General features: G+C 42.1%; 1 long non-coding RNA gene across 1 annotated transcript; it reads left to right on the top strand.

Moving 5' to 3' along the window:
* Positions 1-11073: 11073 nt before the first annotated feature.
* Positions 11074-49500, top strand: LOC143694874 (uncharacterized). Its single transcript, XR_013183609.1, has 3 exons — positions 11074-11122; positions 47288-47331; positions 49424-49500. It is a non-coding gene; the product is annotated as an uncharacterized LOC143694874 (long non-coding RNA).
* Positions 49501-72089: the final 22589 nt, after the last annotated feature.

Below are 72089 nucleotides of genomic sequence, written 5' to 3' on the forward strand. Positions count from 1 at the left end.
TCACACACTATGGCAGTGCAGAATCTGGGAATTACAAAAGCTAAATCTTAAGGCATCAAAAGCTGCTCTCATTTGAAGCCTGCCATGGACAGGGACACCTCCCACTTGACTCTGGAGCACGAGGGATGACAGAGAGACGTGGCTGGAGCACACTGCTGGGGACAGCTCAGGAGTGGCTGCCAACAGCCAGCAGAGCCGCGCCGTGTTCTCCATTTGTAAATTATCAATAAATGACTCCCACAGTCAATAGATAAATCATTCACAAAGAAAACAGCAGGTTCTAATCATCTCCAGATTAATGCCTTCCTGGCAGTGCCTGTGTGCTAACACAAATAATTGCCTTGGCATGTGCCAAGCTGTCCTGCGGATTTCAGCGGCATGAGGCTGCCCTGGGCGAGCTGTCAGCCACAGGTAACACAGACCCCTCACCTTTTTAGGGCTTTAAACCTTGTGTCCCAAAAACTTCATGCAGAATAGAGAGCTCTGGTTATCCTAGGGGGAAGGATTGGCTCTCCATTGTCCAGCTGTGCTCATCCAGTGATGGATGAACACGTGTCCTGGGTTGTAAAATATGTGTGTGTGTTCTGTTTGCCATCTGTCAGAGCTGGGGCAGTTCTCTGCTGTTCTTTGGGCAGTTTTCTTTATCTCTCCCATAGCCAATCCTCCCTCCAGGAGATCTCTGCTGTCCATGGGCCATTCATGATTAATTATCTTCTGTCCATGGCCAGTGAGTGTCCCTGCATGGCTGATCCAATCCCATCATCCCATGGGGAGATGCTCCGCCCAGGGGAGGAGCCAAGCATTCCTACCTGGGTACAATCTGAGCTTTGGGACAGCACAGCAGCCTCTGCCCCCTGCATTGCCAGAGGAGCAGCTTCTGCTGCCCTGCATTGCCAGAGGAGCAGCTTCTGCTGCCCTGCATTGCCAGAGGAGCCCAGGCCCATCTCCAGCAGCCCTGGAGCTGCAGAGGAAAACTCCCCCCTTGTGCAGGATCCCTGCTCCAGCAGAGCCACAGCTGGCACTGCAGGAGGGCTGAGCCCCCATGGGATGGGGCTGTGCCACCCCCTGACACACAGGGGACAGGGCCTGCTCTCACTCTGGCAGTGGTTTGTTTTATTTTTTTTTTTTTTGTACTATTGCATTTTTATTTTAATTTTCCTAGTAAAGAACTGTTATTCCTATTCCCATATTTTTGCCTGAGAGCCCCTTAATTTCAAATTTATAATAATTCAGAGGGAGAGGGTTTACATTTTCCATTTCAAGGGAGGCTCCTGCCTTCCTTAGCAGACACCTGGCTTTCCAAACCAAGACAGGACAACATTCAAGCTTAGCTTGAATCCAAGCTCAGCTCTTCAGGATTTGTTTCCATGTCCCTCTGGAAACTGGGGTATGTTACTGAAGTGGGGCAGTTGGTTCAAATGAGAAAAAAAAAAAATAAATTCCCAGCAGGAGCTTTCTCTCACACTTGATTTGAATGCTTGAATATGGATATGTTCGAATTTGATCTTGTTTATTCTCTGCACATAATATATCCTGCTTTACTCTGAATATATTATTTGGTACTAGAAGGGCCAGCAGAAGGAAAACTTGTTTGCATGAGTGTAGCTGGATTTTCTGGCTAATAGGGTAAATTCAGTGCCAGGGGACAGGCAGGGAGCAGACTCAGGGACATTTGAAGCCTCTGTGAGACAAAAAGAGGTCACATTAAATAAATGGGTGTGAATGTTTCCTCCACAGGGCTGGTGACAGTTTCATAATACTGAAATCCTGTGAAAAGCTAATGAGAATTTGGAATTTTCCAAAACTGTAACAACTTTTTTCCTGAATGTCTTCAAATCTCACTGAAATGAGGCTTGATTTAAAACCTCATGAAAGAGTTAAATTAAAAATAGCCACTGAGGTGTGAGTTTTCCATTTTGAGCCTGTCTCCTTTTGGGAACAGGTTTGTTGGTCCTCACATGTGCTGACAGATTGCAGAGCTGCAGTGGCAGTTTGAAGTGCAGTTTATCTTTTGGAATTAAAATGTCTTCAGGAGAGAGAAAAACTGCTTGTTCCTCTCTCTGGATCCAGCAGTTTTGTCACTGCAAACTCAAATATTAAGGGAATAGTGATTAGGCAAAGGAAAAACTACTGTTGTTTTGACATAGACAAAAATAATTGAAATACTTAAAAAAAAAAAGACTTGGTCATGAGAGGATGACAGAATAAGATTGTTAATTCAGCAAATTCTTGGAGGAAAATGGGGTTTTTTGGGAGCCTTCATGAGAGATTGGCCTCATCTTCTCTGAGATTTTTGCCAGCAGGTGTTTCTCAGTGAAGAACCCATGGAGGCAGCTGCAGGAGGATTCCCCCTTCCACCAGGAGAGGCTGGGAGCTGTCAAAAATCAGAGGTGGACATCCTGTGATCTCCATCATCCTGCATTTCTCCCTTGGTTTGTGGAATCTGTTTCGCCTTGAAATATTACATTTTTTATGACTCAAATCACATTTCTGAGGTTCCCAGACAGAGGAATACAATGTTCTGTTGCAGGATGAAATGTACCTAGGCCTTTGTTAGGGAAGCTTTGGTGCAGCTTCAAAGTCTGAAGACAGGAGCTGCTCAAACCTTTAAAGCACATGGAGAAGATTCTGTGCCTCTTAATAAATTCTAGTGATGAGAGAACAAAGAATGGAAAATCCAATATTTAATCCTTGGCCACGTGTGAATTATGGAATCTCAAGGTATAAAATCAGTTCAGTATCATTATTTTAATCTATTTATATAGTTAGGTCATAGATTTTGAGTAGAGTGCTTTTAATAAAAGTTATTGCTTTTATTTAATAACTGAAAAAAAATCTTAATTTTTTTTGTTTCTCATTTTAACTCCTCAGTTAGTTAATCCTCACTTTAGTAATTATCTTTCTAGACTTTAAACCCACATTCTTAAGTGTTGCTGTCATCTTTTTTGGCAATAAATTGCATTAAATCATGTCCATAGACATCTCAGGTGAGCTCAGAAAATACTGGCATTTCACAGGAGGTTGTGACAAGACAACAAAACTTTAAGGAAACTGTGCTGTCACCTTGATGTTGTTCCTTGGCATTTTTGCTGCAGAGCCACAGTTAAAACTCCAAGCTTTTACATGCTCAGCTAGGAAAGTTTCCTTTCATCTGAACTTTGTGGGTGTTTTTAATGTTCTTTCCATTTTATTTCAATTTATATCTTATGAAATACTTTTTTTTTCTTTTGAAGCTCAGAATTTCTTTTTTTTTAAATCAAAAATCGTGATCTTTGTGGGTTATGAATTGATGTTGTAAAATAAGGTGCTGATTGTTCCTCTTAGTGGCTGTTTATGGTATAATATGAACAAAGTTATTTGCAGCTTGTTCAAAATGAGACACAATTGCATTCTGGAGATGTGCTGCTTTTCTTCTGGGGTTCATTTTATTATGCATTGGGAAGTTCTGACTGAAATCAGCAAAAACATTGATCAGTATTGCTTGTGGCATGGCATGGATTTGGTCAGGCTGCTCTATCCCATGGGGAGTTTAACCAATAATTCAGGAAGGAAAAGTCACCTCTATGGGATAGTTCACATCTGCAATTTCTATCTGGAAACAGCCTCTTGATCAAAATTTATATTTAAATGCAATAAATAGAAATAACCAATAATCTTTCCTCGCTTGTGAAACTGATGTTAAAAGAAACCAGTTAAATCCTGTGACTGATTTTACTGATGCCTGGAACCAACCAGAACATTGCAGCCCCTCTTATCAGTGAATAATTCATGTCCTATGAGTGAAAAACCAAAAAAAAATCCAAACCAAGGTGGGTAAATATTTGTGCTTAAGAGTTTAACAGCTCATCTTTTGGCTAAGACTATTATAAAGTCATTTGGAGGGGGAAGCTCATACATAAAAATGAATGTTGCCATGCAACAAGTACTAAAGAAAGAACCACAAGATTTAAGCCATAATTAATTTCCCATAGCAGCTGGGAATGTTCAGGAATAAGTAAATTTGGAGGCAGCAGTGTTAATTAAGGCTCATTTGCTAGAAATCTCTGGCCTGTAATTGATAGCTTTGATGTGTGATGTGATAAGAAGTCCAAGTGATGTTTGCCATGATTGTAGCAATTTCTGAGCTGTTTACTATTTATGCAAGAGAATTCTCTGCTCCTCTGATTTGCCTGAACTGCTTTGCCAGGATGTGGGGCCTTCAACAGAGACTGGCTTTGTAGGAAAATCAAAGAGATTTTGGGACACAATGAACCTCTAACTTTTCCTTTTTGTGATTGAGTTCTTTGTAGATAAAGCTGGATTCATCCATTGAGTGGGAGGCAAGAGAACAGAGCCTTTGGTGAAGCTCTCAAATCCTGAGGTGAGTTGATGACCATAAAAGCACGGAAGTATAAACAGGAATAGTGCTCATTTTAATCTGTGCATTCTCGGTGAGGAGCTGAAGCATGCCCAGCCATGAAAAGGATTTAATGCATATAAATAAACAGAAATTTTGGATATTGGTGGCATTCAGGAGGAAATATTCCTGCAATCTGATCACACCTTCCTGGGGCATGTTGTTTTTCTCCCTGAAGGAATTAATCTTTGCCTCACAGAAGACAAATGATGAAGGAGGTGAGTTCTCTGTGAGCCACTGAAATGATGGCTGATTTTGGAGCGCTTTCCAAATGATCCATGGAAAAGATGAACATAAAGGTTAAGTTCTGCTGCTTGGCTGTGATGCAAAGGGCAGGTTTCTAGTCCAGCAGGTGCTGAAGCAAGCAGAGACATCCCATTCCAGGAGCTGACACAATTATGGATTGGGTAGGATTAGGGAACATTTGCTTCATTTCTCTGTCTCTCATGTCCCACCCCAAGTGCCTTTGCCTGTTCCAAAATCTCTCTGCTTTCAGGTGGCTCTGAAGGCTCCTCTGAATTCCAGTAGCAGGGGCTGCCTGAGCCTTGCTGCTTTTGACCTTCACTACAACTTGGAGCCCTGGAAGGACTTGAATCCCTTCAAGCCCTGCAAGATTCCCAATCTTGAGAGGATTTTTCTTTGCTGTCGCCAACACGGCGCGTGTTTGCTGCGAAGGGACGGGAGCTGTGCTGCCTTATCTCAGCCAGCAGCCAACAATCTCAGCCCTGATAACCCTCCCTCTGCAGCCCTGGCTGGGTCAGAATCCAGTCCTGCCCATCGTGTTCACACCACCAGATGTGCCCCGTGCTGCCCTGCTGGCAGGGACTCTGCAGGGAGAGGGGACAGCTGTGGCCAGGGGTGCCAGTGCCTCTGAGATGATCCCAAACATGCTGCAGCTCAGAGATTAATAGATAGCATAAACTAAAATTGCAGATCAATGTGGCAAAGGATCATTCTAATGTGTTTGTAATCATTCCCCCAGCCATTGGCTGGGCTATCTCCCTTATATATTGCCAGGGTTGCTTATCTGGAGGTAGCACAACAACTCCCTGAGCGTTTTATCACCTCCTTTAAAAGTGGAGTCAATTACAACTCCAGATTAAAATAGTGATGTACTTCAGGGAATAAAAAATGATATCCTGTGATGTGTTTTCTGAAATTGCTGGTAGGGCCTGGCTGAGTCATAACTCAGAACTTAATGGAATTAATGGAAAAGCTTTGGGGGAAAGGCTTTTATTCCATCATGGGCTGGGGGAGGATGCAGCTTCCTCCTGCACTGATGGCATGGGCAGGACCTAAAGTCAAGAACCCCAAGAAGGGCAAAGAGGTTTCATCTGCTCAACATCAGAGATTCAGCCTGAATATTAAACCAAAATTGTGGGGGAAATTCGAGGAGGGCTGTGCATCTTTCTCTGTGAGCCAACAACTGATTATACCAGAACTTCTTATTGCATATTGCACAAATATAATTGTTCTGCAGAGGGAAAATGTGTCAGTGGCCCTCAGATATGTCAAAGGTTGTTGCAGAATCTTCTGGGTTTCCTTTCAGGGCAGATTGGGTGAGAGGCACCGAACTCTAACTGCACCAGAGACATTTTAGATGGTAGGAAAATTTTCTTAGTGGTCAGAGGATGTACCAGAGCAATGGTTTCACTTGAGAATGGATGCTTTGGTTCCTTTTTAACCAGCTGGATGTCTTTTTGTGCATCTCTCTGATCTCTAAAGTGGCCATGCTCAAAACAGATCCTTCAGCTCTTTCACAAACCCCTCTGTATTTACAGGTGGATCTGCTGAGACCCCACTGGAAGCAGATTAAGAAAGAAAATCCTTAATATCAGATAATGTGTGAAAGGGGGGAAATAGCTTTGGGTTAGGGCATTTGCAAAACACAAGTTTCTGATTGTTTTGTTTTAAAGGTCATGTTTCTTAAAACTTTCCTGTGAAGTTCTTGACCAATTCTAATCATGTCTGTACCTACACAAGAAAGAGACATCTGTGCCTGTTCAAATATAAAAAGGTTTGTAAGCTTTTTTCCACCGTCCAAATCTTGGCTCTTATTCCTTAAATTGTTGTTTGTGGTTTTTTTTTTCTTCTGGATTGAATCCAGTTTAATCCACATTAAAATTACCTGGCAGTGAGAGAGATTACTGCCCATGTCTTAACATAGAGATAAAAAAGGGTTTTCTGGCAAAGCAGGTCAGAGTGATAAAGGCAAAATTGAACTGTGAATGTCACTGACTTGAGGAGGGGGAGCAGGGTGTGGGATGAGATTGGGAAGCAAAGGATCAATGCAGAATGCAGCTCCAGAGCCCCAAAAATGCACTCTGAGGTCAGAGGTTGGCGTGGAGCTCGGATCTGAAAGTCTGCTCCAGTGACTTGTTACATAAAGTGAGATATTCTGAGGCTTTTCAATGAGGTGCCAGTTCATTTTTAGACACTGCCAGTTTATTCAGATTTCACTTGGTGTGACAGCCTTCCAACTCAGATTGCCTTCATTTGATCTGCATTACTCAGAAAGGAGACAGGGAACAATTGGGTTCTGCATTTGGAGAGCCAAGCTAAATTCTGGTGGAATTAGGTGGAGGAATAGTGCCTGGAGACATCAGCCTGGAATAATGAGGGTGAAAGAGCTTTGCAGGGGCTGGAAGATTATATATTTAAGTAGTTAGCAATGTACATTCTGTGTCACGTTAGAAAAAATTAAAATTATATATATATAGATATATATGTATGTATGTATGTATGTGGTGTAGGTATCTGGGTTTCACTCAAGTCAAAATGCAAAGAAAGATAAAAAAAGTAATTGAAGAATTTCCTAGTTGATAAACAGGAAACATTTATGTCCATGGATGTATGGTTTCTTTAAATCCAGGTTTAAAAGGGTTGCCCTGAATTGTTTGTTCTGGTGTTCCCTTCTTTAATAAAGGACTGTTCTCCAGGATAAAATCTGGGGGAATATAAACAGAGATTGTTTTCAGAATGGGATTAAGGACAGAATGAATCATTGTGGTCACAGCAAAACAAATTTAGTAAAGATAAACCTCTTTTTTTTTGGCTGTTCTATCAAAATTTTGCTTAAGGGAGATGGGAGTAGATCAAGGCATGAGATGGGAATTGGAGCTGGGTGTGAGGGACAGAGCTGAACAAGGAGATGTGAACCAGACTGGGCTGGAACACAGAGATGAGATAAAGAACTGGGAAAGGAAGGAAGGAGAGGACTGGCTTAGGCACATGCAGACCCAGACTGTTTAATGTGATAGGACAGGGACACAGGACAGGGGCACAGGACAGGGACTGGCCCATTTCAGAGAATTCTCTGCAGTGCCCAGGTACTGAGGGAGTTCTCAAAGAGGGGATATTTTGGGCAAGGTGCACTGCTTGGGTGCTTAAGTCCTGGGGCTGTTTCCTGCTTTTCAGACATGCAGGATTTTTTTTTTTTTCTGCCCAGGAAATAATGCAGATCCCTTTCTGGCATTTGGTTTTCACCAGTGGTTCAGTGTTGAGAATATTTCAGTGGAGCCTGGAAAACCAAGGGGATCATGCATGGTGCAGGGAAATGGGCTGGCAGACTCTTGAGGTTTTTAGGCACAAATGCAAGAACTAAATTTTTCCTTTTAAACTGTTGGCTGTGTGGATCTGAGAGAGGGAACTGTTATCTTTGGGATTTATCAAAGAAGCTTTGGCAAACGAATCCTCAGGCAGGCACTGGCTGCTGCTCCCTCCCAGCAGGTGCAGGGCAGGTGATAAAACAAAGGGGCCACAGAGCTTTGGGTTCTGTCTAGGGCTGGTTTTGCTCCCACAGGATTCAGAGCCTCGCCATTGATGTGGAAGGAAGTCGTGGACCTTTTATTCAGAAGAGCCCTCACCAGTGTGCTCAGGACAAGGCATGGAGGTAAATTCTGTTGTTCTCAGTGTTGTGTCTGCTCAGTGACCTTTGTCATGGCTTTGGAGCAGGATCAGGAATTCAGCCTTTCAGGAGATGAGGAGGTGCAATGCTCTTGCTCACACCAAGTTTTAGAAGGCTGCCTTCTTCCTGTCACCTCCCAGTGCTCACTTTCTGGTTTTCCTGGTCTATTCTACGACCCATTTTGCTTTCAATTACTGTGACAGGAACTTTTCTCACCTCAGGAATCCCTGGCACTTGCCTTGACTCCAGCTCCAGTTTCTGTCTTGCACTGTGCTGACTGCCCCAGCTCCAGGCATCTGGTTGCCAATGGGGTGCAGGATCTCACATCCCGTTGCCTTTTAAAGCTGGGCTCTGGCTTTCAAAGTGCACAGATAAAATGGCAAGAGCCTGATTGTCCCAGCAGTCAAGGAGCTGGGCTGTCTGAGGATGCTTTCAGAGAGAGTCTGAGTTCCACTCAGCAATTCCAGCTGCTCTGCCTCCTTGGCAAATCCTGACACTGGGGTTTGATGAGTGGCACTGGGATGAGCTCCTCGTACCTTGCAAGGCTCTCGTCCACCAGGTTTGTTGGGAGCTAAAATAAAATCTTGCTGCCTTTTCTAGTAGTCTGAAATCTTCACAGTCAGACTGTGTTTTTCAGAGCTTTCCTGCTCTATCCCACCTCTGGCAGAGACAAAAATATGATGTGTGCTGTGCCATTCTATGGAGATTTATACCCAAACCCCACTTGGGCGTTGGTTGGAGCCTTTATACACCAACAAAGCACCTTGCAGCAGTTTTTCCCTTTCTGTTACAATAATTACCATTTCTCAGTCAATAAATTGCTGTTTGCATTTGTCAAAGTCTGTGAAAATAAATTCAGGCAAATTGAGTTTCTGAGGAATTGAAAATTAGTTCAGGGAAATCCCATGGCCTGTGCTGCCCTTGGTGATCCCAGCTGGTGCTTTTATCCTGTAGCCTGTGCATGGGCGATGCCTCTGAGAGTACAAATGAGAAAAATAAGGATGAACAACTCCAACATACAACACCTTGCTCTTTCCCCCCAAAATCATTCAACTCGTTCCATTTGGTGAATTTCTGAATGATGTCACAGAGAGCACAAAGTCCCTTCCACATGACCCAGCTGCTGCTCTTTATTCAAAATTTTCCATAAAATGAATAAACTATACCCACGAGTTTAATTTAACATTATCATTTTCCTCTCTGAGAAGCTTTTGATAAGTAGCTTAATACAAAAGCTGTGTAGTTATAGGTTTTTTTTCTAGAAATGTTTTTGAACAGAAGCCTCAATCCCAAAGGAAGGAATTTATAAACCTTGATAATCTCACTTTAGTCCAACGTTTAATTAGTTTTTATTTCAGTTGCTCAGTTTCAGGGAATCTGTTTTGCAGGAAGAAATAGAAAATGGGGGCATTGTGAATTCTCTTAAAGAGGAAAAAAAAGGCATGAAAACAAGTCCATAGGAGAGCAGTGCCTCCATTCAGAACAAAATCTTTTTATTCAAGTTTCTTTTAATGAAAACCATTCAGCTTGCTGGTGGTTTTGTTATTCTGAGAGATGGAGAGTTTGAATGTTTTGCAGGACTGCTGGACCTCAAAGCAAGATGAGCACAGTCAGTGCTTGGGCTGCACTGAGCTGGAACCTGAATTTTGTCATTAGTGAATGGATTATTCACTGCCTTTGCCTGAGCCTCAGGAGCAGAGGGCAAAATCAGACACAAAAAAACCCCAATTTACACCTGAATGCTGAAGCTGGCCCCAGACAGTTCTCCTGGAGATCAGAATTCCAGAACAGTAAGAAATGGCTGTAGGAAATGCTTGTATGTGACACAAATCGTTGGATTGGTGTAGGAGGTAACCTAAGGTGAATTTTAGGGATTTGTCTCTGTTCCTACAGCTTTCTTTGGGACTGAGTGCCTGAGATCAGGGACTTCAGTGATGGGGGTAAAAAGCAAATGCTCTTCTGCTGATGCCTGATTTTAATGTTTGGGGAATGAAGAAAAGTTTAGCACATGTAGTGAAGATAATGAAGTTGTCTATGTTGAACACACCTCATCAAAATAGAAATCCTTGGTTATAATTTGGTTTTGAACTATGCCAATGAGAGAACTGTTCCTTTATCCTTTTGTCTTTTACAAGTTCAGGTTCTGGTGGGTTGACCAATATTTCAGTGAGGAACAGGTTTTATTCTTTGATTTTTTGATTTTTTTTTTAATTGTGATTTCTTTGTGCAAGGTGAGTACATGATGTTGGCATCTGGTGGAGTCATGGTGCTGCAGGAGGATGAAATCCTGTCCAAATTTTTTTCCCAGTGGAGCATCCAGGGCCAACAGTGTGGGTTTGGTGTTATTTGGGAGCTCTTGAGCTGTTTTTCTTTTCCTTCATCTGATATAAGACACCTATAAAGAGAAAGTTCATATTTGCTTTTAATACATAGAGGAGATGTTAAAACTTTTTTTTTCCTATTTACTAATAGGAAAGTTTTCTGAAGTAGCACAATGAGATTTACAGATGCTGAAAGCAGAACACCTTGTAGATTTTTTAAGAAAAAATTTAAAATATGCTCTATAGTTGATAGAGTCTGAACTGATGCAATGGCATGTTCTGTTTGGGTTTTACACTTGTGTTTTCAGCTGTGCTGGAGCCTTTCTCTGTAGAACTGTTGACTTTTGCCTTGTCACAGACCAGGGCAGAGCTGTGCTGCCCTCTGTGTTAAAGAACTTCATTCTCAGGGATATTTACATCAGTGGTAACATTTTTAATAAGCTGCAATTAAAAATCAACCAGCAGCATCCTGTGCCTGTAGTGCTGACTTTCAGAAATGTAAGTAAACATAAATATCTGCTGTATTTTCCGTTGTTAATATGTTTTTCTTTGAGCTTCTTCTGTTGGAACAGCGACTTTGACTCGTCGACTGCAAAATCAATAAATACATTTTACATTTATTTCAGGATTGTGCAAAAACAGCAGAAGCCTTGCTGTTAAACATCTTATTTGCAGAGCTACCATGCTTCAAGTGGTTGATGGTTATTGAGATTTTTCTCCCTGATAGTCTGTTGCTGGAAAATCCTGTTTTTATCAGGATGGGTGTCTGGGGGAAGGCAGAGATGATTTGTGTGTGGTTTGAATCATCTGAACAGCAGTAAGGAGAGGCATGTTAAGCAAGGATGAAAATAATGAGAGATTATCATGGATAATACATCAATTACTTCTCTTACCTTGGCCACTTTTCTTCCTTGAGAAAAACAGTTCCTGAGAGAAGGGAATTTAACAGGTATTTCCCATGAAAATTGGGGATATGTGCTGCTCTGTCGAGGCTGATTTACTGATGACAGCCACTTTATTCTGATTTGTTTCTCCAGCCAACCATCTTGAAAAAATATTTTGTGCAGTTGACAGATGAGATTGTTTTTAGTTAAAAAAAATTGAAGTTCTTGTCTTGAAAACTTCAGAAGAAATTGCAACATATTGAGCCTGTAAAATTGAAGTTTGACTTCAATTCCATCATTTTTTTCCGACCTTGTTTCCATCAATTCAGATTCTTAAAAGGGAATATCAAAATTGTTTCAAACTCTGTGGTTTTTTCCCCCCAGACTTGCAGCAGATTTTGTGTATTTAATTTTTATTTTAATATTTGTGACATTCCACTGTTTGTGGATTGATAGTTTCACATCCCTTTTCAAGGTGCTGTTGTGCTGCTCAGTGTTCTAAGACATTTAGAATTTTAGAGTTAATAATGCAAAATTTATGACTAGGAAGGGGTCTGGCTTTTTAATTTGGATGAAGCTGTAGGTGTGTGAGAATTCTCCAGGAATTTAGAACGGGTGAAGAAGGGGTGGAAGGAAATAGTGAGTTTTAAGAGTATTTTATTTTTAAGAAGTACAGTTTTTCTTGAGAAGCCTGAAACCACCCTGGTGTGCTTTTATTCCATGGGAAGGGATTGTCACTGTCACATTTTCTGGAAAAATCCCTTTGCCCAGGATTTCTTCTCCTGGGAAGCTGAGAAGCCTCAGAGGAAAAGGAAAACAAGAATGATCTGATTTGCTTCTCCTGTGTTTTGCTGCTTTGGAATGTGTTTGGAGATTGTTTATCCAACAGGTGATTGTTTCATTGGTTTAATGTGAATTGTTTTGACTTAATGACCAATCACAGTCCAGCTGTGTCAGGACTCTGGAAGAGGTCATGAGTTTTTCATTATTATCTTTTAGCCTTCTCTAAGTATCCATTCTCTATTCTTTAGTTTAAGTATAGTATTCTTTAATAAAATATAATATAATATCATAAAATGATAAATTAGCCTTCTAAGAAGATGGAGTCAGATTCATTCCTTCCTCCTCTGTCCAGGGACCTTGAAAATACCATAAGAAGTGTAGCTGCTCTTTCAGAGCCATCTGCTTGGTTTAAACTCCATTTTTTGTCACCCTGGTTGGCCTGAAATTTCATTGGTTCTTAGGCAGAGGAAAACCTGGGGAGGAGAAATCTCTGGAAAACAAGGAGTGATCCAAGATGGCAAATCCTGTCCTGGGGAGGAGCAGGGGGATCTTGTTCTCCTGCCAGGGAAGGATTCACTCAGCAGAGGATGCTCAGGTCACCCCAGCACTGAACACAGACTTTACCCAGATCCAGTAACCCAGGCAGAGTTTGCAGCTCATTCTTATCTCAACAGGAAACAAGTAATTAATTGAAACCTTGAGTGTTTTCTGGCAACTGCTGAGCTGCAGATGAATTCAGACACACAGCAAAGACCTTTTTCCTACATCTTGCCAAAAGTTTATTTTTCACCACCTTATCTTTGAAAGTCCTGAGAAATCAGGACTTGGAATATTTTCTTTTTGTTGCTGTAATCTTTCTAGGAAGATAAAAGTATTCCTTTCTGACATGGAGGACAACATTAGGGATTTCAGATTTCCCTTTTAACTCTCTTTTATCAAAAATATTGACTGTCTTGCTCTATTTTTTCCCCCTCATGTACAGCAGAGCTTGCAGATGCCTCAGTCTCTGGGGGGAACAGCAGTGTTTGTATGTGAGGAGTAGAAAGGTGGATGAAAATTTGTTCAACATTTACTGATTTATTATTTATTTTTTCTTTTTTTGCCGCAAACACGGCCTGTTGTGTGGGTTGCTATCATAAAAATCTCTTCTCCAATGTTCCTAATGTATAATTATTGTCCACATCATGTCCTTAAACTCCGTTGGGTTGTTAAAAACTTCTAAGAAAGGTTTTTCCCAATGATTTTCCCATTTCCTGCTTCTGTCCAGCCTGAAACTATTCCTCCCTCCATCCACAGCAGTTACAGACATTGGATTTGAAACCATCTGAGTTTGCTTCTATTTTAAGTGAGATTCAAAAGCAGAGAATTTCAATATGTAGAACATTTATAGTCTCGATTCCAAGCTTTTCTTCCTCCCTTGTGTGGAGGAAGCTTCCCTGGGGTGCCTGAGGTCTGGAATTGTGTCTGTGTGACCAGGGTGGCTGGAAAAGGGATGTTCAGGGGGTTTTTAACCTTTGTACCTTCCCTGACACCCAGCTCTCACTGGGCTTGGTTTAATTCTCTTGCAATCCAGTGGCCTCTGTTGTTATTTTGCTGCTCTGCCACAGGAATGTGGAAGTTTTTGAGGGTTTTATAAAGCAGCTCAAACTCCCTGCTCTGAGGTATTGGGACAAAACCTCCTGTCCAGCAGGATGGAGGTGCTGTGACTCTCTTGGATGGTGGGAAATTTGAGAGGAAAGTGCTGGTCTTGAATAACTTTAAATTATTTTATTATAAATTATGAAGGAAAAGAAAAAAACTCCCAATCTGTTTTTTCCTATTTTTTTTTTCCTTTTCCTCCATCCCTCAGAACTATGTGCTTAAAAATTTACCTAATAGGAAAAAAAAATAGACATTTAAATTATGAGTCATGTTTTTCACCTGGTTTCATGTTACAGTAAAATGCCACGTTTGTCACTGAGGTGTTCTGGGTCACTTGCTTGGCTCAGAAAAGTGTGGTACCTAATTAAAAATGTCACTTTGTGTGCTGTAATTGTCACTTCTTGCCACGGAGGGGCCAAGGAGGGGGACGGAAAGCAGCAGAGCTGTCACAGAAGCACAGGAGGGGTCAGCCTGGCAGGGACCAAGGGGCTCCTCTGTCCCTCCTCCCTCCCTGCTCAGGCACAGGATCGCATCCAGACACTCCTGGAATATCTTGTCACCCCCTGGGCTTATCTGAACAGCTCAAACTTGAGAGATAAGGGATGTCTGTGGGTGGCCCACACGGCTTCTCTTGGTTATCTCCAGGTAAGTTACATGACAGTCAAACTGATAAGAAAAAAAAAGGTAATTTTTAGATAGAGCCTTTTAGTAAGTCATGAAGAAATAGCATTACAATGTTACTGGTTGTGCTGCTTTTAAAATGCAAGCTGAAATTCAGATGCATTCTGGTTTCTGTTAGAGCTGTGAAATGCACTGTTTAAGTGTTGCTAAAAGTGTTTTGGAGGAAAATTATTCCTCCTTCAATATCAGTTTGCAGAGTTCTTTTAGGCTGACAGGTAGCACTTGAAAATGTTTGTTGTATTTTTTTCTCACTCGTCGCCTGACAACAGCGCAATGAAAAATCAGAATTACACTCGGATTCCAAAGCAGCTGAAACCAAATGTTGTGAAAGGAGAAAACAGACAACAGACAAAACAAAACCTATTTATTATTTAGTAAAAGAACCCCCCAACATCAGTAATAAATAAGAGGCCCCTCCTCTGGATGCTGAGTGAATGCAGGTCATGGTTTCAGCTGTGGATCTGGGAGGCACTGGTGCAGTGCAGTTGGGTTGTTGTGTGAGAAGAGATGAAGTGACAATTCCCCTTCAGTGGTAAGAAACAACAGGCACGTGTGGGATCCCTCTTCTCATGCAGAAGAACACGTTTTTGGGAAATGTACCACTCATGTAGATGGAGAGAGAGTTGGGGAAGCCTCCTAAGCATGGCATGAGCTCAGGAATGCAGTCAGCAATTTTGTTGTTCATTTTTATTAAATGCACTTTATTGGCTCCTTCATGCTTCAGAGATGTGTAAAGCACAACATATTTGTACTTTCAGTCTCCTAATTGACTCTGATATTTTTTCCCTCCGAGTCTTCATTAAAGGGAAATGATTTTGCAGTCGATACCTTATGATTTGTTCTAATGCAAATAACATTTAGCACGTCTTGTAGGCTGTCTGGAGAATTCCCACAAGCTTCCCTGCAAATGTCATCTGACTCCTCAGTCGAGTGGAGCTCTCTGCCTTCCCTGTGCTTCCCTGCAATTTGTCATGCTTCATCCTCGGCTGGATCTGCCAATTTCCATTGTCCTCACTGACAGCAGCTGTCACCGCGCCACTTATGGCTGGCAAACTCTTGGTGGCAGCATCCTCCAAGCCACGGGGCTCAGGAGGAGCCCGAGAGGCTCAGAGATGTGGGGCTGGAGCCTCCCTGCTCAGTGAGGTTTTTGTGAATGGAATGGGATTGCTGGGATGTGTTCTTTGAGCTTTGTTGCAGCATCAGCCTCATGACAGGGTTGAGACAACTACAAGATGGCAAAGCTCACTTCCTGCCAGCAGCAGGTAAAGATTTCTTTGTTCCAGAGCATTTTTAAAACTTTCTAGCCAATGGCACATTGCTAAAGCTCACAGACAATTGTTCTAGCCAATCACTAAAAGCACACCTACACCTGCTTCACACAATGCTTGTTTGCTCTCTATTAACAACACACAATTCTCCATTATTGGGCTTAAAACTTTCTCCTATCTTTCTGCAATCTTAAGGTTTGTCTTGGCCAAGCCTAAAACTCAAGCTATTGGTTCCTGACCTTGCTTGCTGTATTGTAACTTTTTCTGCTTTCAGACTTTGCAGCTGCAGCTAGTTTTAAGTTTTCTTTCTATTTCTAAGGCCTGCTTGTACAGCTTTCTGAAAATCTTCTTACATTTACTATTTCCCACACTCAGGAGTGGCACCACAGGGTCCCTGGGAAGGGAAAACCCAGCAGGATGTCCCAGAGTGGTCACCAAAGCCATCATTTTCTCCTGCAGTGCTCTGAGGAGCTTGTGTTGACCATGAAGGTGTTAAAGTCCACTGCAGAAGCCTCCATATGTGATAAAGGGAAAATGCTCAGTGCACGGTGCCACCAGGACAGTCAGGCTTAACAAAATTGTGAGCAGAGCACCCAAACTCCTAAACCCAGTAATCCTTGCTCCTACACATCCCCCTCTTCCTGAAAACCCCTGTGGAAATCAGAGTTGTTTCGTAGGGATTTTCCCAAAAAGTGCTAAATTTCCTACAGTCAGCCCCCGTGAAGCCCCCATCAGTCAGAGTGGGGGTGTGGAGATGGCAGCCCTGGGCTCAGCCCTGTGCAGGCTGCCCTGGAGCAGAGGCTGGGCAGAGCTCCAGAATAAAGCAGGGATTCATTCCAAGCATCTCCTCCATGGATCCACCTTGGGCAGCACCAGAGCCCAGCCAGGGCTGCACCCAAGATGAACCAAAATGGCCCCAAAATGCACCAGCGCTCCCGGGGTCTCTGCCTTGGGTTAGTTCTGCTCCATTTGCACCTTGCAGTTCATTGTCCCATCCCAGCTTTAGCCCCTGCAGTCCCACCCTGCTTGTTTTTCTCTCTCCAGCCCACGGGGTTTGTGCTCCTGGGCTGAGATTTGGATCATTTGTCCTTGGTGCCCAGCTGGAGCAGGAATTGTTTTGTCTCCCTGCTCTGTGCACAGAGCTCAGCATCCCCTCATGGGAAGCCCAGACCCACACTCTAAAGCAACACAGAATCTGAAAAATTATAGAAGTTACAAAAAAAATTATAAAAGCTAAACCCTGAGGCATCATTTCCTGGGCTGAGTTTGCTGCAGGGAGGGTTTGAGCAGCTCTGCTGTTGCATGAGGAGTTTGCTGCTCTGAGCTGCAGGTGCAATTCCACCCCAGGGCATTCCAGGCTGTTCATCTTTCTCTCCTGCTGGAAGGAGTTTGGATCTGTCTGTGCTGGGGTGGCTGTGGAGGGGTCAGGTGTGCTCTGAGGGTTCTGTGGCTCCTGGAAGGGCTGGAATATCCAGGGGGATGGGGCTGTGCTGATGGTTCTGGCTGTCACTGGGCAGGGAAGGGCATTTTGCTCAGCAGAGTCAGTGCCTGTAGCTTTGTGGAGTTGGCAATGTGGAATTTTTCTAACTTTGGGGGCACTTTCTAATTTGGCAGTGCAGTTATGGAGTAGTTTAACAGTAGGTCTTGGCCTAGGTCATAGCAGAACAGATCTGCAGCCTGGTCTGGTGGGAGGTGTCCCTGCCCATGGCAGACAGAGGCCATGTCTCTGCCCATGCCCAGGTGTCCCTGCCCATGGCAGGGGGATTGCAGCAAGGGGATTTTTACATCCCTTCCAACCCAAACCACTCTCTGATCCTCTAATTCCACAATCCCTGTCCCTCTGCTCATATTTTTGCCATGCTGTGATGTCTGTATGGCCCCCCTTGCACGCCCACAGGGACTCAGCCGTGTTTTCTGAGTTAACTTTTAACTCATTTCCCACGTTTAGCTTTGCTCAGGAATTCTGTAGGAGCTGCTGCCTCATTGCTTATTTGCTTTGCTTTCAGGCAGGTTTGCTGCTGAAACCTTTACAAGGGCCTGAGACAGCAAATCCAGCAGTGCCCAGGTGCTTCCAACCAGGCTGAATACTCCAGCTGCACAAGTCACATCCTGAAGTGATCAGAGATGCACCTGGTGATAAATTGATCTGTCCTCTGGCTGGTGTCTGGGTGAGAGCAGAACCCCAGCACCCCTGGAAATGCTGTTTAATTTTTGATTTGTTCTCCTGTTCACCGGTGCAGCCTCTCAGTGGTTTATCTGCAAACAATGTGAGCTGTCTGCAGAGAATGTGGGTTTCTCTCACTCAGGAAAATATCATTAGCTCGTGCTACAGTGGAGTGTGCTTTTGTTTCAGTTTATCAGCCAGAACTGGGGATTTGCATGCATAATCTAGTGGATCACGTGGAGGCCAAAGAAAAGTTATCCCAAACCACCAGCATCCTTTGTAGCTGCTAAAAAGAGAGGTAATTCCTCCTCCCTCTCAGGGCCTGAGGTAAGAAGTGCCTGTCACCTTGGGATCTGTGGCCTGCTGCACATCCCAGAGTATTCTAATCTTGTATTTAGCTCTTCTTTCATATGCATGTATGAAAGAGCTTTGCACAGATGGGTAACAGTTTTTATCCCCGTTTCTCTGTGGTTTAGTGTAGTTACATCAGGAGGAGTAATTATTTCTATCAGCAAGATTGTGACAGCCACCACATATTATGGAAATTTCCTTCATTGAAACGTTAACATTTTTTTCCCCCCTTTTGTTTGATTCTCGCAGCAACACAAAGAATAGTTTAGAAATATAATTGCAATCTCCAGGAGAAATATAAGCAGCCTGGCTGTGGAGCTGAATCACATTAGAGCACTGGGAACAGAGCCACCTAGGAAAGAAAATGAGCAGGAAGAACATCCCGTCTTGAGGGGCTGTCATTTGTCAGGAAAAGGGGAATCTGTGCTGAGCCACCACGGGGAAGGGGCAGCTTGGCAGGGATGGCTTGGAGCTGCCAGGGCTGGGATGCTCAGGAGGGGCTTCTCAAACAGCAGAAATTGCTTCATTTCCCAGCACAGGGTGTGCTGCTGAAGCTGCCTTTGTCTGAGGCCTTTGGGGATGTCTCAGGGTCTCTGTCTGCTCAGGCTGACCCCAAGATGTGTTGGAAAGTCTCTTTTCCCAGCCCAGTGCTCAAAGAAGGAGTCAGAGCTCTTCAGTTCTCAGTCTCAAGGTTGTTTATTGTTTCTTATCTATAAAATTCTTTCTCCTGTCCTGCCGAGGTCCCCTCAGCAGGACAGACAGAGGCACACTGATGCCTTCAGGGAGGTGTGTAGCCATGAGATTTTCTGAAAAATCCTTTCCTTAGGATTTTTTCTCCTGAGAAGCTGAGAGGCCTCAGGAACAAAATGCAAACAATGATTATCTGCTGCTGTGGAATGCAACAGGTGCATCTGGGATTGGTCTCATGTGGTTGTTTCTAATTAATGGCCAATCACAGTCCAGCTGTCTCAGGCTCTCTGTCCGAGCCACAAGCCTTTGTTATCATTCTTTCTTTTTCTATTCTTAGCCAGCCTTCTGATGAAATTCTTTCTTCTATTCTTTTAGTATAGTTTTAACATAAAATATAAAACAAAAAAATATATGGTAAAATAATAAATGAAACATGGAGTCAGATACTTGTTTCTTCCCTCATCCTCAGAGCCCTGCAAACACCATCACAGTGGTGTTATAAAAACTACCTGAACAATATTTACCATAACTTCCCAATACCTATCACCTATGTCAGACAGTGAGCTTCTACTCTAAACCAGTCTAAAAGTGCCAACATCACAGCAGAAGATGGAGGCCAAGAAGAACAAGAAAGGCTGGACATGCCCAGATTCCTCCATCTTGCCCCCTGAACTCCCATGCTAAAAAAACCCCAAAAAATCTATTTTTTCACCCCATGATAAATTCACTATCATTCTACTTAAACTTCTGTGGCTTGTAATTCTTCATATAAAGGTTGCTAATTGCTTTTTCCAAAGGCTAAATCAAAGGCACAGGGGTCTTGGGCTCTGTGCCAAGGTCTCTGAGCCCCCTGGGCAGGGGCTGGAGCCCTCCAGGGCAGCCAGAGGAATTTCCTGGGTTCTGATAAGGAACTATGAGACTGGGGTAAGCACCTGTGAGAGGGTTAATGCACTTCAATTCCCTGTAACGACCTCAGGCTGTGGGCACAACCCTCCCCAGACCCAGGAGTTCCACTGGGAAAGCAGCTGGGCTCTGCTGCCAGCCCCTAAAGCTGGCAAATGAGATGTTGGTGCAGTTCTACAAGCTCCCAAGAAAAGCTGTGTAAATTCGAGTTTCTTTGTCTGATGAGTGCATTCATTCAAGACCCAAACCCTTCAATGCCTCATCCTTTCCCAGCACGGTGCTCACTGACCATAATTAGGTAAATTACACTATCAGATATTGGTGTAATGGCCTTTTTTGGCTTTGTAAGGGTTCAATCTGCAGGATCATGTGGGAACTGCTTGCAGAAAGTATTACTAATATTTCATATTTCTATGTCTAGTAATATTAAACTATTCTAGGGGTTTTTCTGTCACTTAAGCTCATAAAAGTCTCGTGAGAAATCCTAATTGGAGTTTTACAGGGTTGAGACACAAGTTCACTTGTGAATCCTGTTCTTCCCATATGCTTAATTAACCTGAAACTTTGATACTGATTAACCCTCATTGATCAACAATTCAGGCCAGCACCTCTCTCACCTCTGCATTGTGAAATCATAAAAGTCATAGGAGGGTATTTTATAAAAACTAGGGAAATATGAGCTTGCAGCAGCATGGGATGGAAAAATACACATGTTCCTATTCCAACATTGCTGCAGAGCAAAATTATTAGTCCAGGACACCCCAGAAATGAGTTTAGATCATCTTAAATGCCATTGAGAGCCTTACATTTAAAAACAAAGCATATTTTAGGTTGAAAAAGAGAAATGTAACCTTCTGACTCTTGAAACTGGGATAATTATCTTTTATTAGTGTGTAATTGTAGTGCATGAGCACAGAGATAGTACCTAGAATTAATTGCTGGGTACAGAGGTATGATTTGTAAAATGCTTTTATATCTGCAAATTTAAAATAATTGGCTTATCTATGAAAATATACATTTGCCTGTGGAGTGGAGTGAAACAGAAATGTTTACTTCTAAATTTTAGTAGGTACTAGTTTAAACATTATTTAAATATTATTGGATGTTTCCTTTCCAAGTCTTGAGTGCATCACCAAATCAGCAGTGTGGGAAAGGTGACATAGAAAGGGTTTGTGTCCAGGTAAGGAACAACAGGAATGTTTTAAATTCATCCATTCCTTACTGGTTTTGATCCTCCTGGGATCATTTCAGCAGTGAGGTACAGATGGTGAGGAGCAGATTTACTGCAGTTCACATTTCTGCAGCTCTCTTTGGGAGCTCTCAAATGCCAGCAAGGATGGGAGGGAATTTTTCCCACCTGAGTGGGTTTCCCAGCCCTGGTAATGGATGGAGACTCCATGGGAAAGGGACAGCTTGTGTGCTGTGAGGGCTCTGTGGCTCCTGGAAGGGCTGGAATGTCCAGTGGGACAGAAATATCCCACCAGGCTGCATTTCTGGTGGGACTGGCTCATCCTCGATGGTTTTGTGCTTGCTGTGGGGTGTTTGTAAGTGGGGAAGGTGAGAGGAATCATTGGGAGAGGTGGGAAATGGGCTCACAGCAGCTGGTGGGGTCACAGAGGGGCTGCTTAGGGCCAGTGGGAAGAGATGGCATTAAAGGTTGTTTGCCATACATGTTATGTATGAAATGACATGTGTATATGTGTATGTATACATATATGTACATATGGAGGATAAAATAGACATCATTTACCCCCAAAAGCAAGACCAGAGAGCCAGGGCCTGTAGGCAAAGTTACTTTTTAGAATTACTTTTTAAAGTACTTTTTAATTAGAATGGCTTCATGATTGAAAACATGATGAGCTTCTGAGCTTCCTGCTCTTAGGTCTGGTCCCAAGGGGGGATTTGTTCTTTTCCATCCACATCAGTTCTAAACAAAGCAAGTGTGTTCAGGTGTGGTATCAGGGCTCTCCCTATCAGCATTATTTTATTGCAGCCCAATGAAGTGGGAGCACAGGGAAATTTCAGCAGAAAGCACTGGCAAGTCAGTAACAGGCAGCATTTACTGTTCCGCTGATTTGAGGGAAACTCCTCGGTGATGGAGCAGATCCTGGGCTCTGCTGGGGCGTGTTGCACCCCACAGTTTGTGTTTCTAGGAGCTGGCAGCACCGTGAGGCTGCTGCTCAGGAGGCAGGAAGGTTGCAGAGTGCAGGAGTGGAAAATACCTGCTATTGTGCTGATGGAGCTGTCAGGGGACTCTGGCTGGGAAAAACACCTCTGAGCTGCGGTCACTCACTCGGAGTTGGTGAAGTTGTGCTGACACAAGCTGAAGGAAAACAGGGCTGAATTCAGCCCCAGGAATTGCACAGGGAATCTTAGGGCAGTGGGAGAGGTGTGTTCTCAGGTAAGCATTTCGTATTTCCTGCACTGGCTTTTAGTGTGGGTGTCACCACTAATAAAAATCCCATGGAAGTTGTGCTGGAGAACCCTGCTCGTGCCTGCTCTCTGATTTTAACCTATTGAGCATTTAATATTTCTTGTACAATTGCTGAGCTTTGACAGCTGCTCTTACACCAGAACAAGCTTCAGCTGCTTGGGACTGAGAGGTTAAAACCTGTCAAAAAGCAGTGATACAGACTGGAGTCTCTTTTGGGTAAGAAATTGGTTATAGATATTCCTGTGCCTCTGACTAACCCAACTACTGAGCAGCCAAATAAATGGAAGTGATATTTTCTCCCCCAGCTTTTCCTTTTTTATTTTTTTGCTAGCTGAGGAAAAAAAAATCCTAATTTATGAGGGTGTTATGAGGTCTTTACACAAGGGGCCTTGGCTGTGTGGTGAGTTAAGGACAGTGATGTATAGGGCCAGGGAATTGTGGTGTTTGATTCTGGTTGGGTTTGAGTTTTTTCTTTTTCTTTTTTTTAAGTCCTGCGGCCTGCATCCTTTCATGAATTTATCCAAGTGGCACCAAAAAAATCAGTATATTTTAAATCCAGCCTTTTGAAATATGAGTATCATTAAAAGTCAATTTTAAAATTAAGGCAACCTCTTTTGAAAAATTTACCCTGGGACAAGTGTCAGGAAAAATTAAGCTTTGCAGGCAGAGCGTGCTGAGATGCACAGTCATTTTGGGAAACACTTTTCTTTGGTAGCACAGAAAATGCAGACACAGAGAGAGCAGTTGATTGCTTTTCACTGGGGAATAAAGTTGAGTTTTTCAAATTCCTTGGACTTGCTGGCTTCATGAAAGATTTTTAGTGAGCAAATGCAGCTAACAGTGCTTTGATTCTCAGTTAAGTGGAAGTTGCTAAGCCAGTTGTCCTGCAGTTTTTGTAGAGAACAAAAGACACAAATAATTGAGGTTTTATATACGTTGGGAGCAGTAGGAGTAGGAAAATATTCTGTCTTAATAATAGGCTTAACAAGGGAAGGCAATAAATCATTTCTAATTACCAGCCTCGTCGATTACATGTTTCCTCATTCTCATCTTTCAAATTGCCTCCTAAGCTGGGGCTTCTTTGTAAATGAGATTTGCTTTTCTTCTCCTCCTTCCGTTCTGGGGATGTGTCACCCTGCAGGAGCACATGTGTGTGTCTGCTTGGATCACAGCAGGATGGGGGCCTTTCCACAGCCAGCTGGAAGATGGCTGGCACTGCCTGGCTCCAGTGCTTCCAGGGGAAAAACAGGGACAAAATGGATCCTGCTCTGCCTGCTCAGTCCACCCAGTTAAATGTTGGTTACTTTTTGTGGATTTGGTTGGTTTGAAGTCTGTCGTTCTTGTTTCTGTATTTAAAGATTATTGAAGAGGTAAAGCTTTGAGGATGGTGTAGGAAAAACGAAGGTAGGTTTGCTGGAAGATGCTTCTCCCATTGTTTTAGGAGAGTGGCTGGTAGACAAAGCTAAATAAAGAAATAATCATCATTTTATCTTCCTGAAAATTAAATTGATCCTTTATTTTTATCTAGCCCTTGAGGCTTGTGAATAATATTAAAATAATACTAAAAGTGGGGGAGAGCTTGAGATGTCTGTCCTGCTCCTGCATCCCCACAACACTGATAAAAAAGGATAAAAATTCTCAGTGACTGAACATAGCAGGACCCTGTAGAGCTAAGAATTCAAAACCAGAGGGGCACAGACTGGTTTGGGTTGGAAAAGGACCTTAAAACCCACCCAGTGCCACCCCCACCATGGCAGGGACACCTCCCACTGTCCTGGGTGCTCCCAGCCCTGTCCAGCCTGGCCTTGGGCACTGCCAGGGCTCCAGGGGCAGCCACAGCTGCTCTGGGCACCTGTGCCAGGCCCTGGCATCCTCACAGCCGGGAATTTCTTCCCAATATCCCATCAATCCCTACTCTGGGTCAGTGGAAGCCATTCCCTGTGTGCTGTCCCTCCATCCCTTCCCCACAGTCTCTCTCCACGTTTCCTGCAGCTCCTCCAGGCCACGCTGAGCTCAGCCCAAAGCTCCTCCTGTCCAGGTGAGCACCCCCAGCTGTGCCAGCCTTTCCTCCCAGCAGAGCTGCTCCATCCCTCTGCTCCTCCTGGAGCCTCCTCTGGCTCTCTCCAGCAGCTCCAGGTCCCTCCTGTGCTGGGGCAGCTCTGCAGGTGGGGTCTCACCTGAGCACAGAGGCAGAGGGGCAGAATCCCCCTCCTCAAAAATCAGGATTTTTCTTCTTGTCTACGTGCTGTGTTGTCATTTAAACAGAGCATGTTGATTAAAAACAAACAAACAAACCAGGAGAAAACCTCAAAATCCTTAAGGCAAAAGTACAGCATTTCTGAGTCCCTCTGGTTTCTCAGGGCTTCTCTGAGGGCTGCAGATTATGCACTAATGCCCAGGAGTTTACATAAAAGCAGCTTTGGTTTCAAGTGTCTGCAGTGTGATACCTTTACATTTCTCTATGTTGTTTACTGCTAAATTGGCAGAAAGTCTGGCCCAGCAGTGTGGAGAATTCCAACCACAAACAAAGCCCTGGTTTTTCAGCCCTGCCCCCTGTGGGCTGTCACTTGCTGCCATAAGTAGTCACTGCAATGAAATAATAACAATTTTAAATTTTCCATGAAGTGGTTTCAATTCCAGCAAGAGCAGCAGAGGGGAGCAGGGAGGTGAGAGCTCTGTCCCTGCAGTGGCAGCTTCTGTCCCTGGAGCTGTCCTGGTCCTGAGGGGGTTTAACTGAGGGGTTGGAGCCATCAGAGAGGGAATGCCTTCTGCTTGTGATCGTGTGGGGCTGTTCCCTGCCCTGCTGTCCTCTGGCACATCTGCTTTGCCAGAGGGCTCTGTTCTCCCAAAGCTGGGGCTGAGCCTTGTGTGGCTGCTGAGGGCAGTTTTGGGGCCTAGAGGGGGGTTTGGTGTTGGGGCAACTCTGCTGCCATCACTTCTGAGCTCAGGAGAAAGAGTCAGGAAAGCCCAAACCAGCTGCCTCCTGTCTGTGACTGCTGCAGCCTGGCAGGGCTGGACTGGGTGAGCTTTAAAGGCTCATCCCAACCCAAACCAGGCCATGATTCTCTGCCATCTGTTCTTTTGAAAGGTTATTTGGGTTCAATTTGGGGTTAAAAGGGTTTTTTAGGGGTTAATGCAGTGGCCAAGCTCTGGGGTGCTGCTGAAGGGGATCAGGTCCGGGCTGGTCCCTGTTCTTTAGGATACTGGGAGCACTGGGGAGGAGCACTGGGGGCTCTGCTGGAGCTGTCTCCAGCCCTCCCCAGCTGGGGAGGCTCTTCTTGTGCCAGCCTTAGGGGAGGGAAGAGTGGAAAATGAGAATGTCAGGCAGGATAATTGCTCCTGAACTTGATGGAATTTTTTTCGTGGTTTTTTTTTGTTTGGTTGGTTGGTTTTGCTTTTTTTTTTTTGTTTTTTTTTTGGTTTTTTTGTCTGTTTTTTGTTTTTTTGGGTTTTGGGTTTTTTTTGTGTTTTTGGTTTTTTTTGTCTGTTTTTTGTTGTTGTTGGTTTTTTTTTTGTTTTTGGTTTTTTTTTTGTTTTTTTAATTAAGAGTTTAAGGTAGAACAGGAAGAAGGTAAGCAAATAACAATGCCTTGAGTCTTGCAGGTGGTTCAGGGAATATACTTTACAAACTGTGAAATTAAGGTAGAATGCAGCTTGATCCATTTATTTTTCTGCAATAAATTGAGTCCATGGGGTAGTGGCTTAATTTATATTAAAACCAGAGATTTGGGAGTTTTATTGTTAGCAATTTATGGTTTTAAATCAGAAATGGGATCAAGTTTATGGGTGAAAAAATGGTGTTGAGAAGGTTTTTATAAGGAGGTTTAAAGAAGCCTGAGGTACAAGGAAAAAGCTGAGAACCATTCCCATATGTTGTGTTTGAGTAATCAGAAATATTTCAGCTAAAGTTTTGCAAAGCTTTTTAAAATCTCTTTGCTTTTCATATTTAAGAGAACTATTGTGCACATCCTCAGCTCTGACTGTGTTCACACAACTGCCTTGATGCAGCTCCTGATGGTGTTGACAGAAATTGCAGCAACATTTCTGAATTGTTTTGTCACTGATGTGGTAAAAGCCCCCAGCCACACCATTAAACCCCATTAACATCTGTTGAAATATTTGCCATTTTCCTTCCAAACAATGGCATTAAATATCTTTCAACAGGCTGTGTAGAAAGATAAACCCCACAAAGTGAGTGGGTGTACACAGTGAGAGGATGTAGGAAACAGCTGGTGAAAATCTGTGGTCCTGACAAAATCAGTGGCAAAAACTTGGGGATAATGGAATTTTGTTGGACCTTTCGCCAAAATGCAAAACGTTTTCCCACCTCAAGAAATCCTGAGGCAAAGAATGCCAAAGGAAATCCATGAGGTTTTTGTCTGGAGTCCGACCCTGCTTCCCCTTGGATGAGCACACAGAAAACTCCCTGAATATGGATGTCCATCAGTGGACAGGAGTGCATCTCCCTCCCCAGGGTTTGCCCAGGTGCTCTCCTTCCTGGGCACAGTCTCAGGGAGAAGGAACAATTTGTATTCTCCTGTCTGTACCTGTGGAGCTCCAGGCAAAACACCTCGGGGGCTCCCCTGGGCCAGAGCTGCTCCGTGTGCTGCCCAAATGGCCCATAAATTATTTGTTCACCCCTTTTGAATATTTACAGCTTCAGCAAAAGGAACCCTGTACAAAACTGATGACGTTGAATTATTTCATGGACTGCCTCGTTCTTTTGATTATCTCAACATTTTGAATTCAAATTGTCTTAGCTGTAAGTTAAAAGTTGTCTTAGTGTGGGAACATGAGAAAAAAAAAAACCATTCTGGCAGAAATTTGTCAGTAGAATTCTCACTAAAAGGGTAATCAGAGCACAATTTGAGAAATTAAAACTGGGTTTGAGGGGAGGATTTTCTTCCTTCTTTAATCAGGGCAAGTTATGTTCGAGGACTTGCAAATATAAAACCAAATTAAGCAAATCACAGGAGTGAGAAAGTGCAATGCAAAATTGCTGTCAGCACAAAACACAAGTTACTCCCATAAATCTTTAGGACTCCTTAAAAATTGTAACGAGAAAATAATAATCAACTAATGTATCAGCTTGATATTGCACTGAATATATGGGGATTTTTTTGTCTCAAATGGCATTTAGTACTGATCAGAAAAACAGATAAAACTCGATGTAATAACCAGATCCATTCTGTTTAGTGTCTTGGAATCTTGCATTTAGCAGAACAGTTTCACCACAAATGGTATTTTAACTCTGGCTGTTTCACATTTTAATTGAAGTCTAAATTTTCTAATGAAGTTTTCATTATAGGAAGTTCACTCAAGTGCATTTCCAGTATGGGAATTGCAGCATCCTGGGGGTGCCAGCTCAATGGAGAATGGTAAAATTAATGTCAGCATCCTTGGTTTATTACCATCAGGATGGAGTAGGTTTCAGAAATAAAAGAGTTTTCATAACTTGGCCTAAATAATACAGTAATTTTATGGGAAAATGAGAGAGTAGGAGTGATTTTTGGCCTTTTGGGTAGAACTGGATAAAGGAGATCTGGTACAGAGTGGTGCAAGGTGGCAGGACTGGCCTTTGTGACAGAGGATACAAAGGGTGCAAGATCTCTGAGCTGTCAACTACATCACAGAATTTTTGGAAGGGGCTGAGTTATTTAGCCAAATTCATCCCAAAGGCTTCCTCTTGTGCAGGTGAGTATTGTGTTAATATCTGGATTTTTTTCTGCTGTGTCCAAGCTTGTTTCACTTATAACTAAGTTTGTTAGTTAATAGAAAACTTTGCCCTCACAGGTGCCTCTTTAATCATCCAGGTACCTGACTGGAGAATTCAGGTAAAAGGAGATTTAAAAGTGTCCTGGGTCTGGAGGGAGACAAGCTGTTCTTTGCTTTTAATGCCTTGGCTTTGTGTCTGCCCTTTTCTGTATTTTCTGCTGCCTGTTATGATTTAATGGGTATAAAGTTGTCTCTCTCAGACCCAAATTTCCTCAGCTAGGTGGTGTTGCCTGCTCACCACCACACCATTTCTACTGATCTCTCCTTCAGGAGAGAAAAGGAAACACCATTTGATATTGTATTTGAACTCAGACTTTAAAATAGACCTTGGAAAAGCAAGGACTCTTGTCTGAGTAAAGATTTGATTTAATCAGAGAGCGAAAAAGATTCACCCTTGTTACCTTTCCCTCTTTCCTTTCATCTCTGTTTAAGCTGGTATTATTACTGTGGGAGACAAGGTTCTGTAATCTCCATTTTTCTCCTGGGGAGAGCACAGTGGGAGCCCTCAGGAGTCTGGAATGTGTTGTTGCAAGGGATTTTAGCATCCAGTGCCAAATGTGAGGTGCTGCCATGGAGTTGAAGTAGGTCCTTCTCCAAACACTTGCCTGATGCTTTAAATGTTTGACAGAGCAGACATTGTCCCACTGTGGTGGTTTTGTCACAAGCACAGGTGACATGTCAGGTGTGCAGAGCTGGGGCCAACCTTCTGTACTCACTGCCTGGTGGAAATCAATTCTAAAATCGTTAAGAGCTGGCAATTCCTCCTGAAATAATTTTGATGATCTCTTGTCCTGCACGGTGACACTCAGAACTTCCCAGTGTGAGACAGGCAGTGTCACCTGGGTGTGAAAACTTGGGGGGAGAAAGCCACAGATTTTGAAGAAACATTTTGAAGCTGTAGAAACATTGGAAATTGAAACAGTGGCTTAAACCAAAGGTGTTTTGTGTAAATGATGATCCTTCTGGTTAAGTATCCTGAGTCTTGCATGCAAACTTCATCCACATCCACCTGTGTAGCAGTTTCAGAGCCCTGGGGAGGGGAGTTTCTTGTGTCACCCCTCTGCCCAAATTCACCTTTGGGGTAAATTTGCTCTTTTGCAGCTCTGTATAACCACAGACTGTCAAACACAGTGATTTCATTATTACTTTTAGCCTAATGAAGCACAGCTGCAAATCACACTTTTTGTGAGGGAGAACTTTCACTCCCAGTGGCACTGACCTCTCCTTCCTCACCAAATTACCCTGGGTTGAACTTCAGCTCTGCATCCACACAATTAATTCCAGTGGGCTGCTGCAAAAGTCATTGTCTTATGCCAGAGCAACCTATATAAAAATGCAGCTCCACTGTATATATTAAATCTTGCTCTTTTCTGCAGCACTACCAGCTCCATCAGCCCCTTTCCTTTGGGTTTCTCTGCCTAAACCTTCCCAAAATTGTAAAGCACAGAGAGAGGAAGTGCTCCCTAATTGGGTGTATGGTAAACAGAGAAAAATCTCATTAAAACTGAGGAGTTATTTGTAGATGTTGGCAAAGAAAACAAACCTTTGGAGCTGGAGTTCACTGCCTTATTTTAATGGAGTTCATCATTATTTTAATTTATGTGTGGCTTGGACCTAAATACAAAGGACAGTCTGGGTCATGCCTGTGGAAATTTAGTGATTAACAGCTGTTGCTGTTTAATCAAGGCAGAAGATGCACTAACAACTGAGGTACATATATACAGATATTTTACTGTGAAAGAGAGCTGGTTACACGATCCAGAATTCCATAAGGGAATGGATAGACTTATTTTTTTGTTTATTTATTTTAAGATTTGAGGGAAAATTGGTTACCTCCCTCTCAGAGGAGCTGGGGCTGCTCCATCCCTGGAAGTGCCCAAGGCCAGGTTGGACACTGGGGCTGGAAGCAGCCTGGGACAATGTAAGGTGGGAACTGGATGGGATTTAAGGTGCCCTCAAACCCAAACCACTCTGTGGTTCCATGATGTTGGTAAAGAAATGGTACAATTGCTGCTGTTTGTGGTGCTGCTTCTGCATTATTCCTCAGTGTTTTATTATCATATATTTATTTTTCACAAGAGAAATGAGAAATACTTCTCAGGGCAGTTACTCCTGTGAGGTTGAGATCTGTTCTTTCTCTTTTCCACACCTACCTTGGATCTAAAAGATGGAAATATATTCATTCAGAATATCTGTGCACAGCTCCAGAGATTCTAAGAGTATCTCGTCTAGCAAAAATTTATGAGAGAGAAAACTCCTTTTGTTTGCGTTGTTTAAGGCCAGAAGAGAGTCTGTAGCCTGACCTTCTGTAAATGTCAAACCTTAAGAGCTCCTGGATTGTTCTTTGCTTCTAACAGAAAGCAGGCAGCCCTCCCTGTGACTTCCAGAATTGTTACTGCTTCTGAAGGCTTGTCCATCCAAGAGTTCATTAAGTTGTTGTATTCACTTCCAGGCTGATTTGCCATCTTCAGCCTCGAATTTTTCTGTTGTATGACAGAATTATGTTATTAATATTTTGTTCTCCAGATTCGTGCAGGGTTCTATGCAGATGGCATTGCAGGGACGGTGGAAGTCTGTGAATCTTAAAATTGTGGAAGGGTTTGGGTTGGAAGGGATCTTGAAGATCACCCAGTTCCACCACCTACCATAGGCAGGGACACCTTCCACTATTTCAGGGTGCTCCAAGCCCTGTCCAGCCTGGCCTTGGGCACTTCCAGGGATCCAGGGACAGCCACAGCTTCTCTGAGCCCCCTGTGCCAGGGCCTCAGCACTCTCACAGGGAGGAATTCCTTCTTGATATCCCATCCAAACCTCCTGTCTCTCAGTGTGAACCCATTCCCTCTGTCCTGTCACTCCATGCCCCCTGTGAAAAGTCCCACTCCACCCTCCCTTCAGGTCTGGAAGGCCATGGAGTGTTGGATTTTCACACACCACAACCCTTCCAGGACCCCGAACACAACACACGCGGTTCATGTGCATTAAACCACCCCGTTGTTCTGACAAATGCAATTTGTGATCATACAGGCCAGAACAGAGAGCCAGCTGATAGCTGAACATAATTAATCCTTCAAATAACTCTTGACAAGTAGATTAAAAAATTTGCAGCCTGATTCTGCGCTGTGTCTTTTCATTTATTCATGGCTGTGAACACGGCGGCACCTGTGGCGCCAGCGGCGCCCGCTGAGGACGCAGCAAATGTTGTGCCACCTGTGCCATCCAGTGCCTTCCCAAACCAGCCACGGGCTGCAGCCCCGGCTCCAGCAGCTCTCTGTAGCTCTGGGAGCATGAATTGCATCTCAAAGGTGAAGGAGCAGAGAGAACACAATTGAAAAGGCACAGTGTGATGGTGTTCACAGGGGTCTGAGGATGAGGGAAGAGACGAGGATCTGACTCCATGTTTCAGAAGGCTGATTTATTGTTTTATGATATGTATTATATTAAAACTATACTAAAAGAATAGAAGAAAGGATTTCATCAGAAGGCTAGCTAAGGATAGAAAAAGAAGGAATGAATAACAAAGGCTTGTGACTGGTCAGAGAGTCCGAGCCAGCCGGGCTGTGATTGGCCATTAATTAGAAACAACCACATGAGACCAATCCCAGATGCACCTGTTGCATTCCACAGCAGCAGATAACCATGGTTTACATTTTGATCCTGAGGCCTCTCAGCTTCTCAGGAGGAAAAATCCTAAGGAAAGGATTTTTCAGAAAATCTCATGGCTACATTGCAACTCATTGGATGCGTTGCTCTTTCCGAGGGCACGGTGAGATCCTCAGGAATGTTCAGCCAGTCACTGATTTAACCACGCACATTCAGTAACACAAGATGACAAGCAGGACGTTTCTAGAAGCTCACTACACATCTCAGATCACTTTTGAGATAATTAGGCTCTCAGACCTCTCTCTGCACTTACTCTGGCCCATAGATTCAGAATCGATTTCACTTTCAGCAGTTCCATACCTCTGCCAGGTGCAATTATATTTTCATTCTCTGCAAACAATAGAAAACCCCAAAGTATTTAATGGGTTTTTTTGTTTAGTTTTTTTTGTTTTGTTTTGTTTTGTGTTTTTTTTTTTTTTGGTTGTTTTTTTTTTTTGTTTTGGTCGGGTTTTTTTGGGTTTTTTTTTTTTGTTTTGTCTTGTTTTGTTTTTTTGGTATTGGAATCAAACTGGTTTATGTGACAACAAAAGAGTCTTGAAAGCCACTGCATGAGTCTGTGACACCAAAGGCATAGAACAGGAAAGAAAGTTAAATATTACTCATGTTCTATGTTTTCCAGAACTTCAACATTAAAGATACATTTCCAAGGAGGAATACTGCTGATATACAATCCAACTCATGCATTTATTATTTTTTTATGCATGTAGAGCTCTTCATTGAGAGCATCATTTAAAGGCTTATAGCAAATGTGAATTATAAGCTCGACTACTGCATTATAGGAGATACTGAGAGCTGGAATTTAGGGAAAGCAAAAAAAGGGAGAAGAGCCAGCCCTGTTGCAGCTCAGGAATGGGTAAATCCTTTCCTGGTCGGGGCAGGGCAATCTGCTGGCAATATTCCACTTGTGATGGAAGATCTGGGAGAGGAACAAGAACTTGGAGTCATGGAGATCCTCTGGTCTGAGCCACCTAAGTCACGAGTAAGGTAAGAGCAGAGGTACGTGTGGGTCTGGAACCAGGAGGGGAGCAAAGAGGAGTAACTCCAGGGAATGTTTCAAAGCACTTTAGAGCTGTGCCTCTCTGGGACATAAGCTTGGTTTGGAAGAAATGAGGGGAAAGTTGATGGTGATGGGAAATTCTCTTTGCAAACACTAAAAAATTAGAATTGGTGAGGAGAGTGGGGTTTTGGAAAGAGTTGACCAACCAAAAAGGAAAATATTCAACAGCTTTTTAAAAGACCTCAAAGTTTCTCGTAGGTTAATTCTGATTTATGGAAAAGGCAGACGCTTTTGAGGTTGTTTCCTTACATTGTCCTCTTCACCAGATAAAGAAAACATTACTGCCCCTATTGATTTAAGACCATTCTGACTGAAAACTGTGTTGGAACATTTTGTCTTCCTAAAATCTTACGAAGAGATCAAGAATTGTTTTCACTTCTTAAATTACCATACTTTGTATGCAAGACCAAATATTCTGCTGGCTTAGTTAGGATTGTCTTTTTTTTTTTTTGTTGAAGGTAACCAATTTCCAGTTTCTAGAGACAGAACCTAATCACACTGAAACTCCAAAAGTGTGGATTCATAATAACAAGTTCTAGATGAACTTGTTACTTAAAAGGGTGCTGGGTATGGTGTTATCACTGCTCCAGATCTGTGGCTTTTTCAGTACCAGGAAGAGAAAATACCTTATATTGTTGCCTGCCTTTTTTTTCTTGTATAATTATTTTGCTGTGAAGACCTAGAATTAATGCAGCTAATAGAAAAACCAGTCAGCCTGTAATGCTGGTCAAATGGATTTTCATTGAGCACAAACTTTGAAATAGAATATTGTATTTCCTTAGGAAAATCTGAACAGCTAACAAGCGTAAGAGAGCATTTAGATGAGTTATTTGGAGTTGTATTTATCAGAAAGAAAGATGTTTCCCTTTTAATATTATGACAGGGAGAGGAGGCAGACCAAAGGTCTGAGCACAGACTCCACAAACAGAGGCCCCATCACTGCCTGCAACACAAATGCTGGAAGGGACAATCTGTTTTAGTTATGCTTTTGAGCACACTTTAAATGTAATTTTAGTGCACAATAAAAATGAATGCTCTGTTTTCCAAATGCATCTGCTGAGCTCGAGTTTCCATACCAGATGGCTTTATATTATGTTAAAACCCCACATACAGTATGCTAGTGCTCACTGGAGCTGCTGAAAGTGACCTTGCATTTTTTTTCTGCATGAGCAAAAGATATGACATTTATTAATTTTGACATGCAAAAATGTTGCTCTTTCCAGCTCGTTGTCATATTCTGCTTTACCTGGGTTTAGGGCTTGGTTGTTTTTCCCTGGTCAGAGGCGTGTGGTGTTTCTAATTTAAAGATGGATTCGGGTACAAGCAGTGCCCAAATTGCACATAAATCTTGTTCAACGCACGCGGTGTTTATGTTACTAAATACCAGGCATAAATCACGTCTGGCCTATCGAATTGGGACTTTTATTTTGGAGTTTGCAGCTGGCAGATGTCCAGCTTTATCTTTCATTCATCCCTGAGCCTGCTCTGCCCTCTCCCTGTGTCATTGCATCCGTGGATGCTCTGACCCAAGGCGTGACACGGAGCCGGCGCGGCGACGCCTTTGGATGGGAGTCAGCTGCTGGCCCTGCTGCTCTGGGGGCTCCACCTCAGGGGTTTTGTCTGCCCAAGGCTCTGTGGAGAGAGCAGTGCCTAAAATTAGGCTGTGAGTAACGCATGGGCTGCACCTCACCAGTAAAACCTCGGTGAGAAATGAAATGTCACCGTGGCACTGACATTTGCGCCGCTCCCTCCGCAGAAACTCCGTGTCCTGCAGAGCTGGAGCTGTGCAGAGTGTGTGAAAACCCTCCCTTCTCCTTTGTTTTTCCTGCTGTCTGCTTCAGAATGGCAAGTGACTATTCCAGCTGTGAATAGCTAATTATATATTGAATTTCAAATCCCTGTCCTCGGCTCGGTCCTTTTTTTGAGAACAGGGTGAAGTTTTAGCCACGATAACCTGCTGAGGGTAAGGGATGCCTGACCAATGGGGATGTGGAGCTGGATGTTTCTGCATCCCTGTGTGGCTGCCAGGTGCTGATAACAATTCATTTTACCTGACCTTTAGGCAGCAAATATGCCATGCAGGAAAGAAGTGCTCTTCTGGCTGATTCCTCATTGATTCTTTTATTACTGAGGCCATATTTCCCACTTAGAGGTCATGCAGATCACCTATTTCTTGGTGATTGTGTTAATTTGCACTTCGTTTGCCTGGCTGTTTATTAATCTGAAATTTGGTGTGGTTTCCATCCAGTTTTTTTTGTCTCAGTTGTCAGTAATTGTTGGTGTGTTATTCCTCACAGAATTTCTGCTCCTTGCAGACTTAAGTGAGCTGATTGTGGAGGCATTAATCTCTGTATGCAGAAGATTCCTGTTGCATACCCTTTGGAGATTTTGTGCTCATCCAGAATCAGTTTAATCTATTCCACCAATTTTTTCATGTATGACCCAGAAAAAAAAAAAATAAGATTAGACTTATTATTCCTGACTTCTTTGCATGTTGTGATACTATTGAATTACTGTGTTTCACCACAATTTGCCAGTAATTTATGAAATATTTTGGATGATGGAATACAATTTCCACGCATGACTGTGAAACATGAAAAGCCATCTTATTATCGGTGTGTTCCTATTAATATTGATGTGATAACACATTGTTGCATCAATTGTAATAAATGGCTCAGATAAGGAGAGCAAACAGAAAACGTTCCCAGCAAAGTTATTCAGACCTGACATGCAGAGCAGCACTGGCAAAGTCAAGCAAGGAGACTTTGCAATGGCATTTTACTGAATAACTAAAATTTTATTGACTTATGTTCCACATGATGGAGCATTAAGCAGTCCCCCACACCCCAATTCCTTTCTTGATGGCAGCAGGAATGACCTGCAATTCCCATCAAATTATGTTTCCTTGTGGTTTTGTAGACTTTATGTTGTTTTTTTGTTTTTAGTACTTTTTTCCCCCCTCCTCAGGCATATCTCCAGAGTTAAGGATTTTATTTAGAAAAGTTTTTAAAAGTTCATTTAATGTGTTTTGAGAGACACAACTTTTCACAAGATTTTCCTGTATTTCACTCTTTGGAAATGCATATTTTTTTTTATATAACACTTCATACGGATAATAAAAGGAGTCCTACTTGTCTGTGGGCATCTTTTACCACAGAGCAGGCATTGGAAAGTCTTGATTCATTTCCCCAAACCACAAATGAGCTGAGAGATGACAATGCTGGGTCATTTGACTGCACCAGCACTTGGAAAACTGCTGATGTGAGGGCTCAGAACTTGTCTTTTAATGGAGTGGTTTTGAGGTTCTTTTATGATTCTTCTGCCACAGCAGCATAATACAAACCCAGACTGGTGCTCAAGTACACACAGGGCAGTGCAGACAGTTTCTGTGGTTTTAAGTTCAGTTTGTTCTCAAAAATGTCCTGGACTGGAAGTTGCAGGAGAAGCAAGGATATAAATGTTGGTGTTCTGAGCAAATGGTGGCTTTCCTGCTGCTGCCTTAATTTAAAAGGAAATATTTGATTTTGCCACCAGTTGTACGTGCTCAAACGTCCTAGTCTGATAATCTATATGAAAAACAGCAGGGAATGGTGAAAAACTGGGATTTAGGCCTGCCATCTCCCCTGCCTGGGTAAGGGAAGGACACAATCTTAGGAGTTGTTTGGATGTGGAAATTGTCTCACTGTTGGTTTTTCCCCCCAGAGAGGTGAACTGAAAGGGGTCCCCTCAGAAGACAGCACTGGATGGGAGGAAACACAGAACTGCCCTTGGTGCCTCAGGTTTGGGCTTTTCTGTGTTTCCCATTCTGTGCTGCTTTAGTGTGTGGGTCTGAGCTTCACATGAGGGGATGCTGAGCTCTGTGCACAGAGCAGGGAGACAAAACAATTCCTGCTCCAGCTGGGCACCAAGGACAAATGATCCAAATCTCAGCCCAGGAGCACAAACCCCGTGGGCTGGAGAGAGAAAAACAAGCAGGGTGGGACTGCAGGGGCTAAAGCTGGGATGGGACAATGAACTGCAAGATGCAAATGGAGCAGAACTGATCCAAGGCAGAGAGCCCGGGAGCGCTGGTGCATTTTGGGGCCATTTTGGTTCATCTTGGGTGCAGCCCTGGCTGGGCTCTGGTGCTGCCCAAGGTGGATCCATGGAGGAGATGCTTGGAATGAATCCCTGCTTTATTCTGGAGCTCTGCCCAGCCCCTGCTCCAGGGCAGCCTGCACAGGGCATCATCCTGAGCCACCTCACTCATTTCCACTGGGGAATTGTGCTCAACTGGATTTACTCCTCCTCAGCATCTCCTAAAGCCATCTTAACGTTTTTGGGGTGAAACTCTGTAAGTTTGGCCTGGCCAGGTAAAAAGCTCTTGATTGTGATGTTGGTAGAAATTTGCAAAAATCAGAACATTTCATTGCTTCTACCTGGCACCGGTTCTTTTCTCATCTATCAGAATTCCTGCAGGATGTCTCAAACCCTGGGATTGTAAAAACAAGAGGCACAGCCATGCAACACCTCCCAGGTCCCCCAAGGAATGAGCTGCAAGACAGTAATTATGAATTTCTGCACTCTGATGTCAACCTGGGGCCCTGTCGAGTATCGGCCTTCTGAGCCTTTGTGGAACTTGGCCTCTTTTTTGGGCTTCTGGATTTGTATCCACGCTTTCATCCTCTGGTAGCTTTGGAAATTCAGTGCTTTATCTTCATTTTTGCCTCTCTGGCTGCCATGAAAATGACTAGAACACAGACCCTGAGGAAAGCAGATGTGCTTATGGGGCTCAGGTGCTCAACCAAAGGAGTCACAATCCCGTCCAAATTGCCAGCTTTCCCCATTTTTTGAGTGGCCATTCTCCTCACTTGGACTGTGGTGTTTTGAAGGGCGTTTGCAAGAGGCAGCGGGTGCTCCTGCAGACAAAATTCACTTCAGCTGCTCTTGTATCACAACATGGAACTGCAAATGGCCAAAATTCTGTTCCAGCTGGTCCCCTGCAAACACCTTGGCCTCCACTCATCCTCCCTGGTGCCTGAGCCCTTGCCAAAGACATTTTCCATGCACGGAACGTACACAGAAATATTTGTAACCTGTGTGAGCGCTGTGAAAACGAGATGCAGTTCCAGAGAAAGATGCAACTTTTGATCCTTTACTGGATGAATTCCATGTTTTGAAGTGTTTGAAGCAGGGAAGACCACAGCAGGTCTTTCATCTTTCCTGTTGGTTGATCTCTGTAATGTCATGGTAAGAGATGCTGTATGACAAGAGAAAATGCAGCCCTAAAGAGATTTTTCCTATTCCTCTTCCTTGTTTGTAATTTGTTAATTTGTATTAATTTCCTTTCAGGATAATCTCTTATCTGTTAATGATATTTTTTACCTTGTAATCTTGCTGGTTTGATTTAAAGGAGTGATTTGGAAAACAAGGGCAAGACAGTCTGATGAATAATTGTGAAAATACCTGATGTGTTGAAAAAGTCTGAACTCCTTAGGCAATATTTTCAGCTGACCTCTAAAAAACACTTTGCAGGTGTATGTATCTGAATATGAAAAGACCAACATTTGCATATGCAAATCCCACCCCTGCGTTTGCACAGCGTAGCTGGATGAACAATTGAGTCCTCTCTGTGCAATAATTGTCATTTCTGTGTAGAAGTGACCTGCTGGTGGCTGTTTCACCCCTTTTTTATTAATGTTGGTTTTATGACGCCGTGCCTGGCTGTGGTAACTCCCTGTTTTCAAGGTAAAAGAGACAAATTTTCAGAGCTGAGCATTTTCAGAGCTAGGTGGGCATTAGAAACTCTGAAATCTCCAAACAGCACCATATTGTGTTTTTATTTAAATCCACAGATCGTAACATAGCTCTTCAACTTCAGATTTCTCATTAAATATTAAATTGCAAAATCTGTATTTTTATCACTCTTATGCAATAACACCACTGGAAATTATAGACCTAAGATTGCAAGGAGTTAGAACAAATCATTCAAGGGCTCAGCATTGAATGCAAAGTGCAAAATCTAATAGAACAATGTGAAAAGGCGTATTTTAAAAGTGAATAAGTTATGTTTTGTCTGATGCTCCCTGCCTATTCTTATGGCCTCTTTTCCATCTCTTCCTGGGGACAGAAATTACTCAGTTCTGTGGTCAAACTTTATAGATGATAATATGGATTTTTCTTTTTTTGGTCTTTTTATAAGTTCAGCTTGGCTTTTTGTGGTTGCATCCCTAAGACAACATAATAACATAAATCCCAGATGTCTCCTTGGGTGAAGGATAACAAAGATAATTACAGACTTCTCCTTAATATGTGACAAATTCTTTAACTTGGTCATGCCCAAAATTCTTACATACTTCAGCCTTCACCCATGGAGTCCTTAAGTGTTGAAAATTTGGATTGTGGGCAAGCCAAGCTCTTTGATAGAAAAAATGCAAAGTATCCTCATGAGGTTGTGCCAGGGTTACACAGACTTCAGAAAAAAGTCAGTGTCTGGGTGGGGCTGGGTGGTTCTGGGCTGGGCCGGTGGGTTCCTCATGAAGAGCTGGGCAGGTGGAATGGTCAGCCAGGAGCACACAGGGGCTCTGACCTCCCTGCAGGTGCTCAGATCTCCCTGTTCATCAGGAGATGAGGCAGCTCCACCAGGACGGGACAGCTTTGCTCAGCTCCTCTGCCTGACAGGATTAACCCTGGAGAGCCGTGGGTCACTCTTGGAGGGAGAGACCTCGGGTGAGAGAGGGACTCATCTCATTTGATTCTTGTGTCAGCCAAAAATACATGGAAAAAAAGAGAAAAAATAAAAAGGATAATTTATTATCCTAATCTTGGAGCAATCACCAGGGATGGATTAGTTCTGGAGCTTTCACCACTGACTGTGCCAGTCACTACGTGAAGTCATGAAATAGTCATGGGAGCTTTTGTCACCCTCTCCTGGGTGCAGACATTATCCATCAGGAGAGGAAATCTCTGCCTGTGGAAATGAGAGTGATCAGGCAAATGACCCACAAAAGAAGCAATGAGCAGCTGGCTGAACATCCTGGCTCAGGTGGAGCAGGAGGAAAGGAGCTGGGCTTGCCTGCAGAGCAGCGAGGGCTGCAGGAGGTGCTCAGGGTGGGACTGGGATGCTGGTGGTGGCTGATGGAGTTGGGAAGGATGATGGCAGCTTGGGCCTGGCAATGCTTATGGAATCATAGGATCACTAATGTTGGAAAGGGCCTCCAAGACCATGGACTCCAACCTGTGCCTCACCCCATCTTGTCACCCAGCACAGGGCACTGAGTGCCACATCCAGGCCTTCCTTGGACACCTCCAAACTTCCCAGGGCATCTCCTTCCAATGCTTTCCTCACTTTTTCACGAGGAAATTTTTCCTACTGTCCAACTTGAGCCTCCCCTGCCACAGCCTGTGGCTGTTTCCCCTTGTCCTCTTGCTTGTTAGCTGGGAGAAAAAAAATAATGAAATGCTCAGTTCAGTGAGAGCCAGGTAAACCTGGATTTTACAACCCTTGTGAATCAAACCAGACAGATTTATGTGATGCAAATAGAAATGCCCCAGGTTTAGTTTGCTGAACATTTGGTCAGCCTGGCAGGAAAAGTGAATTCCAACTGCAGCAGATTGGGCCTACAGATACTTGGGAAACCAAATCCTGAGGAGTGGGAATTATGTCATGGTTGAGGAATAAATCTCAGTGCCCAAATGTAAAGAAGGGGAAAGAAAAACCCTTTGATTGGTTCTTTTCTCATATGCATCTCTTCTGGATTCCATTTATATTTTTTTCCAAGAATAATAAGGCTTCTTCTCCTCACCTGTCAACAGGGACATGTTCCAGCTACAGACTGGACAATGAGAAGTGCTACTCAGATTATTTTCATTTGGTGTTTATTGTGCATTCTCTGCCTTCTCGTAATTTTTTTTAAAAATGCAATTGTGATTCATTTTCACCTTAATCATTTTTGCAGGCTGCAAAACTGCTGTGACACTGCAAGAGGTGTGATGAATTACTAAAAAAACCAGGGGAGGTGTTATCTCCCGTTTTTACCGTGAGCACAGGTTTTGTTCTACAGGGCTTTCCTTTGTGTTCTGACACGTGTTTGTTTCCATCAGGTCCCCAAACAGCACATCTGGGGCTGGTGAATGCCCTTGTGAGTAGCTGTACTCTGAGTGTAGGTTGTTAGTAAGCTCTGTAATTTGTTAGTAATTTGAATTTAAAAATCAGCCACGGTTCCATTTGCATTACCCATTTCCACAAGCAGCACATTTTTTATCAGTACTCCTCTTTATCCAGGAGGAAGATGTTGATCAGAGTTCTCGTGGTGCTTTTTTGATGCTGTTTTTTTTTTTTCCTGGCACAAATGCAATATCTGATCTGAGCACCAGCCTGGTCCCACAGAGGCTCCGTCTGCTCCTGGGCTGGACTTGCTGACTTCAGGGGAATCTCCACAGCAGGGGCTGGATCTCCTCAGCTGGGAGCCTCTTCCAAGTGCTGTACACATTTACCTCTTAGAGAAGCTCATCAATTAAACAAACAAGGCACCTGCACTGAGAAAATTGAGTATTTTGTTAATTCAGTGCGCAGAGGTGATGAGGACTTCACCCCAAACACCAATTCATGGGTGGAGTTTCATGGGGAGAAGATGGACAGCCCATGTCGTTCCTTGTTCCTCATAAAGACGTCACATCTTCATTTTATCTTGTCCTTCAGAGAATTCTTCTTTCACACCAAAGGCAAAACATCACTTGAGTTGCAGAAATGCATCATTTTAATGTTTCCATCATTTTTATAAGGAGGAAATGTTTTATCTCTCCTTGAATGACCATGCCAAATAAGACAATGTTGTTTTAGCAGGGTTTAAATTGCCCTTAAAATACTGTTTATAATGTGTCCACAGTGCATTCTCACTTTTATATATATCTGAATTTCCTTCCTGCAGGGGGACTTGGACAACAGGAAATGGAAAACCTTTTCTTGAGAGGGAACATGAAGGGAAACTTTTTTTAATAATGTTGATGGTGCAGTGGGTGACAGTAGAAGAGACAAGGATGAAAGAACAAGAGCAAATCCTTTACCTTGAAACAGCAAACCCTAAACGTGTGATTGAAGTGACCATGAATTGCCATCATTAGTATATTGCTGACACAATCCTGATCCCAAAATTCCTTTAAAAATCTTTCAGCATTTGAGTGATTGTGGTGCTAATAATAGGATGATGCTGCAATTTTATTGTCAGGGTTGTTCTTGGGCTTGACATTGTCTTTATCAATCTGTTAATGAAAATAATGCTTATGTAAGGTGTTATTATGAATTCCTGGTTTGGAGCCAGGGATGGGGGCAATGATATTCTGTAGTCTGGCATGTTACAGAATAGTTTTGTTTAATTTCTTTTCTCAGTGAGCACTGGAGAGAGAAAGATTTGGGTAGTGGAGTGTTATTTAAAAACCCCACAACTGTTCTGAAGCAAGCAGTGAATCCACCCAAATTGTCTTTCACATTTGAAAGACATCAGCACAAAAAAAAGTGGAGGAAAAAGAAAAAAAGCTGGGAATTTCAATGTTTAATAGAATCTTATTGAATTTCTTTTTCGAACTTGAGCCTCATTTCTAACATATTTAAAGTATAAACAAGTCTGGGGCTTTGCAGCTATGGCAGTGCTTGCAAAATCTGAGAAGGAAAGCAGATAGATTGCTGTTAAATGTTTCTCAATACAAGTCACAGCTCAGTGTAATGTGCCCATATCAGAATTATTTCCTCATCTTTATCAATTTATCCCATCCCTGGAGGTGTCCAAGGCCAGGCTGGATGGGGCTTGGAGCACCCTGGGGCAGTGGAAGGTGTCCATGCCCATGGCAGGGGTGGCACTGGATGAGCTTTAAAGTCCCTTCCAACCCAAACCATTCTGTTACTCTATGAATTATTTAAATTTTTTTTATTGTTGTTGTGAATCCTAAATTTAGGGACATTACATCAATATTCTTTTCCCTTGTTCTGCAGGAAACTGAAGCATTAGAAGAGGCAAGTACTGGTGGTGCTGTACAATTTGTCCCTGCCAGCTGATTCCCCAAGTCTTCTTCTGGGAGAGAGCAGAGTTTCAAGTGCTTTGCAGGCAGATTGTAAACTGGCAATCTAGGTCATTGTAAATACAAAATAAACCAGCTGCCAATAAAACTGAAATATAATTCTCTATTCCTAGTACACGCAAGCAAAGAAACAAATCCAAGATATTGGCAATGACAGCTGACATTCCCTCCTCTGTTTGTGGTGCTTCCACTCACTGAGCAGCCTCAGGTGTTGCAAGGACAAAGGGATGATGGGGATGCAGCCTGAGAAAAAAGTTCCATCCTGTGCACTTACTTTGCAACTAAGCACTTGGCTGTGGGTTGATGTATTTGTGGGATGAGACACTGCCAGAGGTGGCTGAGGGCAGCAGGATTAGACACTGGGTTTATTCTGAAAGAGGCCCAAGGTTTCTGGTGTCATTTGGCAGCTCAGAGTCCCAAACCCATGCTGGACTCCATTAGCCTGCAGAATGTAGAAATCAGGGAGGTGTTTGATTGCTTCCAAATGCCTCCCAAGCTGCCTTCCCTCCTAGTCATGTTATCCCCAGACAAAAATATAAACACAAGGGAGTTCTGAGAAGGTAATTAAAGGGTTGTTGATCCCACAGACTTCTTTTAATTTGTCAGCGTCACAAACTGCTTTATTTGTCAGTGTTGGTGGACTGGATGGTGCTTCCTACAGCCCCAGTGAAGATATTCTTGGGCATTTTTCCTAATAATCATCTAATTGTCCCAGATCATGGACTGTGGTTCATCATGATGATTTTCAGCTGTCAGAGGAGGTGATACCAATTTTATTTACAGTCATAATTTGTGGATTTTCTGAGTTGTGAGACGAGATACAAACTTCAGCATTTCTTCCTCTGATATTTTCATTTACCTGAACCTTTGTCTTGTTCTCATTAAAAATCCTGCATGAGGATTATTATTTTACAGTTTTAAGAATAAGAATTGGCCTCACTAAATAAGCCAAATCTAGATTTTATTTTTAATGTAATACTGAGCTAAGAAGAACTAAAGGTCTGTTCTGGCAGATTTCTGACAACAAAAGAAATCTGCTGAGATGCCATGGACTCCACTGGAGTCAGTTCTAGTTGCTTTATGCTGGGAGAAGACCTAAAACATTCTGAGCAGAGTTCATTGTCTCTTAGACAGCTTTTAGTCATTTTATTTGCCAAGTTTCTCTCACAGCTGGATTAAGATTTAACAATTTTCTCTCCTCCTCTCGCTCGGATCAGTCCCGAGCCTGTGGGAGATGAGCACGGCTCTGGAGCAGAGCCCAAATGTGCTCAAACCCAAGCATGGCTCATGGAGGGGGCTGGTTTTGGTTGGGAGTGTGCTCAGGCTTTTGTGAAACACTGGGAAGGTGAACAGGCACAGCCTTGGAGGTTTTGCACCACAGAAGTCCCAGAGTTTGGGAAGGGACATCACAGATATCACAGCTTTGGTCAAACAAATTGGTGGAATCTCAGTCTAAAGAAGTCTGGCATTACTTGCAGAAAATAGGAATTATGAGGAAGCTCTGGAGGGAGGAGAAAAAAAAACCAACTAAACTCTTTTTTTCTATAGAAAAATATTATTTTTATTGTGATTTCTTACGGTAACCCCCCATTCTCCCTTACCTTTCTTTCTCCAGAGGCATCACTCAATATTCCAGAAGCAAACTGGAAAAGAATGATTAACAAATGAGTTCTCATGAAGACCAGGCAGCAAAGAGAGGTTGTTGTGCCTTTTCCACTGCCCCTCCCTCAGCAGTGGATCCAGGCTGCACTGGGGAGAATGGAAGGATTTGGGCTGGCAGCAGTTCACTCTTGGGTGAGACAATTTATAAGCTGCAAAAGTTCAAATCCAATATTGTGTGTACAATTTATTCACAATAGAAATTTCATCCCCGAGTTCAGAGAGACCAGAACATTACCATAAAGAATTCCATATATTTCTGGTAACATTGATGCTCTCTCCACACCGTTTGTTGCAATCAGCAAACTCCATTGTTGCCAGAGAAGCTCAGGAGATGCAGCTTATCTCAAATCCAGAGTTATCTGTGTGTCACACCAGGCCTTTTTTGTCAGTTTGCTATGGTGATCTATCTATGTTTAAATTTAAAAAAAGAGAGAGAAATAGCAATATAAAAGAGGGAGCAGAACACTGGGCTAGGGAATGAGGTGTCTAGCTCCTCTTCCAAACTCTGCCGGTGTGACCTTGCACAGCCCCTTCTCCGAGTTCCAGCAACCACCACCATAAAATGTGAGTAATGAGGTTATAAATGTATCATTTTTATTGAGTAATGGCATTGCTCAGTTGGGTTTTGTCCTTTATTTCTGTTTGCTGTGTAGTTTAATATTTGCCAGCAAAAAAGCATGTGAGTGGCTAATTGCATTTCAGGGCCCTTGGTGCTCAGCTCAGTGCAGCCTACGTGTTTATTTGTTTCTGTGCAAAGGTGTTATTAATCACTGGCAAACTGCTGCAGCCAAGTTAACTAAACACAGAAAACCAAACGTGCAGGGCTTTTGTGGCTGCAGGTGCAAGGGAATCAGCTCTGAAGCACTGGAGAATCTTCTAGTACTCACTCATCCCCCAAAACCCAATGTCAACCCCTTCCTGCCTCGTGTCCATGTAGCAAAATTCTTTTTCTTTTTCTCTTCAAGCAGTTTGCAAAGTATTAAAAACATCCTTTCTATCTTAATCTTGCTACATTCAAATTATAATCCCCGTTCACTTGTTTAATTTAATCTGTCCACCTTTCCCAATATAAGAAGACACCACTAGAAGGTTTTCAGTGCACAAACTCTATAGGTCATTTTCTTTCTGTCTTTGAAGTGACACTTTTGAAGCTTCAAAAAAGTGATGATAAAAGGCCCCAATTTCAGTGAAATTATATTTGTCAATTTACAGTAAATTTCCTGATAATAGTACAGTAGTAAAGCCGTACAGGTCCTGCCCCTGTGGTGCAATTTTTCTTTGAAATTGTGGCAGAAACGAAAATGGTAAAAAACCTTTGGACTTAGAAATATTTGCAATAGTTTTGTTTGATGCTGAATGTGTTATTTACATGAAAACAGGATCTGCTGTGCCCATTGTAATAATTTATCACATGAGCACTCCCCCTGGAAATTTGAAGTGTCAAAATGTGCTTCGGAGTGGCTTTGTGGTGCAGTAATTAAGAAAAAAGGGCTTGTGTTTTCTTCCCATTAAAAACCTTCTCAGCACACTTGTCATCAAAGCATTTGTGCGAGTAAATTCAGCTACACTTTTGTACTTCCGATCCCAAATTTATTTTTGAGCTACATTAGAAAGATTGAATAGAACTTTCACATGAAATTGCTTTAATGATATTTTTGTGACTCTCAGTGTTTCTCTGAAAATTCACTTCATCTTCTCTCGTTCTCTGGTTTCTCTATTTATTATTAGGTGCCTGTGGAGTTTAATAAAAATATACTTAATGTCAGCCTTGTTGTTAACAGTGAAAATTCTCTTTTGTTTTTCTTTTTATAATCTCAGCACACCCTGTGAAATAAAACTCATATTTTTTTCTAGGAACCAAATACATGGATTGTGTCTATAAACCAAAGGAGCTCGTGGTTGCTGGAGCAGCCTTTTGGAAGTGATGCTGGCTGTTTAAAGGTCTCCTTGCTGGTGGTTCCTCACTCCCCAGCTCGTGGTGATCCTAACCAAAATCATCATTAAAAGCTGCAAACCTCCCAGATCTCTGGGTGGATCTCCATGGAAAACACCAGAGCAGCTCTGCTGAGCTTGTCTCAGCATATTTTATAACAATGATATTTCTAATTCTGTAAATCCTCAGCTTCAAGCTGCTCCCTCTCATCTATTTGAGTCATCCTTTAAGTGAAAGTCTTTGATTTTCATCATTTAATCCCAGTTTGCCCCAGGCAAGCCGTGTGTCTTCCCCTCCATGGCCATTTGTTTCTGCATTTCTAAAGAGCGTGGTAATAAGGAAGGTGGGGACTTTTAAAGATGTTAAAAGTTGTCTTTTTAAGGGCTCCCCGAGTGTGAAATTCCTTCATTTGTTTAAGTTGGAATGTTCAGTTTTTGAGTTTTTTCCATTGATTTTTGCTGTAGGTTAGGGTGGTAGGAGTTGCCAGTGCCATCAGCAGGTACCAAGACACATTTTACCTTTTGGGGTAAAATACAACTTTTCTAAGGTCAATTGACTCATATCAGTGTGGCTGAGATCTGGAGCTTTTTTTCCCCCAGGTTTATTAATTTATCTAAAATAACTTATTTCCTCTGTCCCTTTTTTTTGTGCGTGTTCATCTCAAGGACATTAGTTTATTTACATATTCTTACATGGATATTTGCTTTTATGATGATTTTTGCAGATTTTCAGGCTGAAAATTTAAGAGGAATGGAGAAATCAGAAAAGGTAAAACTGGTAAGCAGAAATTACGGGTACTGTAAAAAACCCCAACAAACAAAGCCAAACCAGACACTATTATTTATATTACAGCGGGGCATAAAAAAAATCCAACAGAGATTGAAGATTTATAGTGCTGAAAACTTCACAGATAGTTACAGATAATTGTTGCTTCAAAAGAATTAAACACAGCAGGCAAAAAATGTCATTTTCTCCAAGTGGCACACTTGAGGCTGGTGGGAGGATGAGGAGTTGCCATGAAGTCTCCTGGCTATCAGCTGAGCAGTCAATACTCAATCAATAATTCACAACACTGAATAGATTTACCTCAGGGAAAAAACACAAACAAACGAACCCCAATGTGGTTTAATATTTTAATTTTGCCTGCCTGGTTCTTGTTCTCAGCTTTTGTGACAGCAAGGGGCTCTCACTTTTTAATGATTGTGGCTTTAATTAAGCTAAATTATCACAGAATGCTTTCAGGTATTTTAAGCAGAAATTCTCTCAGGCCTCTGTGGTCAGGCAGGTGTGTGTATTTTGCAAGGAAAATAACAAGGATGAATTTCCTGGGCATGGTTTTTGTAGAAATTTTTAAGCATTCGTGTGATAGGTGAAAGGCAGGATCAGAGGTGCTGGCACTCGTGGCGTGTCCAGCAGCTGGGCACAGCTTCTGTGTCAGATCCACCAGGGAGTGACCCAGGAGAGCCACCACGGGCTGGGAATGGTGAGAGGTGACCAAGGATGGAGGAGCAAGTCCAGGAGAATGGCCAACCTCAAAAAAAACCGTCAAGAAGGGCTGAAAGTTTTACATTTTCACCAGTTCCAGATGTTCCTGAACACAAAGGGGGAGGAGAAGATAAAGGGAGCTCAAATTACCTCGGGTTTGAATTTCTGGCCATATTGAGAAACCATTTCCAGTTGTTTCCAGCATGTTCTGGATTCCACTCATGATCTTAATGATGAAGGATGCCACATCCCATTAGCAAACTTCTGAGCCATGCAGCTCTCCTGAGGGCCTGTTTCAGGGAGGTGGCTGGCGTTTCTGTGCAATGCATACAGAAATTTATTTTACAATTAAAGTATTTTCTTCCGTTCGTCGTCTAAATCAAATTACAAGGCACTTAAACGTTGAATAATTTATATTCCCCAAAAAGATGTTAGGCTATTAAATAGCAGGAATAATGTTAGGTTTATTAGATTGTTGTAGAGGACTCTATCTTTGGTAATGACTCAAACTCATGGTTCTTATCAAATAATTGTTTCCATCTCTGGCTTGATTGTAGGGTTATTTCAAGAGGGTTTTTTTCTGTTTGTTTCTTTTACATTTTAGTGTTTACTGGGCAAATCTTTTCAGTACAGGCATCCCCCAGCTGGTTCACCCAGCCACTGAATTCTGTAGAAGAAGGTTCTTTTGCCCATGTAGTCTCTGCTTTTGGACACAAATGCCCGAATTTTTTCCAAGGTCTCTATTTCCCTTCTGGCAAAGGGCTGTAGGATTCCTCAGATGATATATTAGCATATTTATAAAAAAACAATGCATGTCTTCTGCTGAGAAGCTTTCAAAGGGGTGCAGAGGCATGTGGGGGATGCTCGGTGGCATGTGGATTGCTGGAATGCTGATTAAGCTAGAATAACAGCAAAAAGTTATGGTTAGTTTGTCCCCTGGATTTCAGCAGGGTGATTTCAGGACCCCCCAGACTGTTCCAAGGTTTGAGGCAGGATCCGTGGGAATGGGAATTTCCCCTTGAGACAGTTGTATTTACGGGTGGAATTGTGCAGGCACAGTTGTTGCAATCCCAGAAGAAAAGGGGGAAAGAAAATTTCACTGAGATTGGGTAAGTTAATGCTGTGTTTGAGGGGAAGAACTAAATCCACAGTTCAGGGGACATTTATAACCCTTACCTGCTGCAGAACCACTGAGATGAAGAAAAGGCAGCACTCAGAGGATGATAACAAGGATATTATGATGGGCAACACCACTGTTAAGTGCCAGTGGAATGGGCAATTCCAGAAGCCCTCAGGAAAACAAGTGTTGCTGGAACATGACAATTTATTGAACAGATTTCCTGCACCCTTGTTACCATATTTTTTTTCCTTGCAGTACCACAATGAATTCTGTACTGGCTTTTGGTACCAAAAAAAAAAAAAAAAGGGAAGAGGAAAGAATGTCAAGCAGGAGCAGGATGCCAAAGCCTGAAATATCTGTCTTCCCAGATGAGGAAGATGAAGAAGTTGCTTGGTTGTCACTGCAGAAGATGGAGAACTTCTCCACAGAAGATGGAAGGTCCAGACTGGCCAAGGAATTTACAGTAAGGTCTGTTTTATCTCACTTAAAACATTTGGAATAGTAGTGGGAGGTTCATGTGTGAGGTGGAAATATTATTTGCTACCAATTTGGAGCAGGATAGTTTTTACATGGAGGGAAATGGAAGAGGGGGAAAAATCAAAGTAAAAGAACAGAATGGTTTGAGTTGGAATGGTGACTTCTAAATTTTGATTACTAAAAATACAAGCAAATACAAGCCAAATTGAAAAATAGTTTAATTTTGACCCTAACACCGCCTGTTTTGTTTTATAGCAAAATTCTGTCAGTGGTTGCTGGGTGTGAGGGCTGACATCTCTTGACTTGCTTGGACAGCTTTGGGAGCCACTCAGGGCTGTATTTGTAAGAAAGGCAGATCTCAGTCCATAAAAAATCGTGACCACATGAGGCAGCTCTGTTCCTTATCCCAGGCAATGCCCTGGACAGCAGCCGCAGACAGTAATTATTGTATTTATTGAAATAAAGAGCAGTTCATCCATGGAAGTGCAGTCCCTATTTATGGTTCTGTTGGCTGGTTTGGCTGTGTCCAGCGACATCAGCCCAGAGTGCAGTTGGTGACCTCCCCAGACACTGTGAACAAATGAAGCATTTTCAGGGGCGAAAATTTCTTGAGCTCATGAGTGGAAATTGTCTGTGTATCCTTCAACACAAGAGAGGAAGCTGGAAATTGAGGGATTCCATGTCTCCAACCAATGCACTCCCAACTCCAGCCTTGGGGATTCATGTTAAACCTGGATTTTTGGGGCTGGAAAGGGAAAAATACACCCTTTCATCTCCGAGGTGTTTTGTCTTTTCCTCCCAAATTGTGTGTGAATCTGATCACTAAATACAGAATATGGTGTTTTCTCTGTAAAAGAGGTACATGCAGTCCTTCCTGGCAGCAGTGGAAAGTAAGAACTTAAACTATAGCTGAGGCTTAAAATCCTTTGGAAAAAAGTCTGGGATTCATCAATCCTTAGTGAAAACAAACAAAATCGTTTCAAGTTTACAGATCAACATGCAGGGACATTGAACTAACTCAGCTGTTAATGGTTCTAATGGTTTCCCTTAAGATTCTGTTTGTACTTTTTCCAGTGAAACAGAATCTTTTGAGGAAATAGTTGTTGGTGTGGGCTTGTTTTTTGTTGGTTTTTTTTGTACCAAAATGTTACAGAAAATACCTCAGTTCCAGCAACTTTGAACCATACCAGTTTTAATCTAATATAACACCCTTCCCTGAGTGATACTACAGTGATTAATTTTAGTATTAATCTCTCCAGGTTTGGCTTTAGCCACTGCTGATTAATACTCCAGTGATATGGCTTAAACCAAGGCTGAAATCCTTTGTGGCCAGTATCTGTGAACAGATCCAATTTCCTCCTCAGCAACTGGATGCAGTTACAGTCACTTTTAGTGCTGGGTCCAGTCTTTTATGTGCTTTTAAATTACTGGGGAGCTGCTGGCTGGAGAGGAAGGGCTCAGTGAAATAAAGGAGATGACCACAAAGAGGGACCTTGTGGGCATGACAGCAGAGAAATATTTGCTTGACCATGAAGCAGTGAGCCAAGGCTGAATCCCAGCACTTCCCTCTTCCCAGCGAGTCACTTGACCTCTCCACATCGCAGGGCTTTTAAAATAAAATCCAGTTAATTGCCTGCCTCCAGGAGGAGCTGGGAGGCTAATTAATGAATGTTTGCAAAGTACTTGAACGCTGTAAAGTGCAGCGCTGACTGCTGAGTGCTGTTGCCACCTTTTGGAGGCAGGTCCAGCAGGAGCAATGGCTGCTGCTGTGGGCTGGTGTGGAGGGCTCTGTGCTGGGTCAGACTCTGCTCTCATCTCACTGATTGCCTCAAAAAGAAATAAACCTCCAAAAGAAATACACATAAAAGCACCTGAAAGCCGAACCCTTGGCTGCCTGCGCCTGCTGTGCACATTCCCAGTCTCGGGATGGTGTGACCCAAATTCCATCCTGCCCTGGAGCTGCCTGGAAAAGACAGTTTCCACTTACATTTAGCAAAATTTCCTGGAGTGCACAGAAAGTTTGCATGGAAGCACCATCATCGTGTGCCAGGCATTGGCAGTGAGGAGCAGCAAAGACAAGAAACAGTGCATTAATTTCTGGGAGCTTGGAGAAAACCTCTCCTCCTCCCTTTATCATGTTCAGGTGAATTTTTGTGTTTGTTTTCCTGATGGATCACGTCCAGATGATTTTTTTTTGTGTTTGTTTTCCTGATGGATCATGTCCAGATGATTTTTTTTGTGTTTGTTTTCCTGATGGATCATGTCCAGATGATTTATTTTGTCTTTATTTTCCTGATGGATCATGTCCCATGCCCAAAGGGCCCAGGTGGATTTTCCATCCCACTTCCTCATGTCCTGTCTGTGGCCACCACCTGTATCCATTCATTTATTTTTCTCATCTGGTATTCTGTGCCAGCAGGTTTCTTCTTCAAAAATCACGGACAAAATAAGACAAATGTGTCAAAAAGAGTCCAGTTTCCATAGCAATTGTAAGAGATATTCATCCCTGGGTATGGAGTTTTGTTGTATCAGCTTTGGAATGGAAATGACCAGGTGCAGATTTCTGGAATTTCCACTGGTTTTGATGTGATTTAATTCCTTTTACATAACACAACTCCAAAATGGGTATCTCAAGAAGAAAGGCTAAGGAAAGGAGTTAAGATCTTTAATTATTATTGCATATATAATTTTATATTATGATATTCACACATATAGTATATATAGATTATATACAGGTTAAAAATAGTAAAGATAGATTATATATTATATGATAGATGTACAAATAGGCAGAATATAATGTAAATATATATAATTATTTTATTAATAATTATATTATATATTAATAAATATAAATAATAATTATATTCTATATAATTACTTCACATATATAATATGTATTATTGTCATTATTATCATTATATCTTTGGAATACATGATAGATTACCTAGAAAACTGCTAGCTCACAACTAAAAGCCGCAGGGCTTCATTTGGAAAAAGAAAACAATATACAAGTTTTCTTGACATATTTTTATGTTTATTTGCATGATAAACTCTTTATGACATTGATTCTGAAATTGTCTCCACAGACACATCCTTGCATGCATCCATCTTCTACTGTGTGGCTACCACATAAATAAAAATATTTAATAGGTAAAAATAGCAGCCTCTTTGCTGTAGCCAAGTCTGGGAGTAGATGAATTGTTAATTCAAGTTAAATTACTTTTATGAACTTCTTGTTCATTTATATTAATTGCTTGTACTGACCTGACCTAACCTACTTAGGTGGAACTGCAGAAATTAAAGATGCTCCCATTTTGCATGCACAAAGTGCACAGAGACTTTCTTGCTTAAATGCACTCACATGGACCTCTTGTATAAAAATGAATGAAACTCATTGGTGCTGTGGCCCAGTCAGAGCTGATGTGCCTTTTACAGCCAAGGGTCTGCACAGGCAAGGGTCTGCACAGACCTGAACCTCTGAATTTGGGGTCAAGTGCCAGGTTCAGGGGGATATGGAGTAGGTGATTCAGGAAGGCTGCACCTCCCTGGACCCCAGAGTGGGGAAAGGAGGAGAGCAATGAGCATCCATGGAGTCACAGAATTCCAGGTGGGATCACCTGAGCTGGCATTTCTTGGCCAAAACTCAGTCTAGACAAGATGGGCCAGCACCCTGTAGAGCTGGATCTTGAAAGTGTCCAATGTTGTAGAATCCCCCACTTCCCTGGGGAGATTATTCCAATGGCTAATTGTTCCCAGTGTGAGAAAAATTCCTTTTGTGTCTAATTGGAATCCCCCCATTGCCCATCCTCTTTTCCAAGTGACTCCTTGTGAAAAGGGACTCTCCATCTTTGTAGCCACCTTCACAAAAAGGTGCTTTTGAGGTTTCTTCCTGTCAGGACTGAGGTTGTGCTTCACAGTGGGTCAGGCTGAGATGGTTCTCTCGGGGTTTGAGTGTCCTGTGGATTCAGAAGCATTCCTGTTGTCCCAGGTGTGCTGGGAGGCAGAGCCCTGGAGCTGTGGCTTGTCCAGGCTGCCCATTTCTGATTGCTCAGCAGGGAATGGTGCAGCAATAACTCCTGAAGGGTGCCCCGTCCTCCTTCCCCGCCTCCTGCGTTTATTGGGATGGTTCCATCATCACTCTGGAGCTCTCTTGGTGCTGGTTGGTCTCATAGAACCTCAGGAGTGGGTTCTGGGGATGGATGGGGACAGGGAAGATGTGTGGTGGTGCCCTCACAGACCATTCCATGGGTGAGGGATGGGTTTTAATGTCTGCACTGACTTTGGGCAGAAGGTTTGGACAGAGCCCAGACCCTCTGGCTCCCGACACAGACAAGAGGCAGTTTCTGAACTTTGGGGTGAATCTCAAGCAGCAGGTTCCTGACAGAGCCCAAACACTTCAGCTCCTGACACAGGCAAGGGGGAGTTTCTGAACTTTGGGGTGAATCTCAAGCAGCAGGTTCCTGACAGAGCCCAGACACTTCAGCTCCTGACACAGGCAAGGGTCTGCACAGACCTGAACCTCTGAATTTGGGGTCAAGTGCCAGGTTCAGGGGGATATGGGGTAGGTGATTCAGGAAGGCTGCACCTCCCTGGTACCCCAGAGTGGGGAAAGGAGGAGAGCAATGAGCATCCAGGGTATAAAAGGAGGCTTTGCCCTCCGAAACCTCCAGAGAAAACCCAGTGGGCTCTCCCTCCTTTATTCCAGAAAGCTGCAGGATTCTGTCTCCTTTATGGACCCTGGCTTTTCCCAGTGGGATTTTCCATACAACAGGATGGGGAGGAATTGGCCAAAGGCACAAGGAGACCCCCAATGTGTTATGGAAACAATCCAAGCTCAGCTCCTTGGAGAATTTTATCTCTTCTTCTCCATCACACCTCATCTCAGGATTTCTCTTTTGGTAAGCACAAAGGTAAACACTGGTCATGGAGATTTTATTTCAAGTAATAACAACTCTCCACAGGACCAGAAGCTTTGGAATAGGTTGCCAAAGTCATGTTAAACATCAAGAGCTGGTGGAAGCTATGTATGTTATAATTTTGTTCAGTTGTATAAACCAAAACATGAAGGAGAATGCTCTAAGGTTCTCAAAGTAGGCAGGAGAGGGAGCACATGTTGCAGCAAAGCCCAGCATCTTTAGGAATTCTGTATTTTCATGTCTGGAGCTGGAATGGTTCCTGCTTTGCACCATCCCTAAGTGTCCGTGTATTACTACATTAATTGTGATTCCAATCGATTCCATAATAACTTTAAGAGTCTAAGATTGAGTGGCTTCTGTAAATAGGGTAGAACTAAATAATGGATATTTTGTATTTCATTTTTGTGTTCTTTCTCCTTTGGATCTATATCCAAAAAAAAAAAAAATTAAAAAAAGGAGATTGGAAAAAAAATACTTGACATTTCATCAGATATCTCTAAAATACTTTTCAAAGCCTAGAATACCTTTTTATATGCAGCATTTGAGGAGCAGAACTATTACTGCTACCTTCTTATTTAACCATATCCCGCGTGCTATTGGCTGTTCTCTCACAGTATCAGCCTGCAGAGCCCCATGAATACAGGCATGAAACAGTTTTATTTTACACTGAAGCACATTTTTAGTCATTTTGTCTTCAGAGTGACTGTGGCAGCCTTCATCCCTTGTGGGATCAAAAGCCAGAAAGCAAATACAATAAGACTGATAATAATATTTATGATTGTCAGGTTTAGAGCTGCTCTCTCCCTTTTTGTAAAGCAGGGGAATTCTCACTGGGAACTCGCTTGTTTAGCCCCTTGGGTATGGTTAAGGCTTCTGAAAGGTTTATAAAGCTTCCAAATAAATATTTGTAAAAGAACTACTAGCACTTGGAGACAGAACTGCTGAAAGCTGGTGATATGGCAACTTAACTCAATACACAGTAATTATAGATCTTATTTCCAAGACTTTCATTCCACAGATGGCTCCTTTGCAAGGGAAGGAATAAAAAAAGACAACAGTTTCTTTTTTTTTTTTTCTTTTTTTTTTTCTTTTTTTAGGTTCACCAGAGTTTTTTAGTTTCAGGAAAGAGACTTTTCCATTGAAAGGTGTGGTAGTCTGTTAGAAAAACCAAAATGAGCTGCAGATGAGGAGGTGATGAGGTGCAAAGAGAGTTTGGAGAGAACTGATGGGGGCTTTAGAAACCAAAGCTTGCAGATGTTATGGAGTCATGGAATGTTTGGGTTGGAAGGGACCTTAAAATCCATCCTGTTCCACTTCCTTCTGTGGGCAGGGACATTTCCACTCCCTCAGGCTCACCCTTTGAGTTTACGGGTTTATATCTATCTATCTATATCTATATCTATCTATCTATCTATCTATCTATCTATCTATGTGTGTGTGTATATATATATATATATTTCTATATATATTTCTATATGTATATATAATATATATGGGTTTATTGATGCTCTCTGTAGATTTTCCTGGTGCTCATGGTGGGATTTGACTCCTGTAACAAAGGAACAATAACTGTGTCTGTATTAGGAACAGCTCTGGTGCCCTGTGCAGCTGGTGACTCCCACCCTGGAAATTTGGGCACTGAGCTGCTTTCCTGGGAGTCACCCCCAGGGTGAGAAACGTGGCCCACTATTTAAAACAATTTTCTATAAAAGTTTAATAAAGGATAGAAGGGGCAACATCGAGCTCTGGGGTGCTTGGCAATCTGCCAAAAGCACACTGTTAGCTTAAAACAATATTCTTATATACTTTTATATTACAGGAGTTAAATGCATATTAATGAGGGTTATACACATTCAAACATTCCTGTGGGTTTAGTGTTCTGGGAATTTTTTTGCTTGGTTTTACCCTTTGACTTGTGCATGTGCCATTCTGTAGATTAAATCAATATATTTTATTTCTTCTTGAAGCTCCATTCTGTTTTAAACTTCCTGATAACTGGAGACTCAGTAATTTTTTCTCTTGGTGTCCTGGTTCTTCTCACTGTTACCTTATCATTCAACATAGCTGTTTTTCATGTCATTATCCAAGTTTGTTACACAAATTAAAGTATTTTAGCAGTGCATGGTCTCCATGATGGGAAGGTCTGAGCTATAACATGTTTATCACACCACTATTTATATAAGCTATATGATGTATACACAAAGCTGACAGATTATACTGCATCAAAAGGCATTAAAAGAGATCACAAATTGTACTATATCGGAATCTTTGTGATCAATAACATCTTGCAAAAGCCAGTACATAAATGCAAAAGTCAATAACTGCATTGCCATTTATAGCCCCCAGGGTGACTGGGGGCAGAACCCAGATGTCACTCCCACCTTGGTCCTGCAAATTCCTGGCCAGGATCTGGATCCTAAACCCCAAAGCAGCATCAGAGGGTGTCTCAAACTTCAGAGCCTGGAATGATTTCCAGGCTTTGGCATCTGGGAGGAGGGCTGTGCTGTGTAATTGATGCATTGGACGTGTTGGGTGCATGCTCATAATTTGATTTCTCCTTTCCATGGGTTCTGGACACTGGTGATTAACCACAGCACAGCCTTAAAAGCTGCAGGAAGCCAAGGGTGGGAGCTTGTCTTTCCTAGCCAGCAATATAGGGAAATAACAAGTAGATGGCATTCTACCTCTATTTTTAAATATAGGCACAGCTGCTTAGGATGTAGAGTGTGTTCCTTTCACTTGTTATGCTCCATTGTCAGTCTGAACAAAGAAACTTGCATTTATTTAATTTAGTGCTCGCAGCTTCTGCCTTTAAAAATAGAGCAATAAATATAAACATCGTGTTCAGATTAATTAAATTAGTTTGTGTTAATTAAACAACAGTCAATGAGAATTTTGAACTTTGCTCATCTCCTGCCTGCTGGAGGAAGAGGTGCTTCAGGAATGATGGTAAATGTGTTTCTCTTAGCTGGGTTTGTTTTTCCTTCCCCTGTCCTGAGCCTGATCCAGCCATCCTCAGCTCCAGCTGGATTTCCTGTGCTCATCACAAGGAAGGGCACAGAAAATAAAGATAACTGATTCAAGTTAGCCAGTTATTCCCAGCAGGATCTAGGGTCAACACCAATTTTCTCTTTAGGCTTTAAACGAGGCCTAAAGTACCTGACTTTCCTCTAGGGCTCTGCACTGATTAACTCATCCATGACAGATTGAAATCTATGGACTTCTGGAGTAATTTTTTTTCTGTGGGATCATGCCTTTCCCAGCATTACTCTCTGTAATGACAAAAAATAACTTAGAAAAAAAGAACCTTACCTTCAAAAGGAAAAAAAAAAAAAGGAAAGGTGGAAGAAGTGAAATGTTTGCTTTTTCATGTCAAGATTTCCTTGATATTCTCCCCTTTTTGGGCAGGTTTGTTTGCCAGGAGGAGGCTGCAGTTTGAGGGACTTGCTGTTCTTGCCTGAGGGCTCTCAAGAAACCACCTCACCTCTAAGTGTGGCTTTGAATAGAGGTTAAAAATGCAGTTTAAGCTTAATGAACAGTGATGGAGTGTTAAAAGGCAAGGTGCCTAAATGAGAAACAAAAACGTGTTTCAGCTCTAGCCCCACAGTCTCATTAGAATCATATTAAAGTTCTCTCTCTAGGGAGTGGCCAAGCTGCACCAGGGTTTGCAGCACTGATGGACGCAATTGGTGATTTGGTAAAGTGCAGGTAGGTATTAATTGCATTAATCCATTTTTTTGATATTATTAAGTGCAAGACTTTTTTATGAGCTTCATCAGCTTCATCACCATTGAGGATCCAGATTTTTGCAGGATGAGGGGTTTGGCTGGACTGGAATTGCACAGCACTGCTGGAATCCACTGGCCAGAGCTTTAGCAGGGGTAAAATGGGGCAACTCTCCCCTAAGGGAAGAAATTTGTTTCAGTCTGGAAGATCTACAGCTTTCATTCCAGGGAAGTAAAGAAATCATCAAAACCTACTTAATTAAATAAGTTAATAATGTGAAGGGGTTGTAAAACGCTATATAATTAGTAAACAAAGTGAGATATTTGAAGTCAATTCTACAGCCTATGACTATAACGAAATTATACATAAAAATATATATACTTAATATATATAAAATTTTAAAATACCTATAACGTGTTTTCTAGGATAAATAGGGTGAAATATTCAGTAGCTATCACAAAAATGATAAATTTTGGATTAGGAAATGCATCTGGTTGGTGAGTGTCAGCATTCTGGAACAGTGGCCAATTTGTTTTAAACTTGTAAATCCTCAGTAGATTGTTCAATATTCTCAGTTAGAAACTCCAGGCAGAGAAATGGTGACAGCAATTTTATTAAAATAACACTCTTGTAGATTGCTTCAGTAAATCTAGGAGATCATCAAGATAAATGAGGGAATTAATTAAAAAAGCACAAAGGCTTCATCCCCAGTGATATGACCTGTTGTACAAAGAAGTGATGGCACTTAAGTAAAAAAGTCCACAAGTTGAAGGATTGAGTAGAGTTTATTGTGAAATATTCCCCTTTGTTCAAATTCTTACTGCAGGGGTTATGTTTCATGTGATTCTAATATTTTTTAACTCAAGAATCAGCAATTATTATAAAATGAACCTTTACCGACAATTGCAGTCATTGATATTTGAGACTGAAAAAAGTAACATATTTATTGAAAGGAAGAGTGAAGTAGCTCAGAATAAAGACAGAAAAAAACCTCAATCTTAGCAAGAATGGCTGCACCCATTTAACAGATGTTGGTATTTCCTTTATTTGGGTATTTTTCCCATTTTATACTGGATTAGAACAATAGGTGCAGTCTGTGAGCTCCAATAACAAAATAAAGGAATATAATAATCCTTGTTTGAGCACCAACCAGCCTGTGTCACCTTGATCCTTTTCCTGTACGTGCCTGGTGGGATTTTGCCAAAAATATGTGTATTCCTTCAAACATGGGACTATGATATTTATCTATCAATTGATCAATCTTAATTTATCTTAATTAGTTTGCTCATTGAAGGGAAAGAAAAGATTTTAAGTAAGCCTATAGTCTACAGAGAAAATGTAATTCAAAAATTATTCAACAACAACAGCAACAAAAACATCTATAAAGTTTATTTTTAATGCCCTGGAAAGAATGAGAATTATCACAATTATAAACACATGACAACATACACCTGGTTTCTTTTCTGAGGATGTTGTTGACTCTGTTTTTCTCCACAAATGCACCTGGGATGATAACCTGGAGCCAGTGGAAGGGATGCTGCAGGCATTTGATCTCCAGTTCTGAATCTGTAATGTAAACTTTGGAATGATTGTCGTATTGCTGCAGGTTCATGCCATGAATATAAATGACTGTTCCTGTTGGAAAGGCTTCCATTTAAGAAAACTGGGAAGGTTTTGTAATTTCCACCAGATCTGAGGGTAATCTTTCCTAAATTTGGTAATTCATATGTGGAACACTGGAATGTTCTTGTAGGAGCTTTGATTGGAGAACGTTATTATTGGAGAAATATTGCAGTGTGTTAAAAACACATCCATTAATTCTGAAATTTGGGTTGGATTTAATGATTTTGTGGGGCAGTGCTGATGTCAATTCCACACTGGGGCTCTTAGGCAGCCATTTATCCACAACATTTGGGAATTTGCCAAAAATTTGGGAAGCTCTGAGGGTCAGAGCAAAGACATAATTTAATGGATGTTTTCATACCTCACTAGATTATTTCCTGCTTTTTTTTTTTTTTTTTCTGATTGGATAATCTGGATTCAGATTACACATGACCCACCTCAGCCTTTTATTTCTCTTTTAATTATATATATTTCAAGCCATGATATTTTTCCCCTTGGAAGATGAATCATATTTTCTGGCTGTTCAATATTTATAGTTCTTAGCCTATATCCAGCAATGTGGGTGCAAAGTTGACACCCAAACGTTTTCCTTGGCCTGTATTGGTGATACAGAATGGCTTTTGCTAAAAGTTTAATTATGAACTAGTAATAAAATAATACTATAAATGATGAGATCAAGCTAAGTTCAAAGCTCTGTTGGGCTGTCAAACACTTAATGCATTTGCCCTATAGGTTTTGTACAAATTGAAAATACAACTTGGTCCTTGATCTCCCTAATGTAATTTCCTCTGTGAGGGTTTCATATATATATATATATATATTTTTTTTTTTTTTTTTTTTGGCCAAGGCTCTTCTCCTGCTTGTATTTTAAGCATATATACTGTCCCTGTTGCTGTCCCAGCTATTGTCACTTTGTAAGATCCTCCCTAACAGCACTTGTTCTCTTTCCGCTTGACAGGTGGCCTTCCCTTCCCTGTGCCCTCTGCGTGCCTGGAATGCTGATGGGAGGGATGGGATTTACCTGCAGCTCTCAGGTAGACAAAAACCCCACTTGCTCTTGCCATTTGTATTGATAACAAAGGCTACAAATGTCCCCAGCCCTTAAAGAGGAGGCTTCACAAAACTGTGCCCCAAGACCTGACCCTTTATTTAGAATCTCTCAGCAGAGCTTTGGGCTCGTGCTGTTATTCAGGGCAGACATTTTATGGCATTTTTGTATCTCAGGAGTGGAAAGGCAGAACTTTCTGCATTGAAGATGCCCAGGGTTTTATCTGCAGCTCCTTCTGGATTTGTTATTCTAAAGCATCTCACTGGCTTAGATATCTAAGTCCCAATGAAAGTCAGTGGAACTTAGATAAATGGATTTTAGGGACAGGGTTATAAGCATTTGCTATGAATTTCAGCACGCCGCTCTCCACGGAATCTTAATTACTAACTGGGGTTGCCACATGCCTCTAACTTTATTTTGAGCTGTAACAATTATCTTTGCAAGATAACAGTCTTGATAACAGCGAGCTGGGTGCCTGGGCTGCAGAGGTGAAAACCTCACTATTTATTTTTGACTCCCTCCTCTGCGGCTCTGGAAACCTCCTCGCTCCCTTTGGCTGCATTCCCCTAATTTAATGGACTGTGCTTGTCCAGAGTGTAAATCAAACACTGCAGACAATCAGGTAAGTCCTTGTCATCTGTCAAATAATGGGGTTTTAGGTGCACTGAGGAAAACTTGGCAAAGTAGGGTAGGTCGCGTTCTGAAGTTTAAACCGAAGCTCTGTTTGCTCATAACACAAAAGGAGCATTAAGAGATTGATAGTCTATTTGAAATTCCTTTGAAAATATATCCCAGGCCGGATCTTTTTTACTGCTTGTCTCTCGTGAGCCTCTTTTTGAGAAAAAGCCATTCTTTTAGATCCACACTGCCATAAAACCAGAGAGCTGTCAGAGCCCTGCTGATCCAATTACAACTTTAAAACTTTTAAGCTTTTGATTTACAGTAAGCTCATTCCAGTTAAATACAGAGGAATCTTCTTCTTAATCTCTACATTGTTTTTGCAGTGTATTTCACCCCTTTTTCCCTTATTTATGGAAAATACAAATAACCACAGATGGACAGAATGGTTTGGGTTGGGGGGGACCCTAAAGGTCATCCCATTCCACCATGGACACCTTCCACTGTCCCAGGCTGCTCCAAGTCTTGTCCAACCTGGCCTTGGGCACTTCCAGGGATCCAGGAACATTCTCTGGGAATTCTATTTCAGGGCCTCCCCATCCTCACATGGAGAAATTCCCTCCCAATATCCCTTAACCCTGCCCCCTGGCAGTAGGAAATATCATATATTCATATCCTATCTTTCATGTTGAAGCCATTCCCTGTGTCCTGTCACTCCATGTCCTTGGAGGAATTCCCTCCCCAGCTCCCTTGGAGCCCCTTTGGACACTGGTTTTGTGGGGTTTTTTTGTGGTTTTAATCCGGTTTTGTTTCTGTTTTGTTGTGTAAAACCATCAGGAAAATGCTGGCAGAGCCGGTGCAGGGCTGTGGAGTGCAACAAACCAACTTTGCAGCAGTGATGTGAAGGTTTCCCAGGTTTTATTCACTCACAATGCAACCTTTAGACAGAATAGTTAAAGGCAGTTTCGACCTGTGCTGCTCTAACTGAGCTATGTCATTAATCTCTCTTTTTAGGCTGTCTGGGGCTCTCCTAAACAAGAGAATTCCTTGTCTCCCCAGCTGTGCACTCAGAATTTCTTGCTAAGATGTACATGAGGAGGTTGCTGGGAAATTTGGTTATTCCTAGTTTTTTTTAAATTTCCCCAACACTCCTCAGCCCACCAGGATCTACAGAGCTGTGGAGTGTGGAGAGTTTGTGAAATTATTTCTGGTGAAGCCTGCTGGACATAGTTTGTGTGGAGGGTTAGCTCAGCTGCAGGGAGGCTGCATTTCTAAAGCAGGGAAATTTTGTTCCAGAAAGTAGGTACTTCAACTATTTCAGCCTCCAAGTAACAAAATAACACTTTTGGCAGTTTGCTGATAGAAGTAATTAGCATTTAATTTGATAATGCTCCCTATAAACCCCTGAATTTGCAAATCTATTTGCTTATCATTTAATAATAATTAAGTTTTCAGATGGCACATTGAAAAGATATTTTCAGAGGTTGTCCTTGCTGAAGATCTCAGTCCATAATGCACCCAGAGCTGTGTATTCCTAAGAATAAGAATAAGAATGGTTAGTTCATCAACTACAACATTACATCAGATTTATCTTCTCTATTTACATTTAATTGCTGAAGAGACTCCATTTTTTGATGCTGAAATACTTTTCACCTTAACAATGATGGAGATTATTTCCAATGTTTTAAAAGATGGACTCTGTGAGAATAAATTGGCTTGAAATCGATTCAGTACAAAGCAAAGGAAATCAATAACTCTGCTTGTATGAGGTTCTTTACTCCTCCTTGTAACTTTTTACCAGATCAAGACTGATAAAACATCAATTCCCTTCTTCACTAAGCCCAGACTGTGGCAGTTGCTTGATCTGTGGAGGTTCCTACTGAAGAAAGACAGTGCATGGTAAGGAACCCACAGCTTTTGATTCCCAAATGAAAATAATAATAATAATAATAATAATAATAATAATAATAATAATAGCAACAACAGTATCTGATTTAAATAAGAAGGTAAATTTCCCTTCATTTTTTACCAAGGTCCAGGTTGGATCTCAGTAAATGCTCCTCATGACCCCTCAAATGTACTTTCTTAAATTCTGTATGCAAAGTTCATGGCAGGAACTCATCCTGCTCTTTCTCTGTGAGCTAGAAGCTCCAACTGAGCAAATTCATCCCATTCCTTCTGTAATTCAGTTTTCAGTATTCCTATTGTTTATTTCTTAAAATGTATTTTGTGTTTACAAGGAGTATCTCTGCAGTGGAGGAGCATTCTCAAAATCTATACCTGCTGTATAAATATTTTAGGTAGAAATGCCAGCGTGGATTTCTTCTTTAATGTTCTGTAAAAGTGTCAATTCTCTTAAATAATGATATTGTTCTGAAAAGAAACATTCAGAAAACATTAGATAAATTTTGGATAGATTTAGAGGATTAATCCCATGGAACGATGGTGGCTACCTGGGACATAAAGAGTGCCAGAAATTCACCTGGTGACAATGCTCAGTCAGAGGTGTCTGCAGTGACAATTCCCCTGGGCACCTTTGAGAGACCTCATTGAGCTCATGAGCGTTGGGATTGCAAAGGAACTTGCTGAATAATCCTCTCTGGATCTCTGGAGAAATTCTCAGGCACAGTACAAACGTTTCCAGGGCTGATGGTTTGTGTGGATCCTCCTTGGGGGAAGTTTCCAGAACTCATCGCACGGGGAACCCTTCCAAGGGCTCTGTTCTGTGGGGGCAGTCACGCTGGCACACCCCAGGCACTGCAGAGGATGGAACAAAATGCTGAAATGACAAAATTCCTTCATGTTACGAGAAATTTGGCTGGTTTGGTGTCGTTGGTCCTTGCAGTGTTTGTAGGACTAGGAATGCTCATCGCCCAGTGGTGGGGAAGGTGCAGATCACTTTGGCAACTCCTTAATCTCTTCAATATTCAAGAAATGTGACTTGTAAACCCTGCAGGTCCATTTCCCTGGGGAGAATCTTCAGTTCTGTTAATAGATCTCTTCCACCTTGGGCTCAAACACTAACACAAAGGGATCATTCTCTTTTCCCAATCCTCTTTCTCTTGGCTGTACAATTCATTCAATGCTGTTGCCATCACTCCTCACATTTATTTTTTCACTCTAACTCTTTCTTCTCAACTCAAATCTTTTTGTACCTGTGATCTACTCCAGTCAATCTTGTAATGGCCATTATTGGCATTTCCACCCTATTTTTTCATCCTCTATTGACTTGTCTCCTCCCTCGACAACTTTGACAACCATTTCTTCACTTTGCTGTCCCACAAAAGTGCCTTTGGTGCAAACCCCTGTTCCTCTAGAGGTCCTGCCATCTGGAACAGCCTCTCTGAATATCTCTGCCTCAGTGACTTGCTGTATCTTTAGAAATCTCATTGGAAAGCAGCTTTTCTCACTTGTCTGAGCCTCTTAATATTATATTTTATAGCTTCCATTATAAGCTATTTAATTTGGTGATTATAGCATTCTAATCTTAAAGTCACTTTAGAATACTACTTGGAAGAAAAATGTCTTGTGCTATAATGCTATATTATATTCTACACTTGCTTTACTGGAATAAAAATCACATTAGAATTTATTGATTATGTATTTTTTTTAATACTTTCTTTGAGTAATTTTTATCTACTAGTAAAAATAAAAGTAAAAATTATTTCTTAGCATATTTTGAAGGTGTGTAGGACAGGAAACTTGGGTACTTGAGTCACTATGCCAGGTTGCTCCATGTCTCATGCAACCTCATGAACATTTCCAGGGAAGGGTTGGTATTAATTAGTTTTTAATCAGAGGGAACATTTTGGTCCATTTGGAGGTACCCAGGTCTGGTAGGAGGAAGGTTGTTCAGCCCAGCCCCAGCCGTGTGGCAGGAGCACAGCAATATTCCTGGTGGATATTCCATGTACAAAGGTGCAGCTCAAGAGAAGCAGGTGACTGAGGATTGGAGAGGGGGTGTCAAATGTGCGACTGTCTCTTCCAAGAGCTGTCTCCCAGGAAGCTGAAGGGCAGCATGAAATTCCCTTTCCCTGGAGATCCACCCATCAATGGCGTTAACGACTGTGGGTTGTGTTCAGAGCGATCGTTATCAGCAGCGAGGATTGATCGTGACCACCCTGCACAGGGATACAGTCAGCAAAACCTCCCTGAGGCTCAGCTCTCCCTAAAAACATTCCAGCAGGATGCTCTGACGGCTGATGCACTTTTGTGGATGCTGCACATGTTGCTGTTGTACATCAGGCAGGTTCTTGGCTGACGTGTGAGGGGAATGTGGGACTGGAGGGAAGGGAAGGCGATTTTCACTCCAGCGCTGGTGGCTTTGCTGCCTCTCCAAAGCTGGCTCTGTTCACCAGCTTCAGATCCCTATGGGATGCCCTAAACAAGCTGGGAATTGGGCTGCTGGCACCCTCAAAGCTTTCAGAAGACCTGTTGCCACCAAGACTCCTAGCTCAGGAGAACCTGTGTCTGGATGAAGGAAGGCACGCTCAGCTGTGGGTTTAGATTCCGTTGTTTGTCTGGAACATCTGCTTAGGCTGGAAGGTTTGGCTGGAGAATTCAGGAGTCTGCTGCTCCTCTGGAATGGAAGAATGGAGCTGAGCAGGAAGCTCCATCCCACTTACAGAGCTGGGAATTCATGTGTGTGGTCACCTGAGTCACTTGTCAGATTTCTTTCTTGGGATTCTCTCCTCACCCCATTATTCCCAGTTAAATCTTGGAAGCCCTGCCTTGTCATGCTCAACTCAGATAATCTAATTCACTATTAATGTAAAATCTCAATTTATCCCAAGTCCTGGGGGAGAAAAATACATAGATCCTGGCTTGACATATTGCACAGTGAGACACTTGAGACCAAAATCTTGGATTTAGGTTGATTTCCATATCCAAACCTCCTTGAAGCTTCAGGTGTGGGATTGGGACCCATTATCCTAATGCATTATGTTAATGCTATAGATGAAACTCCAACTCAATCTTCTTCATAAGGAAACCTTTGACATGATCTATTAACCATCAGATCCAAAATAGACTGACTAATTATCATTTAATGCAATTGAACACCGGGGTTTGTCATTTGCTGAGCCTGGCTGGGTGGGGAATGTAAATCTGTTAGCATGGATATGGTTAGGAACTTCAGATGGAAGGGAGGTTAAAATACCCTGGGTGCAATATTCATCCACAGCCATTACTCACAGAGTGACGTGCCACAATGTCATAAAAAGGCCAACACCCACCTTTTTCCCTTCACAGGTGATTTCAGGAGGAAGATGAATCTGATCCTGATTGCAGTTTATGTGCTCTTTGAGAGTTCTCCATGGTTAAACAGCTCTGCACATCCCTGTATTTACCTGGAAGAATCCTGGGGGTGGGCACAGATTCCCTGGGTAAGGCATCAAAATGCCAAAGGAATAAATCCAAGCTGCCGTGGGGAAATTCAGCCTAAACTCATGAGTCCACTCCTGTGTCTCTCAGATGGGCTCAGGCCACCCTCATTTTTTGTGCTAATCCTCATCTACACTGCTTTAACGAGTAATTTCCAGCAGGGCCATTAATCAGGTGTTTTACTGAAGTCCAGATAGATTAGATTGATCTCATTTTCCCTTCTAAGAAACTAGTTCTTTTAGAGGAAAAAAAAAAAAAAGATAAAAAGGAAAAACCAGTAGGTGAGTAGCACTGATCTTTCCTTAGAAGCACAGTCAGTGTCTGAACATTTAAATTTTTCTATATTGTAAATGTCCATATTGTGAATTTCCATGTATTGTTCTTCAATGTATTTATGTCAAAGCAAATTCAAATAGTATCTACTGATACCTAAATTTGACCACAAAATCTTGTAGAAAACATTTTAAACAATCCCAACCAAAATTATTATGCATTAACTTCTCAAAATAATTTCAAGCCACTGTTTTGTATAATTTTATATCTCCTGAGAATTTCTTGCATTATTTATGTACAGTAATAACCACTGAGTTTTTTAATTTTATTTTTTTTCCTGTGCAGTTTTTTCATGCTTTGCTTTAGTAACGATTTATTTATTTAATTTTACCGAAGGTTTTATTTTCTTCTCAGCTTAAGTCACACAGCTCTTCTGACCCTGCCTTCCCTTCACATCATCTCATGGATTGCCGATCCTATCAGCACAAGGTGAACAATGAAATGTGGTTTTTTTCTGGTAAAGTGTAGCCTCTGAAATGTGTCACTCTTAAACTGTACAAAGGGATATTATGTGGGGAGATCCTATCTTCATATCAAACATGTTCCTTTATTAAGTGATGTGAAAGGCCAAATGATATGTCACAGGTTTTTCTTGCTTTCACTGCCTGTTGTAACAAAAATAGAGAACTTAATTAAAAAAAAAAAACCCATCAAAACAGTCACAAAAAGGGGGTTTAATATCTGAGGGTGCCTATCTTAAAACATTGAATGGATCCCAGTTTTTTAGCCAGGGAAAATTAAACAATGGGTATAGATGGAGTCACCTAAAGCAGCTGATGAGCCTTTGGTCCTCATGAACAGAATGTACAATCCACAGTCAAAATTAGACAAAAATCAGAAACACTTTCAGTTTTCAGCTTTGTAGGAGTTTAGAACACAAATACCTTGTAGCTGAATTGGTGTTTTCCTTGGATCAATTTGTATGGACCTTTCTGGTGCTGATCTACATAAAATTCACATTAATGTGTGCAACATTTAGTATAGAGATGATATTTTTAGGATAATCCCTGCAAGTGTCCAAGGCCAGGTTGGAGCACCCTGGGATAGTGAAAGGTGTCCCTGCCATGGGACTCTGTGAATTTTAAAGTCCCTTCCTGCCCAAAGCAGTCTGGATTCTGTGACAGAACTGTAATGTTATACAATATTTATGTGATGCCTCTCAAAGGCTGTAAATCACATTCTGCTGGGGGCTATGCAGGTATGGATCTGCACAACCACAGTTCCCTTTTGGAAAGGACATCAGCATTTTAAAACCAGTTCCAAGCATTGCAACACAACTCCCATTATTTGGGCAAGTGTCTTGGGATTTTGAGGCAGTTCTAATGAATGATAAAGAGGCTTTGACAAATTTGCAGCGGTTTAAGTTTAGAAGTTGCTAGATTTTTAACCTATGGCATATTTGCTGCAGAGAGGAGGGGAGGTTTCAGAACCTGATCTTCAGCTCCTAATGAGGTATTAGATGGGGTTTTTCCCTGTTTTCTTGTCCCCCCTCATTTTGCAGGAACTCAGGGGTGTCAGCAGCTCTGACATCTTGCTGGCCTGGCAGCTGCCTCCAAATCTGGTGTGCTGGAGGGCATGAACGAGGTTCAGACAAACAATTTGGGCTGTTTTCCAAATAATACCATCAAAAAAAGGGACTCAACTAAATATGTTTGCCCCAGCTCAACAGAGACCTTCCCAGACCTGAATAACCTTCTCTGTCACCAGAGGAGTTACTGAAGTACAGCAGCAAGAATAAGAAATGTGGGGATATGCAAGGATGCACTTTCTGCCTGGTTAAGGGAGAAAAGTCTCTGAAAAAGGACTTTGAGGGCATAAGAGCCGAGGCTGTGAATTACAAGATCTCTCTAGTGTGATTCTCTAATCCATTCCTTCAGCAAACAAAATTACTGAGGGAAATAAAACTTGATTCCCACAGAAACAAAAGGCATATGACACGATACAATAGATTTTATTGTTATTTATTTTGTTCCAAGGGTGTACTTGTTGGAAACTGGTGTTATCTATTCAGCATCTATCACTTTCTCCAGCATAAGAAATTCCCACTGTCATGGGCAACAGGACTGCCTTTGGATTGGGCATAATTACATGGTTTCTTTTATGTTCTGTAGAGGCAGTGACAGTCCTGGTTCATGTATTAATGTTATTACCATGTAATTTTTAATGCAACTGTCCTTGCTGCCTTTAGTGTTGTCAAACTAATATTTCTTTTGAGCCCAAGAGGGGGAAAAAGCAAGTTAAAAGCTTTACAGATCATAATTTACGAGTGTGCTCATAAATATCTTAAAATATCTATGAATTTGTGATTAAACCAATTTGTGTGTAAATACAAGAACTAAAATATCCCTTTCAAAAATGTTCTATAAAACAAAGTCTCTGGGTAATGAACACGCCACAGGCACTTGCAAGAGGACATAGGGAAAAAAAAAACCCTAATTTTGATTTATGACAAAATCTTGCAAGCACTTTTCAATGAGGTCCATCTTTAGCAAGTATATGTATTTCTGTCTCTAATCTCATGTGCTGTAATACCACCCAGTGGATTAGATCCTGCCAGAAGGAAAAAGAAAGACAAAAATATCATTGTTCTCTGGCCCCACAGCCACTTACATTTTTTCGAACCTTCCTTGAACAATTTAATTTCTGGTAATTAGAGTGGCTGCAATCTTTCAGGTTAGAAGGGTTTAGTGTTTATTAAGAGGTCGCCTTCTGTGTTGCAAGCTGGTTGTCAGCACGGCTCCAGTCTGGCACTGCCACAGACATCACATCCAGGGAGATGCTTTCTGCCTCCTGCCTCTCCTAACCTGCAGGAAGACATTAGATATGTGAGAGCTCCTCATCTTATTCATGCTCTGCTGGGCACAGATTTCCTCTACAACCCGAATCAGGAGGTAGGGACGTATTTTATGGAGACACAGAGCAGATCACCCCAAACCAGCATTCTCCCTCTCTAATGAAACCCGGTGTGAGCTCTGGGAAATGTGCCAGGCGCGTGAGGGGATTGCACAAGCCAGGCTGGGGGGATTCAGCAAAAGACAAAGGAGGTGGCAGGTCCCATGATGTAATCTCTTCTCATATCATTTTTGACAGAGTGGAAAAATCGGGTGTGTGAGCTCAAGGTGCCCTGAGGCATCTCGACTTGCCAGTGGTACTTACTCAGCCTTGGCACCGATTCAGGATCCTGTTTGCTCACAGATGAGCTGCTCCCAGGAGTTTATCCAGATCCTGGGGCACAGAGGGGTTTATCCAGATCCCAGGGCACAGAGGGGTTTATCCACATCCCAGGAGTTTATCCAGATCCCAGGGCACAGAGGGGTTTATCCAGACCCCAGGGCACAGAGGGATTTATCCAGACCCCAGGAGTTTTTATCCAGATCCCAGGAGTTTATCCAGACCCCAGGGCACAGAGGGGTTTATCCAGACCCCAGGGCACAGAGGGGTTTATCCAGACCCCAGGGCACCTGGGTGCCTCCCCCTGCCTGCCTTCCACACCTGGCAGAGCCCACTGTGCTCTGCAGAACATTTGGTTTTCAACAGGCTGGTGTTTTACCTTGAAACCCGGCAGGAAGGGAAATTCCAATTAGTTCTAAACTTGCTGCCCAATGTTCTCTGAGTTAAGCTGGGCTTTGGTGTGCTGGAGCCCTGGTTAATGAGAATTTCAGACTTTCTGTGCTGCCAGGCACTGACCTCCAAGAGAAGCCTTGACCTGAGGCTGTGGAGAAGTTTTCAGAATGGAATGATGGAACTGGGATTGTGGGGGTGGAGTTTGGATAGGAGTGTGTGATATCACAGGGTGGGAAACTTAGAGTTGAAGGGTTTAGAATATAGTAATAGGTATAAAGCAAGATAGAGGCTTTAGGGTGGAGGCTGGTCCTTCTCCACCTTCTTCACCTCCTTCTCCATTTTCTTCTCCTTCTTCTTCTCCTTCCCCACCTTCTCCTCCCTGGGTTTGGGTGGTTTTGTGTAATTGGATAAAAAGTCCACATTGCAGGCATGGGTGGTTGGTTATTGGGTTAAAATTAAAAATAATTTAGGTGTCATTTCTTAATTGGACAGTTTATCCTTAAAAGGCCTTGTAGAGAGAAAGATGGGGCTCCATTTTTAGTTTGTTGGAGTGAAGTGCTGCAGAACTCAGGGTTTGTGAGACTGTGACATGGGTAAGAGTTAATAAACATCTGAGTCCAAACAAGAAATCCCATCTCACACATTTAATCCCAACCCTGGCAAAAAAGAAGCAAAGCCTCTCAAGACTGGTGAGCAAAGAATTGAAGATTTAGGGTTGGCTCCTGGTCCCTGGGATGTTCATATTGATATCTTCTCACAAGGTTTGGATGGCTGTTCAAAGCCACCACATTTCTGAGAAAGACATCTCTGTTTTTTGTCAAAAAAAACCCCCAAAACTTTTTGACAGAATATTGAAGTTGTCTCTGGAAAAAAATGCACATTACTTGGTGAGAGGCTGGGGAAAGTAATATGGTCCCTTCTATATAGTACATGTCTTAGAAATGACAGCAGTACATTCATAGATATCTTACTGCTGTTCAACTTAATAGCTGTAAATTTGATTTATTTTGGAATATTTGAATTTGTGGTTGTACAATTGGGTGGGATTCTAAGATACACTCAAATATCTATTTTTAAAAGTAGGATTGGTATTTTTCAAAGCCAGTTTTCTTTTTATATCTAAAGTGTTTTGAAACCTTGGCAGGTTACCTGATCACACTGCTGACAACTTCATTGCTGTGGAATTGTTACAAGATGTCTCTTTCTATGAGATTTAAAAAATACACGAGGGGAG

Source organism: Agelaius phoeniceus, chromosome 10 (assembly GCF_051311805.1).
Source record: "Agelaius phoeniceus isolate bAgePho1 chromosome 10, bAgePho1.hap1, whole genome shotgun sequence".
In the NCBI taxonomy this organism is placed as follows: Eukaryota; Metazoa; Chordata; class Aves; order Passeriformes; family Icteridae; genus Agelaius; species Agelaius phoeniceus.